At 43.3% G+C, this 72,089-nt stretch overlaps 1 protein-coding gene and 3 long non-coding RNA genes across 8 annotated transcripts; 2 read left to right on the forward strand and 2 right to left on the reverse strand.

The window, feature by feature from the left end:
* Positions 1-6,396: 6,396 nt before the first annotated feature.
* LOC135544045 (uncharacterized) lies at positions 6,397-12,251 on the reverse strand. 4 transcript variants are annotated; one of them, XR_010456290.1, is made up of 6 exons: positions 9,923-12,251; positions 8,322-9,788; positions 7,645-7,762; positions 7,323-7,457; positions 7,054-7,178; positions 6,397-6,903 (listed from the first exon to the last, which is right to left on the reverse strand). It is a non-coding gene; the product is annotated as an uncharacterized LOC135544045 (long non-coding RNA). The 4 variants fall into 4 exon arrangements; XR_010456287.1 differs by having other exon boundaries at positions 7,584-7,762; XR_010456288.1 differs by having other exon boundaries at positions 7,054-7,218; positions 7,584-7,762.
* A 68-nt stretch (positions 12,252-12,319) lies between these two features.
* On the reverse strand, positions 12,320-22,361 carry LOC135543845 (uncharacterized). Of its 2 annotated transcripts, none has more exons than XR_010456254.1 (3): positions 22,098-22,361; positions 13,082-13,906; positions 12,320-12,491 (listed from the first exon to the last, which is right to left on the reverse strand). It is a non-coding gene; the product is annotated as an uncharacterized LOC135543845 (long non-coding RNA). The 2 variants fall into 2 exon arrangements; XR_010456255.1 differs by lacking the exon at positions 22,098-22,361 and adding an exon at positions 16,647-16,806.
* Positions 22,362-22,515: 154 nt separating this feature from the next.
* Positions 22,516-23,356, forward strand: LOC135543844 (uncharacterized). The gene is made up of 2 exons (XR_010456253.1): positions 22,516-22,785; positions 23,048-23,356. It is a non-coding gene; the product is annotated as an uncharacterized LOC135543844 (long non-coding RNA).
* Positions 23,357-65,873: 42,517 nt separating this feature from the next.
* Positions 65,874-69,648, forward strand: LOC135543726 (uncharacterized). Its single transcript, XM_064971088.1, has 3 exons — positions 65,874-65,925; positions 66,116-68,992; positions 69,512-69,648. Exons 1-3 carry the CDS (start codon positions 65,874-65,876, stop codon positions 69,646-69,648), a joined length of 3,066 nt encoding a protein of 1,021 aa, XP_064827160.1.
* The last annotated feature ends 2,441 nt before the right edge of the window (positions 69,649-72,089 follow it).

Raw genomic sequence — 72,089 nt, forward strand, 5'->3', positions numbered from 1 at the left:
TGTGCTACCCTGTCCCGGTCCTGGTGTTTTAACAGATGTGCTACCCTGTCCCGGTCCTGGTGTTTTAACAGATGTTCTACCCTGTCCCGGTGTTTTAACAGATGTGCTACCCTGTCCCGGTCCTGGTGTTTTAACAGATGTGCTACCCTGTCCCGGTCCTGGTGTTTTAACAGATGTGCTACCCTGTCCCGGTCCTGGTGTTTTAACAGATGTGCTACCCTGTCCCGGTCCTGGTGTTTTAACAGATGTGCTACCCTGTCCCGGTCCTGGTGTTTTAACAGATGTGCTACCCTGTCCCGGTCCTGGTGTTTTAACAGATGTGCTACCCTGTCCCGGTGTTTTAACAGATGTGCTACCCTGTCCCGGTCCTGGTGTTTTGACAGATGTGCTACCCTGTCCCGGTCCTGGTGTTTTAACAGATGTGCTACCCTGTCCCGGTTCTGCTGTTTTAACAGATGTGCTACCCTGTCCCGGTTCTGCTGTTTTAACAGATGTGCTACCCTGTCCCGGTTCTGCTGTTTTAACAGATGTGCTACCCTGTCCCGGTCCTGGTGTTTTAACAGATGTGCTACCCTGTCCCGGTCCTGGTGTTTTAACAGATGTGCTACCCTGTCCCGGTCCTGGTGTTTTAACAGATGTGCTACCCTGTCCCGGTCCTGGTGTTTTAACAGATGTTCTACCCTGTCCCGGTCCTGGTGTTTTAACAGATGTGCTACCCTGTCCCGGTCCTGGTGTTTTAACAGATGTGCTACCCTGTCCCGGTTCTGCTGTTTTAACAGATGTGCTACCCTGGACCGGTCCTGGTGTTTTAACAGATGTGCTACCCTGTCCCGGTTCTGCTGTTTTAACAGATGTGCTACCCTGTCCCGGTCCTGTTGTTTTAACAGATGTGCTACCCTGTCCCGTTTCTGCTGTTTTAACAGATGTGCTACCCTGTCCCGATCCTGTTGTTTTAACAGATGTGCTACCCTGTCCCGGTCCTGGTGTTTTAACAGATGTGCTACCCTGTCCCGGTCCTGTTGTTTTAACAGATGTGCTACCCTGTCCCGGTCCTGGTGTTTTAACAGATGTGCTACCCTGTCCCGGTCCTGGTGTTTCGAATCTCTCTCAACCTATTAATGCTCAGCTGTGAAAAGCCAACTGACATTTTCTCCTGAGGTGTTGAACTGTTGCATCCTCTATAACCACTGTGGTTATTATTTTGATGTAAAAAGGGCTTTTGTAAAATACGATTGATTGATTGTTTGCTGTGCTGGATGCTGTGTATTCACTAACTTTCTGAATGATGGAAATGCTTATAGTATCTGTAACATATTTTGGTGTGTATTTAATCTGCATCTTAACTTATTAAAGTGACAATCAGCAGTAGAAACAATAACAAGGTGTCGCCCTGCTCCTCTTTCAGTAAAAAGCTGAGGGATGGGCCTGGATAAATGTAACCACTCTCAAATTCATAGACAGAGATATAGATGCAAGGACTCACCATCCATAATATTTCCACTACCATGTACCCACTTCTCCTTGGATAAAGGCGTCTGCTAAATGGCATATTATTAAAGTCTACTTTGACTCTGCCACCTTAGTCAAATACATTTAAACTCAGTTTTTCACAATTCCTGACATTTAATCCTTGTAAAAATGCCCTGTTTTAAGTCAGTTAGGATCACCACTTTATTTTAAGAATGTGAAATGTCAGAATAATACTAGAGAGAATAATTTATTTCACTTTTATTTCTTTCAGTGAGTCACAATGTATGTCTTTATTTTAGTTGGTCAGGGCGTGAGTTGGGGTTCTACATCATTCTATGTTGTTTTTCTATGTTTTGTTCTGTTATATATCTATGTGTTTGGCCTAGTATGGTTCTCAATCAGGCAGGTGTCAGTCGTTGTCTCTGATTGGGGGCCATATTTAGGTAGCCTGTTTTCTATTGTGTTTTGTGGGTGATTGTATCCTGTGTTAGTGCTTTCACCATACGGGACTGTTTCGGTTGTTTGTTTGTACTTTTGTTGGTTTGTTCAGTTGATTTATTAACTATATCATTATGGACACTTACCACGCTGCACATTGGTCTGATCCTTGCTACTCCTCCTCTGAAGAGGAATTCCATTACACAGAAGTTTATATACACTCAATTAGTATTTGGTAGCATTGCCTTCAAATTGTTGGGTCAAACTTGGGTCAAACGTTTCGGGTAGCCTTCCACGAGCTTCCCACAATAAGTTGGGTGAATTTTGGCCCATTCCTCTTGACAGAGCTGGTGTAACTGAGTCAGGTTGGTAGGCCTCCTTGCTCGCACATGCTTTTCAGTTCTGCCCACAAATGTTCTATAGGATTGAGGTCAGGGCTTTGTGATGGCCACTCCAATACCTTGACTTTCTTTTTCTTGGGCCATTTTGCCACAACTTTGGAAGTACGCTTGGGGTCATTGTCCATTTGGAAGACCCATTTGCAACCAAGCTTTAACTTCCTGGCTGTCTTGATGTTGCTTCAATATATCCACAACTTTCCTTCCTTATAAATTTTCTTGCTTCTGTGAAGTGCACCAGCCCCTCCTGCAGCAAAGCACCCCCACAACATGATGCTGCCAAACCCATGCTTCATGGTTGGGATGGTGTTCTTCGGCTTGCAAGCCTCCCTCTCTTTCCTCCATACATAACGATGGTCATCATGGCAGAACAGTTCTATTTTTGTTTCATCAGACCAGAGGACATTACTCCAAAAAGTATGATCTTTGTCTCCATGTGCAGTTGCAAACCGTAGTCTGTTTTTTGAATGGCGGTTTTGGAGCAATGGCTTCTTCCTTGCTGATCAGCCATTCAGGTTATGTTGATATAGGACTCGTTTTACTGTGGATATAGATACTTTTGTACCTGTTTTCTCCAGCATCTTCACAAGGTCATTTTCTGTTGTTCTGGGATTGATTTGCACTTTTCGCACCAAAGTACGTTCATCTCTAGGAGACAGTACGCATCTCATTCCGGAGCGGTATGATGACCGCGTGGTCCCATGGTGTTTATACTTCCGTACTTTTGTTTGTACAGATGAATGTGGTACCTTTGGAAATTGCTCCCAAGGATGAACCAGACTTGTGTCATGCACAAAATAGATGTCCTAACCGACTTGCCAAAACTATAGTTTGTTAACAAGAAATTTGTGGAGTGGTTGAAAAATGAGTTTTAATGAATCCAACCTAAGTGTATGTAAACTTCCCACTTCAACCTGAGCTGCTCAGTGTAGTTACCATTCCTTTCCAATAGATGGCAGCCAAAAGATGAAGTCACTGCTCTAGCGACACGGACACTGGATTAGTGTGCACTGAAAGTAGTTTTATCTTCAAAGCAAGTTTATTTGGTTACGCGTCAACCTCTTGTTTTAGTGGACAAGCTAACTAACACCATTCTTTACCTAAGGCGCAGGCATTAGGTCTGTCTTAAAGTTACAGCTCGATTAACTGGTTTTATTGTCAAATAAATCAATCCCTCCAGCCAATACTCACACCAATTCAATCATTTTAAAACTTGTTAAGTAGAAATATACTGATACTGTTTTGCTTAATGTTTTCTCATCTAGTGTCAGTTCTTAGAAATGCAGATCCGTTAGAAATGACAGAGGCTAACAGAGATGTCATCCAAGAACTGGACCAGTCTATTTTGAAGAGCCAATTTAATTTTTTTTCAGTACTGGGATGGCAGGATGACCTATAATTTTGAGCCCTGAGTCAATGTAACAATTGTTGGGTGTTTTTATCGTGTTCAATTCTGTCTATTCTACTTTGTCTAAAATGATTATTGATGTGTCTGTTTAAAGCATTTAAGTTTTCTCCTAATTTGTTTGTCTCCTAATTTATTTGGACATACATTTGGACATACATTTCATCCTTTTGGTCTATTATCTATTGCGTTTTTGGGCTCAAATGTTTGCTTTTTTTGTAAATATATTCACTGCTCTTAGCCTATAATAAAACTTTAGTTCCATCTTTATCGAAGCTTATGCAGAAGGTGTGGAGTTGCTATCTTTTTGTTAAATGTGATGTTTCTGTTTCCCTGTTCCTTGTTTTACCTCTGCATTGGTGAGCCTTGTAAACAGGGTCAAATGTCTTCTGCAAGACCCGCAGTGATTGGTGGGATGGTTACCATGGTCAGAAAACAGTGTCCACAACCTGTCCACAACCTCAAACAGTCACACTCCAAACTCCAAGATCTCACCCCGTGGGGTGAAAATGATCACAAGAACGGTGAGCAAAAATCCCAGAACCACACGGGGGGACCTAGTGAATGACATGCAGAGAGCTGGGACCAAAGTAACAAAGCCTACCATCAGTAACACACTACGCCGCCAGGGACTCAAATCCTGCAGTGCCAGACGTGTCCCCCTGCTTAAGCCAGTACATGTTCAGGCCCGTCTGAAGTTTGCAAGAGAGCATTTGGATGATCCAGAAGAAGATTGGGAGAATGTCATATGGTCAGATGAAACCAAAATAGAACTTTTTGGTAAAAACTCAACTCGTCGTGTTTGGAGGACAAAGAATGCTGAGTTGCATCCAAAGAACACCTTACCTACTGTGAAGCATGGGGGTGGAAACATCATGCTTTGGGGCTGTTTTTCTGCAAAGGGACCAGGACGACTGATCCGTGTAAAAGAAAGAATGAATGGGGCCATGTATCGTGAGATTTTGAGTGAAAACCTCCTTCCATCAGCAAGGGCATTGAAGATGAAACGTGGCTGGGTCTTTCAGCATGACAATGATCCCAAATACACCGCCCGGGCAACAAAGGAGTGGCTTCGTAAGTCTCCAGATCTCAACCCCATAGAAAATCTTTGGAGGGAGTTGAAAGTCCGTGTTACCCAGCAACAGCCCCAAAATATCACTGCTCTAGAGATCTGCATGGAGGAATGGGCCAAAATACCAGCAACAGTGTGTGAAAACCTTGTGAAGACTTACAGAAAACGTTTGACTTCTGTCATTGCCAACATAATTTGCAAATAAATTCATTAAAAAATCCTACAATGTGATTTTCTGGATTTTTTTTTCTTATTTTGTCTGTCATAGTTGAAGTGTACCTATGATGCAAATTACAGGTCTCTCTCATCATTTTAAGTGGGAGAACTTGCACAATTGGTGGCTGACTAAATACTTTTTTGCCCCACTGTATATGGTAACGGGCTATAGTGCATAACCCAGAATCTCACAACTCCCAAGAGATGATCTGAATGTACAGTTTATAAATATAATTAGAACATCACACATATGATGCAGCATTTTTTTGTGCATATTTGTTGTGCATTTTGTTGGAAAATTCCAGCTGATGCTAGCTAGCAACTTACTGTCTCTGGTGGGGGGGGGTTGTACATTTTGTACAGTGCATGAGTGCAGAGTTGGATGGTTAAACATGCGATTTTGTGCTGTTTCTATCAGGTACAGTGTTAAAAATGTTATATTGTGTATACTAATTGTTGTATTATTTTGGTAACTACGAGTATTAAACCAGCGTGCATGAGTGCAGAGTTGGAAGGTGAGCTGTTGCATGACGTGCAATTTTGTGCTCTTTCTATGAGAATAAATCTCCATGACTGGTGCTACAAGTTGGAGTCCGTGTCGATGATTGTACACAGCGCAAGAAGAGTACTGTTACACCACAACACAGCACCAGTAGCACCCAACATAGTGGTTTTTTTACCCCCTCTCCCGCCACACACCCCTTGTGCTTCTCTACCTGTGTGTGCACTGTTGTTATGACTTCTGTTGTCCACTCTCAAAACCATAGAAACCCTCAGCGTTGAAACTCCCCAAAGGGAGCCTGAAAGGTAGCTGAATTTCCGGGAATCCCATGTTATTGGCATATTCAACAGCATTTAAGAAATCTATCACCCTCAACAGTGTTATCCTGTGATCAAGCCATCAATGTTTTGTGATTATTGTTAGCGTAACAATGTTAGCTAATGGGTTAGCAATTAGCATGTTTGACATTTCAGTGGTAAATACTACTATTTTCAGCTTTATAATTCATATGTCCCGTATTAATTGGCATACGGTCCCCATTTATTGGCCATCTTACTATTGTTTAATTATATAACCGTTTAAGTCTTTGAAGTGTTTACTTTTTTTTTTACTTGCCCTTCAACTTTTCATTGCGTAGCCCGATGCACCATCTTGTGGTTCTTCATCTTCACCAACATTTTTTATAGTGTTATAACAAAATAACGTCTTATAATATGTTTTGAGAAACTACATGAAAGTTTAATACTAAAATATAAATGAGTATGAATAATTTACATCAAATAAAAGTTTCATTTCAGTGATGTGCATTGACATAAACAATGAAAATACTGTTGGAGTTTGTGTTGCAGAGATGCACTTGGAAAGTAAAGGAAGAAATACACAAGAAGGGTTGAATAAATATATATATATTATATTTTAGACATATAATTGCATATGAAAATAAATAAACAATGAAGATAGGGATTCTACTGGACCAGTGGTTTGGCCTCCCCGTTACATTTTATATCATCATGATTAACAGCAACCTAATACTGTTAGTAACATTGTTGACCACAAAAAGTGCTTGGTTGCTGTCCGGTGGTTCCCCAATGCCTCCAGCAGCCTAAGACAGTTGAGACCATATTTGAACCTGTTATGTTTTCAAAAATAAGTTTAAATGACAATATAGTGATGTGTATTGATTTGGCGGGGTGGACCGATTTAAAAAATACTTATGTTAAAGGAGGTAATGACAAATCCTTCACAGATTTATGACAGCGTTGCCTTACTGCTCCAAGGCCACCAATTCTACCACACCATCCCTGTCCTCCATTGTCTTGACAACGATCCCTTTCATTCCCAGTAGGCTCAGCCTGTACTGATTCCTCCAATTTGTTCTTCACCTCTTGTCTGCTTTTTTTATCTAGAATTTTAAAATGTATGACAGGCAATCAATCATTTTAAACACAGCAAAATAAACATGTAAAAAAGTATTATCTATTATTTCCTGTTGCTGTTAGGGAGAACATAAAACAACATTTTTCACATGTGCTCTCAGTGTCGTATGGCTCACCTCCTCCAGACTGAGTGGAGAAGCAGGCTTCCCACACACTGCTGCGTAGAGTCGCTCAGAGAAGAAGTGTGGCCCACATACACTGATCATTTCCCCAATGGTTCCATACAGGCCTTCATGTGATGCTGACAAGACAATTTGAAATGTGTGCCAGCTTTATTATCCCTATGATGGACACACGAAATACCCTCTTCACTAATTGTTTTGGCTTAAATTCTGTATTTTACATGAAAATCAGACCTTAATACGTGGTAAAAGAGAAGGCTTACAATGGACATCAAGGGACAGCCGTTTCGCTCCTTCCGGATTTACCTGGGGGAATGTTTCCCCCAAAACATTCAAGAAGCTGCTCTCCTCCTGACCATAACGCACTTTGATCTGCCTCACAAGATCCTCTAAAGATACTGAGATATGGAAACATTATTTCACTTTAATAAAAAAGTATCCTAATATACACAGGGAAACAGACCATGATCTTTAAAATCAGTAAAATAACCTTCAATAAGTCTGTTTAATCACAAGATACTTACTTACAAAGCAAGCACTGGGCTGTGAGTCCTCATGTACTGAATGGATATAGGGAAAATGTACCTATCCTGTTCAGCATCTGGATGGTCAGCGATCAGGCAAACCCTCATTTATCAGCCGGCTTCTCCCTGTTTGCCGCCTTTGGACCCCAACATTATTCATTCTCCTGAATGATTGAAATCTGACAGGTGCAAACGTTTTAAAAAGTTACACGAATGACACTCAGCATAATCGCCGCTGCCCATACTCGCACACCACATGGTAGCTGCTGCTATGCTGCATAGTCCTATGGCGCTTTAAGTTCAAGCGATATTTGATAGGAAAAGTCTACAAAATCATAACAGCAATAGAAAGGCCTAGTTTACTCGAACAGACATACTGTTAAATAACAAACAATAGCATAGCTAGCTAGAGGGGGAGCGTTACATTAACGTTAGATAGCTGTGCCGGTCAATGTTGACTCTTGCCAGGTATTACCTAACAGAATTAATCCTACCTTTGAACCACCTGATCCTCCTGGGGTGGTTGTAAAGGTGGTTGTACTTGGCTGGCAAAGTTTAAAAAGCAGTCTCTCATGTTTTCATTTTTAGACTTGACTTAGACATTTGTTGATGATGATTGACGATGAGCTGACTTCACATGCACCTTATTTGTGATTGGCCAACATTTGCATATAGATTGCATATTGTTATTTGACGTGTATCCTTTTTGACACACAAATACCCAACGGCGTTCCATACCTGCAGGTTCCCCGCAGGAAGCGTGATCCACCTGCAAGCCCCCCCCAGGAGTGTGAGTCTGAGGTGCCATGGTTGTGCTGTGACTTCTGTCAGCACTGGTTCCACTGCAGGTGTGTCCAGTGACGGTGGAGCTGGGTTTTTGTGATTTCTGTGACAATATAAGGATGGAGGTCGAGATTGAATTGTTTGTTTACATATGCAATAATTTATTTGTAAAATATAATTCCATGTCTAAAATATGATATATATATATATTTATTCAACCCTTCTTGTGTATTTCTTCCTTTACTTTCCAAGTGCATCTCTGCAACACAAACTCCAACAGTATTTTCATTGTTTATGTCAATGCACATCACTGAAATTAAACTTTTATTTGATGTAAATTATTCATACTCATTTATGTTTGAGTATTAAACTTTCATCTACTTTCTCAAAACATTATAAGACTTAATTTGGTTACAACACTAAAATATGTTGGTGAAGACGAAGAACTGGTCCCCATCCGTGTAGAGTTGAGCCCACTGGGGGGGGCCATACACCTTGACACTCTTTGGTAAGGGTTGAACATGTCTGTCGTACCTTTCTTGAGATCAAATCATACAGGGTAGGTGGAAGGGGTTTCCTAAAGCAGGAATACAGTGATGATAAATCCACAACTCAACAGGGAATTCAACAAAGCGTGATAAGGTCATTCAAATGTGAATGGATAGGTGGATGAATATGGGCTCCCGAGTGGTGCAGCAGTCTAAGGCACTGCATTTCTATGGTAGAGGCATCACTACAGACACCCTGCTTTGAATCCAGGCTGTATCACAACCGGCTGTGATTGGGAGTCCTATAGAGTGGGGCACAATTGCCCCAGTGTCGTCCGGGTTAGGCCGTCATTGTAAAAAACAATTTGTTCTTAACTGACTTGCCTAGATAAATAAAGGTAAAATGGAGAACGTCCTTAGCTTTTGGGAAGGTCCGCTCCAGTTCAGCTGCAACACAAGTTGTCTAGATGCCTCAACAGTTAAAGTCAGGTTGTACCAAAACAAAATGTTGAAACAGTCAAGAGGTGTAAATATTTTCTGAAGGGACTGTATACCCAGGAAAATGACCACAATACTTTCATTACCATATAAAGGAGATAAATCATGTTTTTTACGAAGTTAAGATTGTTTTAAAAAAAGTGCAGTATTCAGGAGGCCTAAGCGTATGCACTTACCGGATCAGTTTATGGTTGCCATCGATGTGCAACAAAGAATTTGGGCCTGCAACTCTGTACTGCCTCTGGTGTAGCCACTTCTGTATGGCTCTCCTCGCAGCTCCCTGGGGGTTGACACGGATCAGACCGTCTAACCCTCTGCCACAGGACTTGAACACCTTCTCCTCTTAAGCGTGCCCTCACAGACTCTGCCTTCATTCTGTCTTATCAGCTCTTTGATCCTCTCATCCAGCTGAGCGTATGACAACAGTGAGTAGGACCTGAAAAGCTGAAAATTACTAATTACAAAAATAACTCAAAAAGATATATCAATCAGGAATGTGATCAAATCTAAAGAGGATGTAGAGATCTCCCTCTTGTGTTACAATTGCTTTATTCAATTACGATAACTTACCTGCGCCGTTTGACCACAGAGTGCGACACATTGAGAACATCTACCATTTGTCGGATGGTTATATGACAATCTATGAGGAACGCAAGCTGCTCCTTGGTGATGTGATACCGCCTTCCCTCCAAAGGCACGTGATAGACTACTGAAATCAAAAATAGATCATTAATTACAACATACACTCCTAAACATGTTGAGGTTAAAATACTATAAGAGTACCATATAGAATTTATGAACAGCATTATAGGCCAACTCAATAAATGTTTTCATAGATTGACTTTGCTAAATAGAGGTGCACACAAAATAATATAATATAATAATAATATAATAATATATCACAAAATCCGAGACTTGACACAGGAGACTTAACACAGGACAAGTAAAATGATACAATCTCAGCCTTTGCCACACATGCCGTACAACAACAAAAAAGGATACAAATGTAACAACTTTCCATTTTGGTAAGGTTCTCGTTGTTGGATGTCCTTTGCCTCTTGTAGGAACTCCTCTACAATATCACTTCCTCCATCAAATGACCGCTTGCCCACTGAAGGCTACACAACATCTCTCGACGGAAAAATAGACCGCAGACCCAATTGGTCAGTGAGATTTGATTTTATGTAGCTAATAACCCCTAAAGTACTCTCTTGTCTAAACTGTGCCAACTTTCAGAGCAATGATGACAATCGTGCATTGACAGGCGATGCAGTTTTAACTAGCTACAAACTAGCTAAAAATATATGTTCTTCATACAGACATCGCTAGCTAGCAACTGTACAGCAGTATAGTAACTAGTTATCGTTTTATAGATTCCATAACATCATACCAAAACAGGCCTTGTGCGTAAATTGATTTTGTCCCCCATACCAAACCGTGATCATGACACGCAGGTTGAAATATCAAAACAAACTCTGAACCAATTATATTAATTTGGGGACCGGTCGAAAAGCATTAAACATTTATGGAAATGTTTCTAGCTATCTAGCAGTTGCTAGCTAATTTGTTCTATTTAGCTAGCTGGCTGTCCTGGGATATAAAGTTGAGTTTATATTGTATATATATAGTTATTATTTTACCTGAAATGCACAAGGTCCTCTAACCTGAGAATTAATCCAAACAGAAAACCGATTATTTTCTAGTCATCTCTCCTCCTTCCAGGCGTTTTTCTTCTTTGGGTTTTATATGACCTTTCAATCACCCACGTGGGTTTAACCAATGAGGAGATGGCACGTGGGTATCTGCTTCTATAAACCAGTGAGGAGATGGGAGAGGCAGGACTTGCACCGCACCGCTTTCAGCGTCACAAATAGAACTGACTTCTATTTTAGCGCTTAATTTTTGGCAGGCACGAGCACTGTGGGTGCAATCATTGAATAACGTGTTTTACTTTATTTTGCAACGCGAGCGGTGTGGTCAGCATGGAACTAGATTATGTGCCGGGCTGCCCGAAGCTCTTTCTTTGCCATCTCCTTCTCACCCTTGTCCTTCCACTGGTGAGTGCATTCCTCCCCGGTGAAGCATGTGGCAAACACAAGGAGTCTTTTGTGTGTATACATACATATATGCAAAAAGATATATGGGGGACTGGAAGCGATGCAGACAATTACATTGATGGAAACTACAATCTATTTGCAATATTATAGCTGATCTACCCTCCCTCCGTCACAAAAAAATGAAATAAGGATATGAATTCCCTCGGTTAGGGGTGCTCTTCTAGGGCTGGGTTTGGAGCAGGGGCTGAGTGGTCGCTGGGGTGGAGGTGCTGGTGGTTCCAGGAGAGGCGATGTTGGGACTCGGTAGAGACCGAGACGGCATTAAATGGCACCATTCAATGGCTGAAAGGTCAAAAGGGAAGAGGCCACACTTCTTAATCCCTTCCACCACATAGCACATGTCCTTACAGCGCTGGTACGGGCTAGTGGAATACTTTGTTTACCATGTAGGAGTGCTTCAAAATGGCTGAGTGGTCTCCAGCTACCTTAGAGAACTCAACCTATGGGTGCCGTGTGGTGGAAGACATCTGGCTCATGTGCCCATCGAAGAGGAGGGCTCTCCTTCACTGAATGATTAATGAAGTGCTGAAACCTCTTCAAATCAAATCATATTGGTCACATACACATGGTTAGCAGATGTTATTGCAAGTGTAGTGAAATGCTTGTGCTTCTAGTTCCGACAGTGCAGCAATATCAACAAGTTATCTAACAATTCCACAACAACTACCTAATACACACACATCTAAGTAAAGGGATGTAATAATAACAGTGGACCGTCCCAAGGTTTGGAGGGGGGCCTCCCAGTGTGTAATGGCCGCCGGGGAAACACTTGGGGTAGATGATAAACGGGGGGGGGGGGGTAGTCCTGTGATGTGCTCCTTGTTTCTCGGAGCCTCCTTGTTTCTCGGAACCTCCTTGTTCCCTGGAGCCTGCTGGTACACATGTTTTGCACCCTGGGGAGCCAGCGGTTTGTCCCTGCTCTGGTCGCTACGAAACCAAGACTCGTTGATTTGTCTGGACACTTACCACGCTGCATATTGGTCCGATCCTTGCTACACCTCTTCAGACGAAGAGGAGGAAATCTGCCATTGAACAAATATTCATATCACAATATTTTCCACTGTCCGGACGATAACGGTATAATATCACAGTATACTGTAAACATTTTTTCAAACATTTTATGAGCCCTTCATAATTAATAAATGACAAAATATTGCTTTTAACCTCATAGAAACAGAAAGAGGGCATTGCAATTATATACACATTCTGTGGTAAAACTGCATACATATACAAAAGCATATGAGTTAAATAAATATGCAGTAATATTAAATACAAAATATTTAAACTACTTGGGATGTAAAGAAAATGTAAACCATTTTGTTTTTACTTTTCTTGACAAATATTAGAAGTGACATTTTTTTCAGCATTACACTGGTCATTATCATTTCAAGTCATAAACCCTTTCAAACTAACTTCTTCTTCACCATGTTACAATTCACTGCCTCCCTCTTCACAAATGCTGTGCTAGGAACACCAGCCTATTGACAGATTCTGGCTTCAAAGTTGTCCTGCCACAAATTCGCCCCAAGAGCATTTAGTCACATGCCAAATGCTCTTGGGGCGACGAATTTGTGGCAGGGATGCATAAGTACTTCTTTGCCAGTCAACTCACTTGTGAGAAGTTGTACGTGTGAACTCGCCACCACTCCAAAGGATCAGCCTCACTCTGCTGCCATCAGAGTGTAGCTGTCCAACTCTTTCTCCATGACCTATCTCTGGGTTCTCAAGGCAGGTGCACTACTGCTTTTCTTAAAGAAGCTCCCAAGGCTCCTCTTAGACTTCTTTGCTGATTTGTGGAGCAGTGGCAGCTTCTTTCTCTCTCTCACTCTGGTCCTCTTCAAGAGAGAAGTCTCCCATGGCTGTGTTCCCTACCAGGAGGGCTTCTGTCTCGGAGGCAGCTCTCACCTTCACCTCCACCAGCTTCTCAGTGGTCATGTAGGTGGTCTTGAACCTTGGGTCCTGAAAGGTAGCCATGATGAGCAGCTCATCTGTTTCAGGGTTGGTGTACTTGTCATTCAGGTAATTGAGGACCCTCATCTTAATGTCTTGTTTCAGTTTGGCTTTGCCCTCGTTTGATTTCAGAACCTCCCTCTTGACAACATGGAGGACGGGCTTCAGATAGGACACACTCATGTATGTCTCTCCTGGAGGGGCTTTGCTGTGATAGATTCAAAGACCTCAATGTCTTGCCAGGAGGTTGCAGGGTTCCATGTTTTTTTGCCTGCTGCCCTTTTGCTCCAGGACTCTTTCCATCATCTGCAGTCGAGATCACCACCTTGTCGGGATTCCGTGAAGAGCTTGTCGAGGGCAGGCTCAGTTTATCCTGTGCACTTTGTCAGGGTCTTCTGCTTCTTCCAACTATAGGAAAATGTGCTGACCACATTCTTGCACACTCCTGTGGCCCGGAAAACCCGAGGTTTGTTTTGGTCACTCCTCTCTGAAAAAATAATAATTACATATGAATCACAATTATTCAATAGAAATAACATCGCATCTGCTGTGATTACAACAATTTACAGCATGGACACTGGACATGATGACAAATTTAATCCATTTATAGATTTACATACAACTGTTGTGAGAGCTATGTTGCTTTAGAAAATGGGATAATTTATTGAGTAGGCTATTTATTATTGAAAGAGACAGGATAGATTCATATATTGAAACCATAGGCTAATGTGTATGAATTATAAATAAAAGTAATGTAATCCATGTAATGTTTGGTAATTGCACACATTTATATAGATTAAATATAAATTAAATATAGATTTGCATTGCTGTATATACACTACCGTTCAAAAGTTTGGGGTCACTTAGAAATGTCCTTGTTTTTGAAAGGAAATAATATAAAATAATCCATTGAAATAACATCAAATTGATCATAAATACAGTGTAGACATTGTTAATGTTGTAAATTAATTTTGTAGCTGGAAACGGCTGATTTTTAAATGGAATATCTACAGATCCCATTATCAGCAACCATCACTCCTGTATTCCAATGGCACGTTGTGTTATCTAATCCAAGCTTATCATTTTAAAAGATTAATTTATCATTAGAAAAACCCTTTTGCAATTATGTTAGCACAGCTGAAAATGGTTGTTCTGATTAAAGAAGCAATTAAACTGGCATTTAGACTAGTTGAGTATCTGGAGCATAAGCATTTGTGGGTTCGATTACGGGCTCAAAATGACTAGAAACAACTTTCTTCTCAAACTCGTCAGTCTATTCTTGTTCTGAGAATTGAAGGCTATTCCATGCGGGAAATTGCCAAGAAACTGAAGATCTCGTACAACGCTGTGTACTACTCCCTTCACAGAACAGCGCAAACTAGCTCTAACCAGAATAGAAAGAGGAGTGGGAGACCCCGGTGCACAACTGAGCAAGAGGACAAGTACATTAGAGTGTCTAGTTGGAAGTTTCATTAAATAGTACCCGCAAAACACCAGTCTCAACGTCAATAGTGAAGAGGCGACTCCAGGATGCTGACCTTCTAAGCAGAGTTCCTCTGTCCAGTGTCTGTTCTTTTGCCCATCATAATCTTTTCTTTTTATTGGCCATACTGAGAGGCCAGCATCACGGAGTCGCCTCTTCACTGTTGACATTGAGACTAGTGTTTTGCGAGTACTATTTAATGAAACTGCCAGTTGAGGACTTGTGTGGCATCGCAGTGCTAGCGGCATCACTACACAGCCGGGTTTAAGAAGTAGTGCTGCTTGGTCAGGGTCGAGTTTTGGAGGACGCATGGCACTCGACCTTCGCCTCTCCTGAGTCCGTACCGGAGTTGCAGCGAAGGGACAAGACTGTAAGGAGTAGGAGATGCGCTGAGCCGGCTTCATGGCACCTGGCTCGATGCCCACTCTAGCCCAGCCGATACGAGGCGCTGCGATGTAAAGCACCGGGCTATGCCTGCTCACCGGGGACACCGTGCTCCTCATGGCATAACACAGTGCCTGCCCGGTCCACCTCTCTCCAGGGTAAGCACGGGGAGTTGGCTCAGGTCTCCTACCTGACTTAGCCACACTCCCCGTGTACCCCCCCGCCAAGACATTTTTGGGGTTGCCTCTCATCCCTGCCGTGTTGCCTCCTCATACCACCGCCGCTCAGCTTTCGCTGCCTCCAACTCTGCTTTGGGGTGGCGATACTCCCCAGCCTGTGCTGGGTCCCTTGCCGTCCAGGATCTCCTCCCATGTCCAGGTGTCAACGCTGCTTGGTCCTTGGTTGGTGGGTGATTCTGTAACGTTTGTCTTCCAAGGATCAGACCAATGTGCAGCGTGGTAAGTGTCCATAATGATATAGTTAATAAATCAACTGAACACTGAACAAAACAACAAAAGTACAAACAAACAACCGAAACAGTCCCGTATGGTGAAAGCACTAACACAGGATACAACCACCCACAAAACACAATAGAAAACAGGCTACCTAAATATGGCCCCCAATCAGAGACAATGACTGACACCTGCCTGATTGAGAACCATACTAGGCCAAACACATAGCGATATAACAGAACAAAACATAGAAAAACAACATAGAATGCCCACCCCAACTCACGCCCTGACCAACTAAAATAAAGACTTACATTCTGACTCACTGAAAGAAATAAACGTGAAATAAATGATTCTCTCTACTATTATTCTGACATTTCACATTCTTAAAATAAAGTGGTGACCCTAACTGACCAAATACAGGTCATTTTTACAAGGATTAAATGTCAGGAATTGTGAAAAACTGAGTTTAAATGTATTTGGCTAAGGTGGCAGAGTCAAAGTATACTTTAATAATATGCCATTTAGGAGACGCCTTTATCCAAAGTGAACTAGGTACATGGTAGTGGAAACAGATCATAGAAACAGGATTACAATGTTGATATCATGCATGGTCAGTCCTTGTATCTATATCTCTGTCTATGTATTTGAGAGTGGTTACATTTACCCAGGCCCATCCCTCAGCTTTTTACTGAAAGAGGAGCAGGGCGACTGCTGATTGTCACTTTAATAAATTAAGATGCAGATTAAATACACACCAAAATATGTTACAGATACTATAAACATTTCCATCATTCAGTGAATACACAGCATCCAGCACAGCAAACAATCAATCAATTGTATTTTACAAAAGCCCTTTTTACATCAAAATAATAACCACAGTGGTTATAGAGGATGCAACAGTTCAATACCTCAGGAGAAAATGTCAGTTGGCTTTTCACAGCTGAGCATTAATAGGTTGAGAGAGATTCGAAACACCAGGACCGGGACAGGGTAGCACATCTGTTAAAACACCAGGACCGGGACAGGGTAGCACATCTGTTAAAACACCAGGACCGGGACAGGGTAGCACATCTGTTAAAACACCAGGACCGGGACAGGGTAGCACATCTGTTAAAACACAAGGACCGGGACAGGGTAGCACATCTGTTAAAACACCAGGACCGGGACAGGGTAGCACATCTGTTAAAACACCAGGACCGGGACAGGGTAGCACATCTGTTAAAACACCAGGACCGGGACAGGGTAGCACATCTGTTAAAACACCAGGACCGGGACAGGGTAGCACATCTGTTAAAACACCAGGACCGGGACAGGGTAGCACATCTGTTAAAACACCAGGACCGGGACAGGGTAGCACATCTGTTAAAACACCAGGACCGGGACAGGGTAGCACATCTGTTAAAACACCAGGACCGGGACAGGGTAGCACATCTGTTAAAACATCAGGACCGGGACAGGGTAGCACATCTGTTAAAACACCAGGACCGGGACAGGGTAGCACATCTGTTAAAACAACAGGACCGGGACAGGGTAGCACATCTGTTAAAACACCAGGACCGGGACAGGGTAGCACATCTGTTAAAACACCAGGACCGGGACAGGGTAGCACATATGTTAAAACAACAGGACAGGGACAGGGTAGCACATCTGTTAAAACAACAGGACCGGGAAAGGGTAGCACATCTGTTAAAACACCAGGACCGGGACAGGGTAGCACATCTGTTAAAACACCAGGACCGGGACAGGGTAGCACATCTGTTAAAACAGCAGAACCGGGACAGGGTAGCACATCTGTTAAAACAACAGGACCGGGACAGGGTAGCACATCTGTTAAAACAGGTAAAAGAATCAGTGAAAAAAACATTTCACTCCGATTCCCTTTATGTTTGAATTATGGTGTATTTTGAATTTGCTGTTGAATGACATGCTCCTTCTCCATTTTCGGGAACACCAGCCCGCTCCCCCAAAGTGATCAATAGTATATCTTGACTCAAACTGTGATTGTGATTCTGAGCTCTCAGGTTCATACATCGAATTCTGCTCTACACTGATCTCACTCTCCGTCAGCTCCATCTGTGGCATATAGGGGCAGGACTCGGTTGTATACTGATGGTCGTGAGCGCAAACTAGCTGGGCCCTGAGCTCTTTAATGATGGTCCAAGTGGACCTCTTCTCCACTGCAGCACAGGAACACTCTGGCTCCTAGGGGTCAGTTTGGCATGCTGTACTAACCGTTCTTTCCTGTTGGTAGAACACGATTAAGGCATCGATTTAGGTTATAGTTATATTCAATAATCACCACATATACTTGAAATAAACAATAGCCTTAGAAATAACATGTATTTGCATGTGCCTCCTGCACAGTGTCCTCCAGGATGAAAAAATTTTCAGGGATGAAGATTACAAATCTATTTTTATTTGTCACATGCGCTGAATACAACAGGTGTAGAGTGACATGCTTACTAACAAGCCCTTGACCAACAATGCAGTTTTAGGAAAATCCCTACGAATAACAAATAATTAAAGAGCAGCAGTAAATAACAATAGCGGGGCTATATACAGGGGGTAACGGTACAGAGTCAATGTGCTGGGGGCACCGATGTCGAGGTAATTGAGGTAATTATGTACATGTAGGTAGAGTTATTAAAGTGGCTATACATAGATAAATCAGAGTAGCAGCAGCAGCAGGGGGGGGGGGCAATAATAATAGTCTGGGTAGCATTTGATTAGATGTTCAGGAGTCTTAATGCTTGGGGGTAGAAGCTGTTTAGAAACCTCTTGGACCTAGACGTGGCACTCTGGTACCACTTGCCATGCGGTAGCAGAGAGAACAGTCTATGACTGGGGTCGCTGGAGTCTTTGACCATTTTTAGGGCCTTCTTCTGACACTGCCTGGTGTAGAGGTCCTGGATGGCAGGAAGCTTGGCACCGGTGATGTACTGGGCCGTACACACTACCCTCTGTAGTGCCTTGCAGTCGGAGGCCGAGCAGTTTCCATACCAGGCAGTGATGAAACCCGTCAGGATGCTTTCGATGGTGCAGCTGTTGAACCTTTGAGGATCTGAGGACCCAAGACAAATGTTTCCAGTCTCCTGAGGAGGAATAGGTTTTGTTGTGCCCTCTTCACGACTGTCTTGGTGTGCTTGGTGTCTTGGTGTGCCATGTTAGTTTGTTGGTGATGTGGACGCCAAGGAACTTGAAGCTCTCAACCTGCTCCACTACAGCCCCGTTGAGGAGAATGGGGGAGTGCTCGGTCCTCCTTTTCCTGTAGTCCACAATCATCTCCTTTGTCTTGATCACGTTGAGGGAGAGGTTGTTGTCCTGGCACCACTCTGACCTCCTCACTATAGGCTCTCATCGTTGTCGGTGATCGTGTCTTAATGCATGGTAGGAATAATTTGACCACAAACTGTGTGTGAACCCTAAAACCCTCCTGAAGAAAGAGAGACAAAGGTGACATTTAACACCTCTATCTGTCCCAGCCATAAATTGGGGCAGGAGTGCTGAGAGCACTTGTGGAGTGAGCATAGAGAGAACGGCTCAGATGAGAGACTTATGGGAGAATCGGATGTATCTACTTGGGTATCGAAATTGGGACACGATCAAGGGCCATTAAATGGGACATGCAAGAGTTACATGTGCCGTTGGGAACTGTAAACGATATCTGAAAAAAACACGCTACAATGATAAGTGCCGGGAGAAGGAAAGGGGGGGGATCTACACACTGCTAATAATTTAGATTAAGTCTGCATTGAGATACTGATATTTCCTTACCAGGTCACTTATGACAGGAAAACAGGAATAAAGGGGCTGTAATGAGAATAGTTATTACTGGTACTGAAAGGATTTGTTTATAAATGTACATTTTAATAGGGATGATGTGTGCTAAGTTGAGACGTGTGAATTTGAGTTATGGAACTAAAGTAAGCACTAAGGACTGTTATTCTGAATGTGAGTTGGATAATTTATAAAAATGTTTTAGTTATGATTTGGATCTAGCAAGAGAGAGTTGCTTTTGACCGGTGAGGGTTGGGGGCACTTTTTACATTTATTATGCCCAGGGAAGCTCTGGAAACCTTATCTCTAATTATCCTTTGACAGGGAGGTTGTTGGAACTTACTGGATGATAGCTTGGGGTAACATGAAGGTTTTTGTTTGTTTTGTTTTATTATGTCATTAGAAGTTTTATGTTCAATTGTCTTGATAAATAGAGATGGCTGGATGATATAATTCATTGCATATAAGGTTTATAGTCTGTGTTTTGCGATAACACCCAATGATGGAAATGAAGGAGAGGGCATAAAGACAAACAATACATTGACATAGAACTTAACAGATGAACGGTTCTAGTTTTAGTCAAGTCAAGGGAGGTGTAAAGTTATTAAATATGTATTTGTTTCTCTCTTTCCTTTTGAAGTCAATATGTTTTTAGGTTTCGTGGAATATGAGTGATCATTGTTCCAGAGCAGGGACTGATGTATATTGACTAATTGATTTGAGAATGTTTTAGTATGTTTATAACTGTAGGAGTGCATTAGGACTAGTGACAAGTGTGTTATGGGTTAGATGGAATGATATATGTAGGTTGAATATTCTTCCAATTCATTAATCTCTTTGCCAATTTCTAACAGCCAGTGAACACTTGACAGACTACAGGCAGTCGTTATTCTCACGGCAGTCGCTGTAGGGACTGTAATTGAAGGAGGCTATAGGCATGGGCCATGTTAATAGTAGCAGCGGTTACTTTACTAGCATTGTTGGGATATCAGTTTACGAGGACTCATGCCACATGGATTGCTAACTGGTAACTGGGAGTCTAATGGGAGTACAGGGGGGGGGTCAGTTATTCAAATGTCACAAATGAGTGACCTTGCCAGAAGAGGAGAGTCTATGTTGTCAGGAAATGACCCATGTGTTGCAGTGAGTATATTCTCAGGTGAAAGCAGAGATAACCAAGTGCACGGGCTGAATTCTGGAGATTGAGTGTACATCCAGATACACCAGGAACGGGGTTTTGGGACAGCGTTGGTCTGGTCCACACACAGTACTCCTTACAGCACCTGCAGCGGTAAAGATCGTCATGTCTCTCCTCGGTGGGTGCATAGGTCTCACGTGAAGTGAGGTCCAGCTGCATAATGGGTGAGCTTGAAGACACCATGACAGAGGAAGCAGAGCCAAAGAGGGAGAGAGACTAGATTTCACTGTAGACATGCAGATGGGTTAGGTCTGGGAGCTACTTTAAACATCATAGTTGGGTTGGGTTAGCTGTTTTATTGGTTAATGCATCATATGAAGAGGATAGATTTTGGGGTAATTGTACTCTAAACAACATATTGAAGGCATCGATGTGAAAGGCATATACAGTGCTGAGTTATCTCAAGAAGATGTAGCATTGATTAAGGATACGCACTTGCCTATCAGGTGATGTGCCTATCAGGTGGCAATAGAGGAGATGGGGAACAAAGTGAAAATGAAATGGCTTGGGAACACCTCTCGGAACCTGGGGCCGGAAAGGGGAAGACTGGGCGAAAGCACGAGGAGGCTTTTAAAAGGGCCTTCATTTTAGTGGAATTCAGCAGAAAAGTATCCTGAAGGCATAGAGTCAGGTGAAGGGAGAGGGGGAATTGTCAGGGTCTCAGACTTAGAGTTTTCATACATATATAATTATACATAACTAATCACATTGTTAAGCTCATTGATGGTACATTCACAGCCAAATAGGGAGTCATTGGAACGCAGCGCTTTCAAAACCTGGGGCACTTCCGGATTGGATTTTTCTCAGGCTTTCGCTTGCAACATCAGTTCTGTTATACTCACAGACAGTATCTTTACAGGTTTGGAAACGTTAGAGTGTTTTCAATCGAAATCTGTCAATTATATGCATATTCTAGCATATTTTCCTGACAAAATATCCCGTTTAAAACGGGAACGTCACCCTAGCACCAAAAGGTTTTAAGAGGGAATCTCGACGTAATTTATAATGTCGTACAAAGCCTAAGGTTTTCCATCAAACTAATTATCATTGCGTGATGTAGTAAAGTAATTTAAATACGTTGCATGAGTAAACATAATCTACTTTTATTAAACCCTCTTAATGTCTAGGACAGGCGTTCCTCTCGGGGAATGTTTCAACAGAAATTGCCCGAAATGTCATTATTATAAATATTTAACTTCAATTAAAACAGAAGTGCAATCCACCAAATGAAAGCTAAACCTCTTGTTAATCTAGCCACCATGTCAGATTTCAAAAAGCTTTCCTGCAAAACCGATTATCGATCAATAGACAACACATTAGGTACAGTTACAGCAAAGTAGATTAGTCACGAAAGTCAGAAATAGCAATAAAATTAATCAATTACCTTTGAAGAGCTTCTTTTTTTGGCAACACTAAAGGTCATGACGAAACAAAGTGTTGTTTTGTTCGTTATAATCCATTTGTATAGCCTAACAGGAAACATTTTGTAAACGGCTTGTGTTGTAAATACAGTGTCCTTCAACTTTGGACCTAACGTTCGATGTAATTACTTAATCTAAACGGACATTTATCGAGTCATGTTTGGTTTCATTGCAATCCTCTGTTTGTTAGTAAAACAACCACATTTCATGGTTCTTTTCTGGGACATATTGACCGAAAGGAACTGATTTGAACACGGCAAACAATGACCTAATTGCGGACCAATGACCATTGATCGTCTTGAAATCTAGCTGGGTAGATAGCCAATGAGCTCAGGTAAACGACAACATGTGATGGTTCTATCCAGGAAGACTATCGTTTGTGGGAAACTCAGGCGTGTAGACACAACCATTCGCCATTGAACATTCTACAAGACGCGCAGCATTTCTGTTTTGAGAGCATTTTCAGAGAAGAATTATGGCAAGTAAATCTTTAAAATCGAAGACAAAGACAAAGTATGCAGATCTACACGATATCATTGACGAGATTGATAGAGATAGTGAATTAATACAAGATGAGTCAGACAGTGAGCATTCTTTTGACTCGAAATCTGAGGTGATGTTCCTGTATGGAGAAGATTCTGTGTTGGATTGGTGAGTAATGTTTGATTGAGATATTTTTATTTTATTTGCCATGTATAAAAAATATGACTAGGACATGAAATATAAAGTACACATATAAGTATAATGAAATGTATAAAGTAAGCATTGCTCTACATTGTGGGTGTATGTCTGTATGTCTGTGTGTCCTGTATATATTACATGTTTTTATCTAAACATGGAATGGACAAACCCTCACCTTAGTGGATGTTTACTTACTCTATATATAATCTGTGTCTGTTTGTCTGTGTCACAGTCCCAGCGATTCTGATTGGGAGCCCATACTGCCAAGGTGCAAATCCCCCCACTGAAGCTGGTCCATCCAGCCGGACCCCTGCTGTCTCCGGCACCACACCTACCCCCGCCCGGCGAGGGACACCTGGGTGACTTCATGCTCAATGGCATGTACCTCACTCATTCCTGAAGATATCTGTCTGAAACGTTGGTCAAATACTGTTGCCCACTTATGTTCTTATTTGAAATTATGCTCAGTATCATAACAGAATGTTTGGCTGTTCTTGTTTATTTTAAAGATGCAACAACAATAAAAGAACAGAAAAAAGTATGTTTATTTCCTTGTATTTTCTTCTCCCAGATCTATTGTGTTATATTCTCCTACATTCAATTCACATTTACACAAACTTCAGAGTGTTTTCTTTCAAATGGTACCAAGAATATGCATATCCTTGCTTCTGGGCCTGAGCTACAGGCTGTTAGATTTGGGTATGGCTTCAGGCGGAAATTGCACAAAGTAGGGGGGTAGCTCGAAGAGGATGGGTAATTATCGAATGGCACAAACACACAGACAGTGGTGGCATGGCAAAGCTACCAGGCAACTAGCAGTCATGGGAACATTGCTCATATTTTAACATCTGCCCATGCTAGTGATATTGCAAAGAGAAGGGAGTATCTGAGGAGATTTAATGCGGTCACCTCAATGTTAGGAAGACAGTGACTCTCTATCCATGCCAATGATGTCTCTAGTGAAAGCACAAATAGAGGGAACTTTCTTGAATGTATGGGGCTTTTGAAGGAGTTTGACCCTTTGCTGCAAAGGTACAATACTCCATCAAATGCAACGTATTTCTCTCCAGAATCTCAGAATGACATGATCGAATGCTGTGCTCAAGAGATTATGGACACCATGGTCTCTGAGATGTCAAAGTCTGGAATGTATACCATTATGGCGGATGAGGCCAGGGATGGGCAGTCTGAACAGTTGGCTCTGTGTGCTAGGTACTGTATGTAACAGAGGGGACAGTTAAGGAGCTTTTACTAGCACTAGCAGAAATCAAGTCATTTGATGCCCAATCGATAGCAAATGAGTTGCAACAGCGGCTCCTAATGAGGGGTAGCAGGCCTAAAGTGCATTGCACTGACCTATGATGGTGCAGCTGTCATGAGTGGGTCCAAAGGAGATGTGCAATTACATTTCAGAGTGCTGCATTCAGAGGCAATTTATGTACATTGCTTTGCTCATCATGAGCTTAATTTGGTGTTGTGTCATATTTGCAGGGCTATTCCGGAGGCTGCTGAGTTTAAGTTTCTTGGATAATGTGTATTCGTTTTTCAGTACATCCCTAGTTAACCACCGCAAGTTCAATGAAGCTCAGTCCCAACTTGGAATAGCATCAGCTGAACTTGAACAGCTCTCAAATGCTGGCTGGGCATGCCAGCTGCGGTCCATAAGTACAGTCCTGGACACTTTAACTGCTATTTTTAATTGTCTATCTGCCACTGGCTCCCCCATGGCTGTTGGTCTGAGAGCAAAGCTTCATCAGTTCTCCACTGTGTATTTACTACTGATGTTTCAGTCTCTTCTTTCTGTAACTGAGGGACGACACAAGTTCCTCCAGAAAGAGACAGTAGACCTGGCAGAAGCTTGTTTCAGCAAACAAGCTGTATGTGACACACTGATAGGCAAAAGCACAGATCTTTATGACAGAGCCAAAGCACTCTGTGAAATTCACAATATTCCAGAGGCAGATGCAGCAAGAGAGCGCAAACAAAGGAAAATGGGAGATTTTGTGGTGGAGACCTTGAGTTTAGGCACAGAATTGTCATGTTCCCAAACAATGAAAACAGAGTTGTTGCTCCCCTGCTTGGACAGGATGGTTTGTGAGCTTGACCAGCGATTCTCGACTGTAGATGCAGGTCTGCTCAACGGCATACAGGCATGCAGCCCCAACTCAAAAAACATCCTAGATATATATTGATGTTAAAACAGAAGAGATGTTGGTGGCCAGAAACTTTCTTGTCCGGAATAGAGAGGCAAGGCTGGATGTCCTCCCAAAGATATGCTTGCTGTGCATAACATCCTGGATGATGATATGTTTCCTTCTCTGAAGGAAATCATTCACGTTGCCCTCACAATTCCAGTGAGCAGCTGCTCCTGTGAAAGGTCCTTTAGTGCACTACGCCGGCTGCACTCCTGGTTGCGTAAAAGACAATGGGTCAGAAAAGGCTTGCAATTCTTGCAGCCATGTCCATTGAGGGTGAAGTGCTTGGGCCACTAAGCCACAGTAGTGTTATGGACCGCTTTGCCACCTTTAAAAATACACTATGATGCGTCCACCCACAAAATAAGCATCAAAAGAGAGAATCAGGAGGAGCGGTTCTGTAATAAAGGTTGTAATATTTGTTTGGGATCTTACTTTATCAGATTTTATTCCTAATTATTTTTCTGTTTTTCATTTAGTTCATTAGTTGAATTTAGTTTTGCCCCATTGTGGATGATACTGTTTAAGATGTTCCATGTGTCTGAATTATTGGGTTAATTTAGAGCAACACTTAACAGAAAGGGTGTGTCACGGCTGTTGTCTGATGAAGCAGGAGACCAAGGTGCAGCGTGGTAAATGTTCATGATAAATGTATTACTCCAAACACTTGAACAAAATGACAAAGAGTGAAAACCAAAACAGTCCTGTCAGGTGCAGACACTAAACAGAAAATAACTACCCACAAAACCCACACGAAAAAGGACAACTTATATATGATCCCCAATCAGAGACAACGACAGGCTGCCTCTGATTGGGAACAACACCAACATAGAAAAAAAAAAATTTGAATGCCCACCCTAGTCAAACCAAAATAGAGAATTAAAAACTTTGCTATGGCCAGGGCGTGACAGGGTGAAACTTAAATAAAGATTTTTTTCTAATGGTATAATATGACCTGCATGTCTTCACATTTCTCTCTCTCTCTCAAATAACATAATACAGCCATTTTTGTGCCTTTTGGATGGATGGGGACAGAATGGACTTAAAATTCTATCCAAATAAAGAATTTAAGTAAGTCATATTAGATCCGTGTCTAACAAACTACGAGACAGGTATACTTTTAGCCAACCTTGACCAAAAATAACCTTATTTTGATCGATTTTTACACCCGTTGTTACTCTAAAAATACATGATAAATACATTTTGGGGGCTTTAAAACCAATCCTGGGGGAGTATACCCATGTCCCCCTAAAAGAGGCTTAGCCCCCCTATCCATGAATCTCTGACGTCCCTGACCCCTGCCTTATAGAGCTTGTTCACCTTGTTTTTACAAAGCCTTTCTAAAGACAGTTTTAGATCTTGTGGAGAAAACAATTCCAAACAATGGATGAATTGGGACAAGACAGCAATGCTCCCATCCACAGTGAATGTGTATCTGTCCAATAGTCATCTTGTTATCCATCATTCACATTCTTTACATTTTTGTACACCACCTGTAGTTTTATGAAGATTCTGTGTTATGCACTATAGCCCGTTACCATATATGTGATTGAATATTATCTGCTGTTGGCTTGTGTGGATGTATGTATGTGTTTTGCAACATAGCTGACTTGAACCATTGTTAACAGTTTCAGTGCCATGGGCCTTTCTCATGATGGAAAAATACAGAATAACATGAAGACAGGACCTGTGCAATGAGTTGGGGGGGGCACATTCAGAATGTAGTGTTGCGAGAACAAACGGTCTCTTGTTAGATAACAGGAGCCAGGTGCGAGATAACGGTATCGAGCATGAGCGCATAGATATTCTTCACAGCAAGTTACATTTATCAACTGGAGCGCCCGGGGACTGGTACCAGCTCGTACGACAACAATCAACGATAGGCTGGGTGAGTCTAAACCACGCCCAGTCTCTACTCTGACAGGCCGGCTCGGAAGCAGGAACTACTACTGTCATCAGGGTATATTATAATATCTTTGTCAGGAACAAGTCAGTTCTCTGTTTGCCCTGCGAGGTGGGACAGAGAGCCCGTATATACAAAAATTGCATTTCCCACTTATTGCTTAGCTAATAAAAAATACATAGTATACAATCTGTGACTCATTGTCATATTTTTCCTGATACCAGATTCGAATTGACGCAAATCTAACAGTGTATGTGATGTAATCCACTTTCAAATGAAGTACATCTTAATGTTCAATTAAAATAAGTATCCTTCATACACAGCGGTGAAATACAACTCTAAACTTGTTGTGTTTACTTTGCAGCTCCAAATAAAGAACCTTTCACACGTTCCACTCTTCTATTCAGACCACTCAGACCGACAGCTGACACCATTATATTCAGACACCACTCAGACCGACAGCTGACACCTTTATATTCAGACCACTCAGACCTACTGCTGACACCTTTATATTCAGACCACTCAGACCTACTGCTGACACCTTTATTTTCAGACACCACTCAGACTTACAGCTGACACCTTTATATTCAGACCAGTCAGACCTACTGCTGACACCATTATATTCAGACCACTCAGACCTACTGCTGACACCATTATATTCAGACACCACTCAGACCGACAGCTGACACCTTTATATTCAGACACCACTCAGACCTACTGCTGACACCTTATATTCAGACCACTCAGACCTACTGCTGACACCTTTATATTCAGACCACTCAGACCTACAGCTGACACCTTTATATTCAGACCACTCAGACCTACAGCTGACACCTTTATATTCAGACCACTCAGACCTACTGCTGACACCTTATATTCAGACCACTCAGACCTACTGCTGACACCATTAGTCTCCCTCTATCTCTCCATCCTCTTGATACAGATCTCTTGTTCCATCCTCTGGCTGCATTTTAAGTAATGACTTTTTTCTCTTTTAATTCAGCTTTCTTCCCATGTATTGTTGTAGTTTAAAAAAATGCAAACCAACTGGAGATTAAAATAAGTAACCAAATCCCACTGGCCCAGGTAGCATTTCATCTGTCAACTAACGACACGCATTGCACTGTGCACCTGAAGCTATGGCAGGTAGCCTATATCTCGGTTACAATAGTAGTCAACAGTTAGTATGACACACTTTTACGTTACCGTGTGGCATATGGAGTAATGTTAAAGCCTCACAGGCTGACCACACCGCTCGCGTCGCAAAATAAATGTTGATATACATGTTATTCAATTATTGCACCCACACTGCTTGCGCACACTAACGAGCGTCTGCGTTGCCAAGGGCTAAAATAAAAGTTATATTTCTGATGCAGATTGCAGTTTTAGTACCAGGCGAGATCCATTATCAGATCTGACCCATATGATTGAGTCATTGAAACCCATGTCACCTTCAAACACACACACAGCACTTCTTTAATGGGTTTGAGAAGGGTCAGGGCTTGACGTTTAATGTGAACTCAACATCAGCTCCTTAGTTGGCCAAACTCTCTTTATGAATTGCTATTGTTAGTATAGTTTTTATCTCATAATCTCTAGCTCTCCTTGTCAATTCAAGCCCCATGGCAGAGTGGACCTCCCTGGTACATTCCATCAGTCAAAGTTATGTGTATAGGGCCATTTATTTCTGACACTTTCGTATAGACTTTTCATGCAGAATGGCTCCTGGCTCCAGCCATAAGCTGTCTTAGTTGTAAGACATCAATAGGAGTAGCATCAAAGAAGTGAAGATCTGTGGTGCAAAATTACAGCTAAAGGTAAAGTTAGAGGCCCAAAAAATGAAGGCAACAGATGAATGGGCAAATAACACCATGAAACATGGAAGATATGCAAGCTTGGTTAATGCAGCAAACAAGCTGCTAAACTTGAATATGTTTTCCTCTAAAAAGATGTCTGCATTTCTAGCTTAGGGATATGTTAGGTCCTATGCACTTATTTGTTGTTGTCTCATTGTGTCATTTAAGACTGTAAATCTAAATGTCATTATTTGACTGATATTTGTTGTGTTTCTGGAAGTTATTTTGTGATTAATGATTCCAGGTACATAGGCTCCACAAGGTAGGAGTGTACACCCTGCTACTCCTCAGCAAGAGGAAAAAGGATAACATTTTGTTGTCAACTGCACTGTGTCCTCACAGTGGTATGATGAATCAGACCTCAATGGCAGCAATCCAAAGGTTGTATTAGGCAATTGTGAAAGGTATTTGGACAGAGATATGAATGTTTGTCTACCTTAAGACCCTATCCCTCAACCACCACATCCTTCAGACTGTAAAAAACTAATTATTCCACTTACGCAAATTCGCCAAATTCATCCCTCCCTCTCATGTCCTGCCGTCCGAAACTCTCATCCATGCTTTCATCTTCTCCCGAATAGACTTTTGCAACTCACTACTCCCTGGCACTAACACAAATTCCCTCTATAAGCTCTAAATGGTTCAAAATTTAGCAGCCCCTCTTCTAACACACACTAAATAATCCAGGCAGCATATCACCCCCATCTTCTGAACTCCACTGGCTTCCTGTCTCCCACCGCATTAATTACAAGATCCTCCTGACCTAAAAAGCTCTCCCTCACCTTGCTGACTCTTGAGTCCATCATCATCTTTCAGTCCCGCCTAAAAACCCACCTCTTCACCACGGCCTACCCTTACCTCCAACTCCACCATTCTCACACTCACCTCTTCTGTTTCACACACACATAGGCGCAACACCTGCTGTCTCACTCATATCCTTTCCTTGAGCCCTTCTTACCTCTATTTAGCCCCGATTATACCTGGTTCTAACATGCATTATATGTCCTGATCTTGTCCAGTCTGATTGTGCCCACATTTTCAGACAGGTGTAGAGGATTAAAAGCAACATTGTGATCAGATCTTCCTGACCACATCTGGAGGTGACAGTAAAACCGTTAAATTAAAAGGATCTCTCAGGTCAGGGCGTGACATTAATTTACAGTTGGAGAGAAATGTAGAGGAGCTGCAAGTAAACTAATGTCATGATCGTCGTAGAGAGGAGACCAAGGCGCAGCGTGATATGAATACATTGTCTATATTTAATGAAGAAAGAACACTAAATCAAACTTACAAAACGTGACGCTATGTGTGTATGTATATATATGTATATGTATATATATATATATATATATATATATATATATATATATATATATATATATATATATATATATATATATATATATATATATATAAACAATTCAGACACAGGCAACTGCACAGACAATAACCCACGAAATAACCAAAGACATGGCTGCCTAAATATGGTTCCCAATTAGAGACAACGATAAACAGCTGCCTCTAATTAAGAACCAATCTAGGCAACCATTAACATACATAAACACCTAGATAGTAAACGACCCTATAAACCTACAAAATCCCTAGACAGTACAAAAACACATACATCACCCATGTCACACCCTGACCTAACCAAAACAATAAAGAAAACAAAGAATAATAACAACCTTAACAACCTATAACAACAATAACAACCTTCAGTGTGGAAGAGAACAATTTAAATACACTTCAGTATAAGAGAAAGGAAAAATAATTGCCAGATAAAACAGATGATTTAAACAATGAGATAGTTTATTGGCAATCCCAACAAAGCACCTTCGGAAGAAACAAGTAGGGGCCTCTCCACCAGTGTTGCCAACTTAGCAACGTTGTCGCTATATTTTGTGAGTATTCAGACTCCTCTAGCGACATTTTCAAAAAAGAGACTTGCGACAAATCTAGCAACTTTTTCTGGTGTTATTGGAGACTTTTGGAGACTATGACGTGAAAGCAAGTATTGTTCTTACTCTTCTTAATAAGCAGCAGGTGCTGCCGTGGGCCCCACCCCCCATCCCAAAGCACTTACAGGCGTCCTTGCTCAGCTGTCCCTTCCAGCTGCAGTCAGAGCAGATGTTCACCCCTCCGCATCCAGACTGCAAATGAATTGCACATGCGGGAAGCCGCCGCTGGCTGATCCCGTCCTGGTTTACATTTGTTTTTAAATATATATTAGGGCCATAATTTTCTCACATTGCCATTGACAGTTTTTTCTATTGTCTCTTTTTGGTCCATTTAGATTGTTAATGTAGATTGTATACAAAAAGCACCTCAAGTAATAGAAAGCACCTCAAGTAATAGACTGCGTTATAAAAAATACGTCAGAGGTGCAGATTGATAGGTCACCTAACATATCAACATGTCCAAATATTACACTGGAGGCAGGACAGGTGTCATTGCAGCAAATTCAAGAGAGGATGATGCATGAAAACGAGGTTCTGCTCACCACTGACGGGACCAGTAAGCTGAGTCAGAAAAAAAACAAAAACAGCAGGTTTTTGTTTTAAAGAATGCTCTAGGCTTAATTTAGGACAAGAGGTATATGGTTCTGCACATTAATTATTTATTTAACTAGGCAAGTCAGTTAAGAACAAATTCTTATTTACACAATGGCCTACCCCAGCCAAACCCAGACAACACTGGGCCAATTGTGCACTATCCTTTGGGACTCCCAATCACAGCTAGATATGATAAAGCCTGGACTTGAATCAGGGACTGTATTAATGTCTCTTGCACTGACATGCAGTGCCTGAGACCGTGCGCCACTAGTGCCCCAGAGATAATAAGAAATGAATTGTAGACATCTCAGAACAAATTAGTCAGGGTCATTCTTAAACTTCCAGCATGTACGCATGTTGACCATTCCCACTTTGAAAACCTTAAATGGCTCAAAGTGGAGGAGTCTCTCAGATTAAATTGTCTCTTGTACGTAAAATTGTCCACAGTATGGTCCCCAGGTACCTATGTAACTACTCTAACTTGGTACGGGATAACCATAACTATTCCACTAGATTGAGTGAAACTGATGTCGTTCCTTTAAATTTAAAAGTGGTATTTGGGAAATACTCCGCTGCCATTCTTTGGAATAATCTTCCATATGTAGTTTCAAGTTCCTACTGAAAAAATGGCTGAATAGTAGCATGTCTCAAAAGCGAGTCGTAAGGTTATATAATACGTGGCTGAGAAGGAAATTGCCCGGCATAACATGTGGTCTGGGTTTTGGTGCCTGTTGTTAATCATATTGTGATCGTCTTGTATATATTAGGTATTGATTGTTTTACATATTAAGGGCATGTGAGACAAGGGAGATAGATGTACCTGTTCACAGTTGTTTATTAGGAAAGGGAATTGTAATAATTATTTCATGTTATGAATCAAACATTGTTGCTGACATTACAATTGCCGCTTAACCTTGTTGCATACCTCTTTCCCTCTTCAAAAGGGCAATAATGGAAATAATATTTTAAGCTTAGTCGTGTTATCCTTGATGATTTTCTTAAATTGTATGTGGAGGCGTCACTGGCTGGAGCGCCCTTATGTATTTATTTTGTATTGTCTACTAAATTCAATCAATCAATCAACACAGGCATAATAAGATATATATGGCTACCTGTAAAGTAATGCGTGGCCATGATCAAAACGCATGGGGTTCGTCTTGTAGCCTTCCATCTCGAAAGCTTGAAATAAATATTTTTTCTTGAATGTGATTTATACCTTTTAGTATGCAAATGATTTTCACTCCGTTGGGAGATCACCGCTCCACGTCCTTCATAGTCATCCCTGTCAGCTGCTACGTCCAAACAGCGCTCAGCTCATCAAAACACTTCTCAAACAAAACTTGCCCATGGAGTTAAATTGACGGTCGACTTACATCCCGAGTAGTCTAGATATAGGGCTTTACAACCATCCCAAAAATATATGCAATATTACATAGTCAGGGCACCACGTTCATTCTAAGCCGGCCTGCTGTCTAACCTGACATATACATTCATATTTATTAATTTTCATGGTTGGGTGGATTTTCTGAAAATATCCAACACTCAGCCAATCGTTTTTACATAACAACAGAATGCAGCGCAGCACCTGACTGAAGAAAGAAGAGACAACCAACTCACTAGTTACAGCATCAGCGAGCGCTCTGCAAAGGCAGCTTCCTAGTTACAGCATCAGCCAGCGCTCTGCAAAGGCAGCTTCCTAGTTACAGCATCAGCCAGCGCTCTGCAAAGGCAGCTTCCTAGTTACAGCATCAGCCAGCGCTCTGCAAAGGCAGCTTCCTAGTTACAGCATCAGCAGGCGCTCTGCAAAGGCAGCTTCCTAGTTACAGCATCAGCCAGCGGTCTGCAAAGGCAGCTTCCTAGTTACAGCATCAGCAGGCGCTCTGCAAAGGCAGCTTCCTAGTTACAGCATCAGCCAGCGCTCTGCAAAGGCAGCTTCCTAGTTACAGCATCAGCCAGCGCTCTGCAAAGGCAGCTTCCTAGTTACAGCATCAGCGAGCGCTCTGCAAAGGCAGCTTCCTAGTTACAGCATCAGCCAGCGCTCTGCAAAGGCAGCTTCCTAGTTACAGCATCAGCGAGTGCTCTGCAAAGGCAGCTTCCTAGTTACAGCATCAGCGAGCGCTCTGCAAAGGCAGCTTCCTAGTTACAGCATCAGCCAGCGCTCTGCAAAGGCAGCTTCCTAGTTACAGCATCAGCCAGCGCTCTGCAAAGGCAGCTTCCTAGTTACAGCATCAGCGAGCGCTCTGCAAAGGCAGCTTCCTAGTTACAGCATCAGCGAGCGCTCTGCAAAGGCAGCTTCCTAGTTACAGCATCAGCCAGCGCTCTGCAAAGGCAGCTTCCTAGTTACAGCATATGGTAATATTACGAAACTAGGCTCCATTGTGGATACAATAAACTAGTTTTTATCATCCAAAAAAAACCGTTACAAATATAATGTGTCCAGCCTACCAAAGGTGACAGCAGAACTCTCCCCCCATGACAAGTAGGCGAAATGTGGACATTTGTTATTTCTTCAATATGCCCATCTGAATCTGATAAGAAAGACACCCGCAGTTGTAACTCAGATGTGTCCGTCTTCATTCACTTGTTGCCTACTTCTTAGCTGAAAAGCCAAAGAGAAGGACCCAATCACATGACGGGCAATGGCCATATCTGAGAGAGCCGTTTGAGTGGGAGGTGCTTCGGCGCACCGCAGCCTGGAGATGAAAATTATAATTAGCCTATTATATTCAGCCCAAGGGCACAATGGCCACTTTGGCCGCAAAAGGCTTGGGATTTTTTAGGTGGCATTGCGGCCACACAAAGGGGGGATGCTGCCAGGAAATTCGAAGGCCTGGTGAGAATATTATCAAGTGCTTGTCAAATTGTGAATGAGAGACTGATGAAGTGTGTGCAGCTTGTGACTTTTTCAAATCATTAGAGTCACATCATGCAGCCTTAGAATGTTTTAAACGTCAAAACATATTATCCCAATGTTTGCATTAAGCATATAGGAGGACCAGTTTCTTTGTTAACCTCTCAACACAGAATAGCCGCATGCCCTTCCTTTTAAATTGTTTGGAGAAAATGTCATTTCTACTTCATTAAGCTATGTTCAATTGTATTCTTCATACTACAAAAAAAAGTATCCCACAGAATTCTTAGCCAATTCTGTCTGCTAAATGAACTATTGTGGCCCACGGCCATATGGCATAGCCATATCAGGGCCTAACACAAGGACAACTCAGAGTATGCTATTCTGTTCTTCTGAAATAGATTACATTTTCTTCATGTCATGTTTCTTTAGACACATCTAAAATATAATTTTTCTTCATGTCATGTTTCTTTAGACACATCTAAAATAAATCATGGATTTATTGTGATGTTGTATGGTATAATAAATGGATTTATTTGGCTTTTTTTAAATGTAGATGTTCCAAATGTCTACATCAGTGGCTTGTAGGCTATTTGTGGATTTGCTAATTAACGGTCAATTACCTGGCAGTTATTTGTTTGACATTCACTTACTGACTAATTTTGATGACCGCCACAGTGCTAGTCAATGCTTTCTAATGTTTTGATAGCATTTAGCGACTTTCCCCACTCAATTCTGCAGCAAACGAGAGGGAAAAGCTGTGCAAAAGAAGTCACAGCAAAAGCGCACACACAGGAGGCGGCAGTAGAGAGCCATTGTACCACTGTGACATTGTCGAGGCTATAGCAAAACGTTATCTAGTGACAAATTTTAGGAGCCAATAGCATTTCTCACTGTAAAATCGTTGGCAACACTGAGACCACAGGCACAGTGAGAGGTGCTGTGCCCTGCTTATCTGGGAATCAGTGTTGTCCAAAAAGTAATTCAGCGAAAACTGCTATTGGCTGCTGTTTGTCGCTAGATGGTGTTATGATGTATGGCATCCACGGTGATGAAATGAACACTGCTGCAGGGTTGTGACTAGAGAGGAAGTACAGCGACAATGGAAGTTACTTTTTGTAGCGGGTCAGAAGGACATTGTACCTAAAACTTTTCCTAACCTTACTTTATGTCTCTAAATCTTCCACGTGAATTATCCAAACCCGCTGCGTGAATTCTCCTAACCTCCTACGAAAATGTAACTTCTAGCCATAGTTGTACTCCCTTCCGAACTGCAGGAAGATAGCTATCTAGCCATCGACAGGACAGGTCAAGTTCATGACCACTATAAGATCATACCCACCAATAACAGTTCAAATAAATATATAATCAGTATTGTGTGAAACCAGACTTGGGGTGAAGGAGGTCACCTGAGAATAGTTAGGCTTGGGGTGAAATAACCAGAGATATTACAGCAAGGCCTGTGTACTTGGACAACTGTAACAGGCTGACTACGCAACGCAAGCGTTGCAAAATAAATGTAGAAATCTGTATTATTCAATTATTCCACCCACACTGCTCGTGCGCGCCAACAAGCGACTGCATACCAAGGGCTAAAATCAAAGTCAGTTATATTGGTGATGCAGACAGATCGCGCTGCAAGTCCTGCCTCTACCATCTCCTCATTGGTTTATAGAAGCAGATACCCACATGCCATCTTCTCATTGGTTATATCCACGTGGGTAACTGAAAGACGAACAAGGACTGTGGCGGTTATGCACCTAATTTATGAAAATTGCAAATCACAATATAAAGTCAAGAGAAGAAAGGGCCTAGAAGAAGGAGAGATGACTAGAAACAATTCGGATGACCGTTTTATGCGTGGATTAATTGGCGGAGTAGAGGACCTTGTGCATTTCAGGTAAAATAACAACTCAAATGTTTATATCTAAGGACAAATTAGCTAGCAACAGCAAGCTAGCTAAATAGGACAAATTAGCTAGCAAGGGCAAGCTAACTAGCTAAATTGCCATAAATATTTACTGCTTTTCGACCTGTCCCCAAATAAATATAATTGGTTCAGTTTGTTTTGATATTTTAACCTCGTGTATGGTGTGGGGGGACAAAATAAATAGAACGCACGCGCGCAACCGGTTTGGGTTCCGTGTGACGGACATGGATTTAAAAAATAAAAAAAATGTGATAATTGCTTTTTGTAATTATCCAAAATGTACTATTTCACTCAGTCACTTGTCTCAGGACACATGTCTCCTCTTCTTCAAACATTGTGTTTGAATCATATTCCGTAGGTAGTCATTGTTCAATGTAGTCATTTTCTGTTGACTTTGGTGAGGCTATATGGTTGTTTATGTCTGTCTACTTGGCGCTGTTTAGCAGTCTTACTTTGTCCGTATAATTATTCAATTGCTGACTGATGTGATCCAAGCCCATGCTTGCTTGCTATTATTTATTCTCGCCCAGGCATGTTTACAGAGTGACAGATCATCATTATACACTGAACAAAAATATAGACGCAACATGTCACAATTTCAAAGATTTTACTGAGTTACTTTTCAGATAAGGAAATCAGTCAATTTAAATAGATTCCTTAGGCTATGGATTTCACATGAAAATAAATATACATGGAAATATAGATATGCATCGGTTGGTAACGGGTACCTTAAAGAAAAGGTAGGGGGGTGGATCAGAAAACCAGTCAGTGTGACCACCATTTGTCTCATGCAGCGCGACACATCTCCTTCAGACTGAGTTGATCAGGCTGTTGATTGTGGCCTGTGGAATGTTGTTCCACTCCTCTTCAATGGGGTGTGCGAAGTTTCTGGATATTGCCAGGAACGATAGTTACCAGATTTGTAAAGTGGATCGAAGCCCCATAGGGGAGCTCTGCTCCTAGTGGTGTACCCTGATGCCTAGGCAGCGAACAGCCTGAGATAAAATGATGCACACACCTGTAGATGGGAGTACAAGTGTCCCTGCTGCAGGGGTTGCTTCCCCTCAATCAGCCACCCGAAAAATGATATTCAGCGAGACTGGGGGTCGGTTGGGCCTTAAGCCCTATGAGGTTCCGCTACATCGTGGAGAGAAAAGCTCCCAAAATGTACTCCCTGCCGAGCCTTACACTTCCCACCTTAGCAAAGGTCAGCTCAGCAATGGCGGCGACCAAATCTCACAGTACTGTAACATACTGTAAAAACAGACTGTTACAATGTACTGCGTTATCGGTCTCATCCGCCCACTCAGTCTAAAGGCAAAGCCAATTACTAGTGGGCAGATAACAGAATATGAGTGATACTAACCGTACCACAGATATATGAACTCAACTCTATTGATATTAAGATTGGTCTAATAATACTGTAATACCAATTACAGAACTATATCCCTCCGCCCAAAAACACAGTCATAGACTTGTGGGCAGGATATAACGCGACTCTACTGTGCCACTTAGCCAGGAGTCATGTCATGCAGTCCTTCTAATGAAGGAAAAAAGCTGACCTGATGGAAACCCTTTCCATTAAATCATGTGTTTTCCCACCTTAATTATAGCCTACACATCAGCCAAAACTGAGTACAGTCTGAACCAATTTAGGAGACATGCTCACTGCTTTCACAGTGTAACCCACCACACTCAATGATTTGTGGGCAGATAACAGAATATAGGCCAACTATTCTGCCTCAGCAGATAGACGGTACCTCAATATTCCATCAACTTTAGTGGCCGGTCTAATAGTCAAGTAACACTTGGTTACACTACTATTTCCCAGCACAATGACACACTGGTGGCAGTCTAGACATGCCCTGTTGACAGTGTCATACGAAGGTCGTGTTACATGTGTCTCTTTCTCTCGCTGTCAAAAAGAGCGGACCTGATGGGAACATAGCCCATTAGTCCTGCAACTCTTCTTAATTAACTCATGTTCTGAACGAGCTGGAGAGTTAGATGACATGTCTAACAGGTAGAGTCGTTGACGACCACGACACCTCTGCACAAATATCCTCTGAAAATGGCCCTAAGACGCCGCTAATACACGAGTGGAGTGGGCTCTTACGCCTTGAGACATTGGCTGCCTCATAAGTCGTCTCAATACCTCCGCAAAGCCAATGAGACAGCCGCTCGCTTATTGGGGGTGGGGGGGGGGGGGGTTCGATGAAACTGAGTGGCACAATCCTTCTCCAGCGTCTGACTTAACCAGGGGAGGGTGCAGCTTCGCTGCCACTCCCAATAGTGCTGCGCAAAGCTGTGGTACATATAGTAGGAAGGACCTGTATTCCTCTATGGCCCAAGCCGCCGCTGTCTCCCAGCATTGAAATGGTGGGACAGCTTAGGGTGTTTCCCCTTCAAACGGGGGAGGGAATTACTAGCACGTTCTGTGAGAATAGGGGGCTCTGACACTTTGGTTAAACATGTAACCTGGTGGTTCCAGCCCTCTGAACACAGCACAGGTCTGAGCGGCAGGTATCCTAGTGTAACAGCTGTTTGAAGAAGTGGACCAAAGCGCAGCGTGGTAAGTGTTCATGAGTTAATAATAGAAATTAACACTGAATAACAAAACCAACAAAGAGAGCGAGCAAAACCAAAACAGTTCTGTCTGGTGCAGACACAAAAACAGAAAACAACTACCCACAAAACACAGGTGGGAAAAGGCTACCAAAGTATGGTTCTCAATCAGAGACAACGATAGACAGCTGCCTCTGATTGAGAACCCCACCCGGCCAAACACAGAAATAGAAAACATAGAACACAAAACATAAAGACCCACCCCAACTCACACCCTGACAAAACCAAAATAGAGATATAAAAAGGATCTCTAAGGTCAGGACATGACACCTAGTGAGTGGCAGGTAGCCTAGTGGTTAGAGTTTTAGACTAGTAACTGGAAGGTTGCAAGATCTAATCCCTGAGCTGACAAGGTAAAAAATCAGATGTTCTACCCCTGAACAAGGCAGTTAACCTACTGTTCCTAGGCTATAATTGAAAATAAGAATTTAATCTGAACTTACTTGCCAAGTAAAACAACACTAATTGAATTGTCTGCCTGAGTTAGTGTGCTCTTCCCCAACAGCAATTTTGTCATTGGCCCACTGAGGCTGCTCTTAAAACCAATATCTACTTCACTCCAAGAGTGTGTAGTGTAGGGTTTTAATGAGGGATAGTATGACGGCTCATCACAAGCGTCCGTCTTACTTTCCTCATGTCATTCCTACTCACAACGCCCTTCTGTGTGTGCAGTGCGGCACACAGGGTAGTGAGAAGGAATCTGAGTGGTCTCAGTTTTGTTATGGAAAAGAGGTTCTCTTGTGACAAAGTCAGATGGAACACGTTCTTTATTAACCACAGACCCAATGACTCCTCCATCCCTTTACAGGGGTGGGGGATGTACAGTGGGCGCCCTCACACTAAGTGCTGCGCTCTCTCCCTTCCTCTCCCCCTCCTCCCGTCATGGCCGGCGTCTCTTCTGAATGCATCTCGACTGCCAGGGCGACGAAATGAAAGTCTCTCTCGTCGGTTTCACCGCCGCCTTCTCTGGTGCTGCCGGAGGGGCGAGTCCCGCTCTCGGTACGCCAGGTGCAGCTGCTCGACAGCCTCTCTGTCTGGCCGTAGACCCGAGTCTATTGGCGACGGTGGAGTGAGGAGATTCCTTTGCAGCTGTTCTTGACCCTCCTGCCATCGGCAGGTATCGAGACAGCTTATTTCTCTCCTCAGGCTTTCCAAAATGCACCGTCACATCTTGACATCCAGAGGTGTGTCGTTCCAGTACCACCAAAGTGGCCATGAACCTCCCCGCACATTTAGAAAGAAGAAAAAAATTGGGGGGGTGAATCATTTTCATTTCACATTCAAATACAATTACAATTACAAATTCAGTGCATTACATTGTACATAACATGGATTTATAAAAACAGTATCTAAAGTACCGTAACCATATAAAAATAACAAAACTCCTCAAAAAAGTGCTGTTCTGCGGAACCTGACCAGTATTATAGGCCAACATTAGCATGCCTCTAACACACTCCAAAAAGAATACAAACAATTCTATAAATAAAAACACACACATATTCCAAAGTGAACTCTGTATAAACCTCAGTGTATATCAAATATGTACAAAGGTTTAATCTACATTTCAATTTTCCTTACGAAATACAATTATATGTAGGCTATAGAAACCGTTTACAGTGAAGGGTATATCCCTTTCCATCTCTGTTTGACTGATACCCCACTTATCTATTTCGAAATTTATTATTTTCCAAATGTCTTGTTTTAAAAATTGAAGCAATCCCGTCGGTGACCACTTGAGGGTGTCATTGACCGCACCACATCTGGCCTCCCAAAGTTTGGTCTTGATAAGGGACACCAGAGTCACTAATTCTAATAATTGCACCTTTTCACATTTTTTTGTTCAAATTTGGCTACCCCTTCATAATCAAAATCTCAAAAAATTGTTTTATTTTTTTCCAAACTAATTGGGCTGAGAAACATTCTCATAAAACATGGGGAATTGTTTCAATTGCGAAACAATTGTCCCTGGGACAAAATTTATTCAGGGTCAAATTATGATCATGTAGTGTTGAATGGACCGGAAGACTTATATGTAAAACAAGCCAATTCAAATCTTTCAGTCTGTTGTCTAAACCTTTTAATTGTGTCCGTAGCCAGGTGGAAGGTGATATTGGTAATCGGTCTCTGGGACGACAATTTTCTATCAATTTCGCGTATAGCATTCTGTGGTTGATTATATTTTCTTTTACTTTGCATATAGGGGTTTTCCTTGCCCATTCAACTATTTTCTTAAAATGTAATGAGATAATTTCAGCTTTTGGCTTACTATTATCCCACTTCACCATTAACCTTAACAGTACAGACAGACAGAATTTGATTAAAAATTGACATTTGTGTACAGACGTTGACATTACATACAGTCAACTGTGTGTGCGCTTGCAGGACAGAAAATAATGAGCAGAAAGCCATGCATAATGACATTAATCTACATTGCATTACATTTTATCTGCCGTTTTGACGAGAACACACTCTGTTTGGGTTTCCAGATGTGTAAACCTGGCCTCATCCCTTTCCACAAAGGTGTATATTCTGTCCGCTCCACACATGCGCTTGGCGGTTGAGGTGCTGTCTGCGTCATCCGATGCATCATCTTGCTGCACTGGGGTAGATGGGGTGACGTGGGGAGGGTTTGCTTGGATCTCCCTGGAGTCAGGGGGCCTCAGGGGGGGTGCTCTACCTCTTTTGCTGTTGAGGTGGAGGGGCCTACAATGCAAGAGGCAATCAGGACAGGTCAAGGAAATAAAGGCCCTTGCCTCAATTTCCTCATGCATTACTGTCACGGCTCATTTCCTCCTCTTCCTCTGAAGAGGTGAAACAAGGATCGGACCAATAAGCAGCGTGGTAAGTGTCCATGGTTTTAATAGGAAAACTTAACATCAACACAACTACAAAACAAGTGGAAACCCGAAACAGTCCCGTGTGGCACTGACACGGGAAACAATCACCCACAAAATACCCAAAGAACATGGCTGCCTAAATATGGTTCCCAATCAGAGACAACGATAAACACCTGCCTCTGATTGAGAACCATTCTAGGCAACCATAGACTTACATAAACACCTAGAATGAACACAACCCTATAAATCTACAAAAAACCCTAGACAGTACACACACCCTAGATGAGACAAAAACCATATCAACCATATAACCACATCAACCATGTCCACACCCTGGCCTAACCAAAATAATAAAGAAAACAAAGATAACTAAGGCCAGGGCGTGACAATTACTTTGAACCAGCTCTCAGCAGTGGCCTCTCCCTGATCTGTCCCTGTTCTGGTAGGAAACATGTTCAAGTCTTATCATGAGGGTAAATAACAAGAAAATGTCAATATATTGTTTGAGCATTTTTCCAGTTGGCATGCATAACATTTTAAATTTACCGTAACCTACTATGGAAATCTTAGTTGGGTTCAGTAATGTATTCATTGAACCAACAATATTGGAGGGCAAAAGCAATGAGTTTAGGAGATTATGAAACAACAGTGACATTACAATTACACTAAGATTTCTATGACCCATCCAATGTTTCCTACCATGTACTTCTTTAAATTCTCCCACTTCTTTGAGTCCTGACCACCTGTGAGCTTTCCCTCCAGTCCCATCCTCTGAACAATTGTCCTGTAAATAATTACACAGCATTTTCACATTAAGTTATCGTACATATTAACAAAAAACTGACATCACAAGTATTATATTTTAGAGAACTTTGGGACAGGGAAGCAAACCCCTGGTTAATTGGCATGAAAGATGAAACACCCTACGCATTGCATCAATAGGGTTAAGCCACTTGGTGAAAACTGTAACGTGGCTCACGGCTACCATCCCACTTCAGACACAAATGTCGTAAAAAGCGAATCGGGTTGCAGGTGTGCAAAGCAAACACCCTTTTACTTAACACGCCAGATTGTTGACCAATGTCATACATTTACTATAGTGCTACTGCTATTACATTACTTATTAGAAATTATATTAAAGTTTAATTTGTTGTGTCATATATATTGTACGCAGATGTTCATAGTAAGGATACTAACACACATACTATAACATTGAACAATGCTGTGGTCAAATAAAGCAACCTAACAATTTACCGATCATGGCACATGGTGAAACAACTTTGATGGGCTTCAACTCTTGAGCCACAGTCTTAACCCTCTCAAACTGCTGGCAGGCTAGATAGGTACTGACCTTTAAGCACAAAATGTAAAGCACAAATGAAAAGTTTAAACGTGTGCTCTCTGACATGACCTTCATTGAAATGATAATAATTTCAGTAATAATTGAATGTGATTGATGAACAAAAGGTATTTCACTTGTCCACCTCCTTGACAATCCCACGCCAGAAGAAGTGTTGGTTGATTTTTGGCAATCATGCACTTCACTCCAAAATGGCCAGCATGCATCTCGGTCAGCACGACCTCCTTCTCTTCAATGAAAATCACCCTCCTGTGTGGCTGGCCATTCTTCCCCCATAGGTACATGTGATTTCCTAAAAGGTTGGAAGACAAGAGTTGTTGAAATATTAAAGTCTAAAGTCTGTTTCTCTCTCCCCATCTCTGTCTTTCATTCTCCTCTCACTTTCATCCTTCCTCACTTTCTTCCTCTCTGTACATGTTTCTGGCCGTCTGTCTCTACCATAATTGCTTATACCTTTCCATTTGATTGATCAGATTTAATTTATCGCTAGATACCTCAATATGACAGCCATATAAATAAATGTATAACTAGCAACATGTAGATGATCAACTAGCTAGATGGAAAATGGTTGTACATAAATCCTTCCAGTGATCTAGTAGAAGCTAACTGCTTAACGTTAACCCAAAATGTTAATTTCTCTGCCCCTCCTACAAATCTTGTGCCTCTTGTCGAGATCAGTGGTTCCTTCATAGGTACTTTGCCTGGGTTTCAAAGATAATTTTATGTTTCCTCAATGGAAGCCATTAAAGTGCAAGCTATATACAACAGAAAGCTACAGTAACAGTTAGCTAGCTAACGTTAGCTAAATAAAACTGTCTGGCTAACTAGCTGAGTAGGTAGCCCAAGGTAAATAAGTAGCTAGCAATGTCAATCTAAAATGTATCTAAAAACATCTTAAATGATTTACTGTTATTTAGAAAATATGTTCTTCTATAAAGACAAATATATGGTAAAGAAAGAGTGTTCTCTTTTCAGTCTTCTGAAGCAGTAGGTATTTATTGTCAAAAACAGTCCTTGGAGAGCGGTTCTGAGGTAATACAATTGTCCGGTCCATGCCAAAGTTTTTTAGCCTCCTGAGGGTTAAGAGGCGTTGTCGTGCCCTCTTCACGACTATTGGTGTACTTAGACCATGAGAGATCCTTAGGGATGTTGACACCGAGGAACTTGAAACTCTAATCCCGCTCCAGTACCCGTCGATGTGAATGGGGGCGTGCTCGGCCCTCCGTTTCCTGTAGTCCATGATCAGCTCTTTTGTCTTGCTGACGTTAAGAGAGAGGTTTTACTGTCACCACATTTCCTGTTCTCTGGCCTCCTGTCTATAATCCTACCAATGTCATGTTGTCTGCAAACTTAATGATGGCGTTGAAATAGAACCCACATTTTGAAATAAGCTTAGCCCTCAATAAGCATATCCAAGAGGGCTTTGTAGACTGAGAGAGTAATGATCCTGGCCAGCAGCCGGAGGTAGTTATTCAGCTCCCTGTTGTGACTGATCGAACAGACAAGTTCCTGGGGAATTTTTCCCAAATAGACGATGGATCAGCATCTTCCAAAAGATGAGCGCTCAGACCTCGTGTTATTTAGGGACTGATCAAACAGCCCCAAAGACAAATGTATGTCATTCAGCAGACACACTTACTATGCATATATTTTTACACTGGTCCCCCATGGGAATCAAACCCACAACCCTGGCATCAAAAGCACCCTGTTCTATCAACTGAGCCACCAGCCATGTGCCTTGGGAACATTTCTCCATAGATTACCAAGACTAGCAAGCAGACAACAATTATTTCAGTAAATGTCATTTTCTAGCTACTAAGACTTTTAATCTCCACACCAAACAGGGCTGGAATGTGTAAATTGACATTCGATAGTAGGATCGGATGATACTTGTGATCAGAAAAAGCATTAGGCAATAACTAGCAGAGCAAATGGCGCTGAGATATGAATAATAACATCAAACACATAGTGTTAGCTAACAGTACACTTTACTTTTAAAATGAAAACGTGTAATATCTGAAAATGTAGCTAGCTAGACTATGTACCCATATACATCATGGATGGATGCTTCTCCCTGTCACGGATGCCATGGCCGCCATTAATTTGAAGAAGCCTTACTTCATACCGATACTCCCTAACTCTGACGATCAGTTCCCGCATCCTTCTGATAATGTTGTAAGGAGAATCCCCTTGAGCTACGTTGTTTGTTCCAATGTGTAAAATCAGTAGCAGTGGATCATTGACAGGTACGCAAATGGTACAACTGCTGATGTGTTGCTCGTTCCAGAGTTGTGCCAGGGTGCACCCAGTAGTGTGCATCAGGCAATGCATGTTTCGTGCCTCGAAGCATAGAATCTGCGAAGACGCAAACACTGACTCCTGTTGGGGAAAATATTAAGGTCATTCACAAGGAACAGATTTTGCCTAGGTTGAGATTACATAAAACAAATAGTAGGCTACATACCTTCACCTCTGAAGGCAACGTGCCAGCACCAAGCCTCTCTAAAGCCCATAGGGACATGTGGGGCACATCTTCAGTTTAGCATTCTATAAATTGTCGGGCTGAAGTGTAATATGGTGACTGGTACTCCTACCCTATATACACCCTACAATATACAAAACAAATGCCCCGGGCCAATCAGCTATTGACTACACACTATAGCTGACAGCTCCCCCACCCTTTCCCCTCACCCTCACAGAAAATCTTTTCTGTCCCTTTCCACACTGCTAATGCAAAAGGAAGGACTGAAACAGAATTTTAAGAGATTACTGTGAATTACAATGATGATTCATGTTCATTATCTATTTTCATGCTTATGTTTTGAAATTATACTTGATTACTATTTCAATAAATATTATCAATAATTCTGAACATTAATTCAGTCACCTCTTGTCGAGAAACGTATGTTCCTATTACATTCATTGCCAAATTCATCAACCAACATGATCTAGCCCCTCTGCCTTCTCACACAAGAAGCCAACTCAACAAGCCCCGCCAAAACTCGTGCTGTCAGAGGCAGTGAATCACTCTTCCTCTTCTCGCGCAAGCAAAGGGCATGTTGAGGTAAAATTGTTAACTGCGAGGGTTGCATGATGTAATTTATTCGCGGGCTCTTGAAGAGTCTTTTGTGTTTTCGAGGCATATCAAATTACTTCTGGCTGTTTAACTTGGCCACATCTTGAAAAAGAGGACAGGGACATGCATTTTGTTCAGGTTTACACCTTGTTCTGAAAATAAATATAAATATGGTTAACCATTTAACGTTTGATGGCTATGCGCCAGCCATCATTAGCAGTGTGGGTTATAATAACATGTACCTAGGCGAACAGTGAGCTTCCTCACCAAGTAGCCGTAACCTTGTTAATAATAAGTTACCTGAGATAAGCCTCCGAGTTCAATGCGGGCACGTCTCAGTACCGACTATAGCGAAGCCGGCATTGTGACGTAGAACAATGGGCTAGGAATAGAACGTTTGGAAGGCGAGTTGGTGCCACGGTGCTCAATAGAACTAATGAGAGCTGGCAGGGTGAAAAATGCCCTAAACTAAGGCTTGTGTTTCTGGGATTATTTCAAAATTACGGAAAGCAGCTGGGACATATGGTAATATTATGAAACTGAGCTACACGGCGGATGCAATGAACCAGTTTTTATCAGAAAAAATCATTGTTAAAAATGTAATGTGTCCAGCCGACTAGTAATGTTAGTTAACCATGTTCCTATCGTCAACATACTTGTGGATTGTCACGTGTGCTCCCTCTCCGGCCTCTAGAGCACCAGGCTGCTCATTATGGTGCACACCTGTCAACATCGTTACGTGCACCTGCGTGTCATCAGACTCACCTGGACTCCATCACCTCCCTGATTACCTTCCCTAATATATGTCACTCCCTTTGGTTCCTTCCCCAGGCATTATTGTTTCTGTTCCAGTGTCATGCCTTAGCATTATTTATGTTTGGTATTACGTTACGTTTATTTATTAAAACACTCACTCACTCCCTGAACTTGCTTCCCGACTCTCAGCGCACACGTTACATGGATATTGGATAGTTTATTGCCTTTACAATTGTGGCAGTAATATAGATCTAAATGATGCTCGTAGAGTTTTTAGGTTATAGCTAGCTTATGTAGTTAATGAGATGTCTAGCTAACGTTAGTCAAACAAACAATCTAACGTACCTTTTTTGCAGTTTCTCATGCAAGTGCACTCTGAGGTGATTCAAATGAATTGTGTTTTGCGCCACAGAGCTTCTGTATTGCGCACTGGTCCCTGGCGTGCAGTTTCTCGCGCGGCTGCATTTTGAAGTGATTCAAGTGAATTGTTGTCACGACTTCTGCCGAAGTCGTTGCCTCTCCTTGTTCGGGCGGTGCTCAGCGTTCGACGTCATCGGTCTTCTAGCCATCATTGATCCTTTTTTCATTTTCCATTGGTCTTGTCTTGTCTTCCCACACACCTGTTTTCAATCCCATTCATTACCTGTTGTGTATTTAACCCTCTGTTTCCCCTCATTTCTTTGTCAGAGATTGTTTTATTGTCAGTGTAGTGTGATTGTTGTATAGGTGCGCGTTGGGTCCTCGTACCCATGTTTGTTTGTTTGTTTGTTGTTTATGTACATTTAGTGTTATGGAGCATACTCCGTGGACTTTATTAAAAGACTCCATTTTACACTCCATTTGACTCTCCTGCGCCTGACTTCCCTGCCACCTATTACACCTATGCATGACAGAATCTCTGAACAATATATGAAGTCAGCAGGAGAGGACCCTATGCCCATGGAGCTGGAGGAACGCGTTCAGGAACAAGCGAGGGAGCTTGACGTTATCAGCTCCGTCATGGATCACATTGTCATGAAAATGGATCGCTGGGAGAGACAGGGAGTTTCTCCAGCGCCACCACAACCGGAATCTCCCATGAACGTTTTTTCCTCTCCGGAATCGAAGATCCATTTATCCCTACCTACGGGATACAACGGAGATACTGCCGGGTGCCAGGGTTTCCTCCTTAAACTGAACTTGTATCTAGCCACGGCCTCCCCAGTACCATCTGACCGTGAGAAGATTTACGCCCTCGTCTCATGCCTCACCGGGAAAGCCCTGGAATTTTCCAGCTCTGTGTGTAGTAGGGAGGATGCGGCGCTGGACCATTCCGGATAGTATTCGATCACCCACCTGAAGGCAAAGCAGCGGGTGAGCTTCTCTATCATCTGAGGCAGGAGACGGGGAGTGCACAGGATTTTGCTTTGGAGTTTAGGACCTTGGCTGCCGGCACTGGATCGAGCGACAGGGCCCTGATCGACCATTACCATTGTAGTCTATGCGAGGACGTCCGTCGGGATCTGGCCTGTAGAGACACCACCCTCACCTTCAACCAGCTGGTGGACATGTCCATCAAGCTGGACAACATGCTGGCTACTCGTGGACGTCTAGATCGGGGTCTGGTTGTTCCATCCTCCCGCACCCTCTCTCCCGAACCTATGGAATTGGGAGGTATGGTGCGCAGGGAGGCCGGAGGGGGTTCCCGCTGGAGCACCATTCAAGGTCGCAGAGAGCACACTGCTGGTCGGTGCCAGGTTGGTTCCTCTGGGAATAGAGAGGGCAGGCAGGGCATTCTGCCATCACCCCAGGTGAGTAGGCACCATTCTCATCCAGAGCCCTCTGCTGCACTAATGTTTGTCTCTGTCTCTTTTCCTAATTTTTCACTGCATTCCCAGTATAAGGCGCTAGTAGATTCAGGTGCGGCTGGGAATTTCATTAATAAAAGTCTAGCTCATAGTTTAGGGATCCCTATTGTTCCTGTGGATATGCCTTTCCCTATTCATGCCTTAGATAGTTGACCATTAGGGTCAGGGTTTAAAAAGTCCAGTGGAAAGTCCAGACCAGGTCTCCACCGTGCTCATTCCCCCCGAATATGCCGATTTGGCTCTCGACTTCTGTAAAAAGAAGGCGACTCAATTACCACCCCATCGACGGGGGGATTGTGCGATAGATCTCCTGGTAGACGCTGCATATCCCAAGAGTCACGTGTATCCCCTGTCGCAAGCGGAGATGGAGGCTATGGAGACATATGTCTCTGATTCCCTGCATCAGGGGTTCATTCAGCCATCCATTTCACCCGTCTCTCTTCGAGTTTCTTTTTTGCGAAAAAAAAAGGATGGCGGTTTACGCCCGTGCGTTGATTATCGAGGTCTTAATAAAATCACAGTGAAATATAGTTACCCGCTACCTCTGATCAATACGATTATTGAGTTAATGCACGGGGCACGTTTTTTCACAAAATTAGATCTCAGGAGTGCGTACAATCTGGTGCGTATTAAGAAGGGTGATGAGTGGAAGACGGCATTTAGCACCACCTCAGGTCATTATGAGTACCTGGTCATGCCATATGGGTTGATGAATGCTCCATCAGTTTTCCAATCATTTGTAGATGAGATCTTCAGGGACCTGCACGGGCAGGGTGTAGTGGTGTATATCGATGATATTCTGATATACTCTGCTACACGCGCCGAGCATGTGTCCCTGGTGCGCAGGGTGCTTGGTCGCCTGTTGGAGCATGATCTATATGTCAAGGCTGAGAAATGCTTGTTTTTCCAACAATCCATCTCCTTCCTAGGGCATCGGATTTCCACTTCAGGAGTGGAGATGGAGAGCGACCGCATTACAGCCGTGCGTAATTGGCCGACTCCAACCACGGTAAAGGAGTTGCAGCGTTTTTTGGGGTTTTCCAATTACTACCGAAGGTTTATCCAGGGTTTTAGTCAGGTGGCAGCTCCCATTACCTCACTGCTAAAGGGGGGCCCGGTGCGCTTGCAGTGGTCGGCTGAGGCGAACAGGGCTTTTGAGCACCTGAAGACTCTGTTTACCTCGGTGCCTGTGCTGGCTCATCCGGATCCCTCTTTGCCATTCATAGTGGAGGTGGACGCATCCGAAGCTGGGATAGGAGCAGTGCTCTCTCAGCGTTCGGGTACGCCACTGAAGCTTCGCCCCTGTGCTTTCTTTTCGAAGAAGCTCAGCCCGGCACAAACTATGATGTGGGGAACTGAGAGCTGTTAGCTGTCGTAGAAGCTTTGAAGGTGTGGAGGCATTGGCTTGAGGGGGCTAAACACCCTTTTCTCATCTGGACTGACCACCGCAATCTGGAGTATGTTTTTCACACGTTTTGTGTTTACTCTTTCTTACAGACCAGGCTCCCAGAACGTTAAGGCAGACGCATTGTCTCGGCTGTATGACACAGAGGAGCGGTCCATGGATCCCACTCCCATACTCCCAGCTTCGTGTCTGGTGGCGCCTGTAGTGTGGGAGCTGGACGCGGACATTGAGCGGGCGTCACGTGCAGAGCCTTCTCCCCCTGAGTGTCCAGCTGGTCGTCTGTACGTTCCGTCTGCTCTCCGCGACCGATTGATATATTGGGCTCACACGTCACCCTCCTCTGGTCATCCTGGGATAGGTCGGACGATGCGCTGTCTTGAAGGGAGGTACTGGTGGCCCACTTTAGCTAAGGATGTGAGGATTTATGTTTCTTCCTGCTCGGTGTGCACCCAGTGCAAGGCTCCTAGACACCTGCCCAGAGGTAAGCTACAACCTCTACCCGTTCCTCAACGGCCAATATTGTTTTATTGTCAGTGTAGTGTGATTGTTGTATAGGTGCGCGTCGGGTCCTCGTACCCATGTTTGTTTGTTTATGTACATTTAGTGTTATGGAGCATACTCCGTGGACTTTATTAAAAGACTCCATTTTACACTCCATTTGACTCTCCTGCACCTGACTTCCCTGCCACCTATTACACCTATGCATGTCAATTGTGTTTCGCCCACAGAGCGGCTGTATCTGTATCGAGCACTGTGTTTATTGAGTTGCAGCCAGTCTGCCACAGCTCACAGAGCTAAATAACCTTCAAAACTGTGTTGAACCCAGACTGATTATCTATTTACCAAGAAAAGCGAATGTGCTTTACTGAACTTTATTGAAACTATGTTTGGTATAAATAGGATGTTTCTTTTGGTGTGGCAGCAATGATTCTGCCGTGGCGCAGCGCCACACTTAAATGAACACAGATGAGTACTGGTCAGGTTTATTGGGATGTGGCATCCTGTTTTGTAGATGTTGTGCAAGATACATGCTGAGGTTAAGATCTTGCATGTTTTTTTTCTGGGCTGTATAAAATAACTCCCCCTGAGCGGGCAATGCTTCTGTATCTGGATTTTAGGACTCATTACGATAGATCTCATTACGATAGATCTCATTACGAAACTCCTCGTTTTCATCTGAGCATGGTTGTAGTACTCTTCTGCATCGTTGTTAGTGTGTAGGATTGGTGTCATGAGGCATGTTTTTGTCCATAGCCACTATAACCTAAAACCGCAAACATACAAAGTAATACATTTCTATTACAAGAAGCAGCACTATTTTAAGTGTGCTGTGGACCACAAAACAATTCCACTGGCAACAGGTATTATTTCCTACATTGTTAGCCCAGAAAATCTCAAGTGTTGTTACATACACCCGATAAGAACTATTGGATATCAGAGCGACGCCAACTTACCAATATTACGACCAGGAATACAACTTTCCCAAAGCGGATCCTTTTGTCCACACCACCCAGAGCATTTGAACTGATCCCAGAGGCCGACCCAAATCAACGCCTCCGGAGAAGAGGAAGGCGGAGCCGTCTTCTGGTCAGATGTGACCAGAATTGTATGTGACCAATAAAATGTGATTTGATTTTGATTTGAGGTAAAGGAAAGAAAGTGTTTGTGATTTATGATCTATTCACATAATAGCCATCCATCAATGTGACCTTCCTCAAACTTGACCCCCAGGGTTGAATTTGATACCATGAAGGAGTCATGTGTGCTCCCGGACCATTTGGCAAAAACATTTGTGAAGGCTAGTGTGGCATTGCAGACTTCTTGCACATTCATAGATTGGCTTTTTTTATGAACATGTGTCCTCATCATGTGGACCCTATCAGGAGAAATGGTAAGACTACATCAAATACTCATAAAGCCTACTGAAATAATACATAATTGGTGGGGTGCAAACTCTACTTATGTAGCCATGGTTTGACAGAAGCTGGTCATTGTCACTGACCTTTACAGCCACACGGGTCCAATCCACTGCACCATAGACATTGGGGAAGATAGCCACCTCAAAAAAATAACATTTATTTTGGTGCTTATTTGTTCAGGTGCAGTTGATGGGAACTTGATACATCTCTGCACATGACGACACAGTGCATTTCTTCTACCAGATCTATTGTGTTATATTCTCCTACATTCAATTAACATTTCCACAAACTTCAGATTTTTTCCATTCAAATGATACCAAGAATATGCATATCCTTGCTTCTGGGCCTGAGCTACAGGCAGGCAGTTAGATTAGGGTATGTCTTCAGGCGGAAATTGAGAAGAAGGGATGCAGCCATAGTCATTAAATAAAAGCTTTTCAAATTAACATTTACGTGGATGTTTTTAGTTATAATGTATTTTTTAAATACTCTCCTCCTGACACCAGTCTGCACAAGACAAAGGTTTAGCTGTCCTAAAGCTTAGTGCATTTCCAAGAAGAAATCCTAAAACATTATTTTTAAGAATTTAATTAATTCTTAACTTCTTTCTTATGAAGAAACAGTAAAAAAAAAGGAAGCATAAGGACATTTCCAATAACTTTATTGAGGAAAAGCAACGTTTAGTAAGTTTCTTCTTAAGTATAAACTTCAGGGAAAAAATGTCCCTTAGAAAGAAAATTCATTTTAAGGAGGTTTTGTGAATCTGGGCCCCAGTTCAGCATATCAACCAGCTAATTATTAGAATAATGTGTTTTAGATTAGGGTTGGAGTGAAAACCTACATGAAACGGGTTGGAGTTAAAACCTACAGGAGGGTAGTTCTACAGGAACAGGATTGGAGTGAAAACCTACAGGAGTGTAGCTCTCCAGGAACAGGGTTGGAAGGTAGTTCTACAGGAACAGGGTTGGAGTTAAAACCTACAGGAGGGTAGTTCTACAGGAACAGGGTTGGAAGGTAGTTCTACAGGAACAGGGTTGGAGTGAAAACCTACAGGAGAGTAACTCTACAGGAACAGGGTTGGAGTTAAAACCTACAGGATGGTAGCTCTCCAGGAACAGGGTTGGAGTTAAAACCTACAGGACGGTAGCTCTCCAGGAACAGGGTTGGAGTTAAAACCTACAGGACGATAGCTCTTCAGGAACAGGGTTGGAGTTAAAACCTACAGGACGGTAGCTCTCCAGGAACAGGGTTGGAGTTAAAACCTACAGGACGGTAGCTCTCCAGGAACAGGGTTGGAGTTAAAACCTACAGGACGGTAGCTCTCCAGGAACAGGGTTGGAGTTAAAACCTACAGGACGGTAGCTCTCCAGGAACAGGGTTGGAGTTAAAACCTACAGGACGGTAGCTCTCCAGGAACAGGGTTGGAGTTAAAACCTACAGGACGGTAGCTCTCCAGGAACAGGGTTGGAGTTAAAACCTACAGGACGGTAGCTCTCCAGGAACAGGGTTGGAGTTAAAACCTACAGGAGGGTAGCTCTCCAGGAACAGGGTTGGAAGGTAGTTCTACAGGAACAGGGTTGGAGTTAAAACCTACAGGACGGTAGCTCTCCAGGAACAGGGTTGGAGTTAAAACCTACAGGACGATAGCTCTTCAGGAACAGGGTTGGAGTTAAAACCTACAGGACGGTAGCTCTCCAGGAACAGGGTTGGAGTTAAAACCTACAGGACGGTAGCTCTCCAGGAACAGGGTTGGAGTTAAAACCTACAGGACGGTAGCTCTCCAGGAACAGGGTTGGAGTTAAAACCTACAGGACGGTAGCTCTCCAGGAACAGGGTTGGAGTTAAAACCTACACGACAGTAGCTCTCCAGGAACAGGGTTGGAGTGCGCTGGTGGAGAGAGTGTGCTTCGCTAGACTGCCATAGTTATTCTAACTGAGGCACTGCTAAAGACATCAGAATCAAATCACAACAACATTATCAATAAAGTGTTTGTGTGTCAGTGACAGAGAGAGAGAGATGGTAGAGATAGAGAGAGGGAGAAGTAGGCCAAAGTGTCATGACGCGCAATCACACGCGCACTTCAATCGAAACCACTAGACCAGCATAGATCTTCTGAAATGAGTCTTCCCAGTTTGAGGTTGACACATGTACACTATATTTTACACACACACACCTCATCTCACATACCTCATCTCACATACCTCATCTCACACCTCATCTCACACACTTCACACCCCATCACACACAACTCATCTCACACCTCATACCTCATCTCACACACCTCATACCTCATCTCACACACCTCATACCTCATCTCACACACCTCATACCTCATCTCACACACCTCATCTCACACACTTCACACCCCATCACACACAACTCATCTCACACCTCATCACACACATCTCATACCTCATCTCACACACCTCCTACCTCATCTCACACAACTCATACCTCATCTCACACACCTCCTACCTCATCTCACACAACTCATACCTCATCTCACACACCTCAGACCACATCTTACACACCTTATACCTCATCTAACACACCTCAACCTCATCTCACACACCTCATACCTCACCTCACACCTTATGTCATCCCTCATCTCACACCTCCTCTCTCACACCTTATGTCACCCCCCATCACACACAACTCATCTCACACCTCATACCTCATCTAACACATCTTATACCTTATCTCACACACCTAATCGAACACCCTATCTCTCACATCTCATCACACACCTCATATCACATCTCCTCTCACACCTTATAGAAATTCTCAGGAAGGGAATTCACAATGATCAAATAGAAACAGCCAGAGTGAACGGTTCATGGACAAAACCCCACCCACACACCTCTCCCTTCTCTCTCTCTTCACCCACACCTCTCCCTTCTCTCTCTCTTCACCTACACCTCTCTCTCTCTCCCTTCTCTCTCTTCACCCACACCTCTCTCTCTCTCCCTTCTCTCTCTTCACCCACACCTCTCCCTTCTCTCTCTCTTCACCCACACCTCTCTCTCTCTCCCTTCTCTCTCTTCACCCACACCTCTCTCTCTCTCCCTTCTCTCTCTTCACCCACACCTCTCTCTCTCTCCCTTCTCTCTCTTCACCCACACCTCTCTCTCTCTCCTTTCTCTCTCTTCACCCACACCTCTCTCTCTCTCCCTTCTCTCTCTTCACCCACACCTCTCTCTCCCTTCTCTCTCTTCACCCACACCTCTCTCTCTCCCTTCTCTCTCTTCACCCACACCTCTCTCTCTCCCTTCTCTCTCTTCACCCACACCTCTCGCTCTCTCTTCTCTCTCTTCACCCACACCTCTCCCTTCTCTCTCTCTTCACCTACACCTCTCTCTCTCCCTTCTCTCTCTTCACCCACGCCTCTCTCATCCACTCTCTTCACCTACACCTCTCTCGCTCTCTCTTCACCTACACCTCTCTCGCTCTCTCTTCACCCACACCTCTCTCGCTCTCTCTTCACCCACACCTCTTTTCTCTCTCTCTTCACCCACATCTCTCTCTCTTTCTCTCTCTCTTCACCCACATCTCTCTCTTTCTCTCTTCACCCACACCTCTATCTCTCTTTCTCTCTTCACCCACACCTCTATCTCTCTTTCTCTCTCTCTTCACCCACATCTCTCTCTCTTCACCCACACCTCTATCTCTCTTTCTCTCTCTCTTCACCCACATCTCTCTCTTTCTCTCTCTCTTCACCCACACCTCTATCTCTCTTTCTCTCTCTCTCTTCACCCACACACTGCTCAATTTAACGCAGTAGTCTTTATTGACATGGCAAATTAAGTAACTTACATTGTCAAAGTATACAGTACATATAGCAAAAATGGTGGGACCAACGGCAATAATAATAGTAGTAGTGGAAATGTGATTACCATTAACAACAACTACAACAACAATATCAATGAGAATAATAATAGATTAAAGCAATAGCAGTAGACCAGTCTCAACATGACTGAGAAGCCACATGACGTGGTATGAAAGCCAAAACTAAATGGGAAATATTGACATTACATTGCACTCTTCACTGGCTGTCCCTCAGGTTGGCAGGAGGACAAATATTTGGCTGCCAAAACTGCACATTTTGGCTTTTCACCCAATAAACGTTTGATTCAATCTTTAGCTATAGTTTCAAATTCTTTGTACTGAATTAGAATTTTGGGAAATAAATACTCTCTCAAGTCTGAATATTTGTCACAGTGTAATGGGAAATGCAGCTCTATCTCTACCTCTCCCCTGGAGCAGAGGGAGCACAGCCTGTCCTCTCTGGGCAGCCAGGTTTGCCTGTGATGACTGGTCTCTATTTTATTTTTATTTCACCTTTATTTAACCAGGTAGCCTAGTTGAGAACAAGTTCTCATTTACAACTGTGACCTGGCCAAGATACATGGAATAAACAAACATACAGTCAATAACACAACAGGGGGGGGGAAAGTCTATATACAAGGTGTGCAAATAAGGTAAGATAAGGGAGGAAAGGCAATAAATAGGCCATAGTGGTGAAATAATTACAATTTAGCAATTACAGATTTTCTCAGTCGCTTCGGTGCATTTTTCACATCATCCCTAACTGCAAAATAATAAGTGCATTTTTCACATCATCCCTAACTGCAAAATAATAAGTGCATTTTTCACATCATCCCTAACTGCAAAATAATAAGTGCATTTTTCACATCATCCCTAACTGCAAAATAATAAGTGCATTTTTCACATCATCCCTAACTGCAAAATAATAAGTGCATTTTTCACATCATCCCTAACTGCAAAATAATAAGTGCATTTTTCAAATCATCCCTAACTGCAAAATAATAAGTGCATTTTTCACATCATCCCTAACTGCAAAATAATAAGTGCATTTCTCACATCATCCCTAACTGCAAAATAATAAGTGCATTTCTCAGAACAATTTGTACAAACTGCAATTTACAATAGACATGTTTCTAAAGCTAGTCAGTCACTAAAAATCCTTAGTACATCTCTCAAAAGTAAATATTCATGCCAATGATCATGTCAGTGTCATCAGAATGATAAGTCATTGAGTCCTTGTTCACGAACAAGGTCGTCAAAATGTTTAATTTTGTTTAATGTTTAATTTAATTTTGGATTGGAGATGCTTAATGTGAGTCTGGAAGGAGAGTTTACAGTCTAACCAGACACCTAGGTATTTGTAGTTGTCCACATATTCTAAGAACCGTCCAGAGTAGTGATGCTGGACGGCGCTGGCAGGGGCCAGACTGCTTACTGAGTCTGTACCTAGTCAATGTTTTCCTCAGTTTTCTATCAGTCACAGTCGTCAGATAATCTGCCACCATGTACTATCTGTTTAGAACCAAATGGCATAGGTGATATATTTTTATTTTTGCTTTGTGATGATTTGGTTGGGCCAGATGTGCTGTGTGATGTCTTGTGGCTGTGTGATGGGGTTGGTTTGGGTTAGTAAACTGAGCCTCAGAACCCGCTGACTGAGGGACATTTCTCTTGTTTCATTTCTTGACATTGCAGAGCTGTGTGATGGAATGTTTTGAGGTCACTTGTTTTTAGATGGTTGTAAAATGTAATGTGGTGGTTATTTTTTCTGGTAATGGGTGCGTGTTGGAGGCAGGGAAGTTAGGCGCAGGAGAACGAACTTGGTATAAACGGAGTTGTTTAACAAAAGTTAACAAAACTCCAACTCTATAAAATAATCCAAGTGGGTACAAAACCCTTTGCACACCAACACATAACTTGTACAAACATACAATCACCAACAAGGACATGAGGGGAAATAGAGGGTTAAATACAAATGTAATTGATGGGATTGGAACCAGGTGTGACGGAAGACAAGACAAAACCAATGGAAAATGGATCAGTGATGGCTAGAAGATCGGTGACGTCGACTGCCGAACATCGCTCGGCGGAAGTCGTGACAGTACCCCCCTGAGCTGCGCGTGGACACCAACCTCAGGGACGACCCAGAGGGCGAGGTGCAGGGCGACCCGGAAGGAGACGGTGGAACTCTCGCAGCATAGGAGAATCCAACACGTCCTCCACCGGAACCCAGATGCTGGGCTCCTCCGGACCATACCCCTCCCAGTCCACGAGGTACTGAAGGCCCCTCGCCCAACGTCTCGAATCCATTATGGAACGAACAAAGTACGCCGTGGCCCCATCAATGTCCAGAGGGGGTGGAGGAACCTCCCACACCTCAGACACCTGGAGCAGGCCAGCCACCACCAGCCTGAGGAGAGACACATGGAACGAGGAGTTAATGCGGTAACCATGGGGAAGCTGTAACCTATAACATACCTCGTTCACTCTCCTCAGGACTTTAAATGGCCCCAGAAACTGCGGACCCAGCTTCCGACAGGGAAGGCGGAGGGGCAGGTTTCGGGTTGAGAGCCAGACCCAGTCCCCTGGGGGACGAACACCGGGGCCTCACTGTGGTGACGGTCTGAGTCAGCTTTCTGGCGCAGCACGGCGCGCTGAAGGTGGACATGGGCAGCGTCCCATGTCTCCTCCACGCGCCGGAACCAGTCATCCACCGTGCGCCGGAACCAGTCATCCACCGCAGGATCCTCGGTCTGACTCTGATGCCAAGGAGCCAGAACCAGCTGATACCCCAATACACACTGGAAGGGAGAAAGGTTAGTTGAGGAGTGGCGGAGCGCGTTCTGGGCTATCTCTGCCCAGTGCACGGATGCTGCCAACTCTCCCGGCCGGTCCTGGCAATAAGGCCTCAGAAACCTACCCACATCCTGGTTAACTCTCTCCACCTGCCCGTTACTCTCGGGGTGAAAACCTGAGGTAGGCTGGCTGAGACACCCAGACCTTCCATGAATGGCCTCCAGAACCTCGACGTGAACTGGGGACCCCGCTCAGACACTATATCCTCAGGCACCCCGTAGTGCCGGAAGACGTGAGTAAATAGGGCCTCCGCAGTCTTTAGGGCCGTAGGGAGACCGGGAAAGGGAGGAGACGACAGGAATTAGAAAAACGATCCACAACGACCAGGAGAGGATCATGGTGTTACGCTGTGAAGGTGGAAGATCGGTTATGAAATCCACCGACAGGTGCGACCATGGCCGTTGTGGAACATGTAAGGTTTGTAGCTTACCTCTGGGCAAGTGCCTAGGAGCCTTACACTGGGCGCACACAGAGCAGGAGGAAACATAAACCCTCACATCATTAGCCAAAGTTGGCCACCAGTACTTTCCACTAAGACAGCGCACCGTCCGGCTGATCTCATGATGATGACCAGAGGAGGGTGACGTGTGGGCCCAATATATCAGCCGGTCGCAGACAGCAGATGTAACGTAGAGACACCCAGCTGGAGGGGGAGCGGGCTCTGCACGTGACGGCCGCTCAATGTCTGCATCCAGCTCCCACACTACCAGCGCCACCAGGCAAGAGGCGGGGAGTATGGGAGTGGGATCCATGGGCCGCTCCTCTGTGTCATACAGCCAGGACAATGCGTCTGCTTTAACGTTCTGGGAGCCTGGTCTGTAAGAAAGGGTAAAGACAAAACGGGTGAAAAACATGGCCCACCTTGCCTGGCGAGGGTTCAGTCTGCTCGCCGCCCAGATGTACTCCAGATTGCGGTGGTCAGTCCAGATGAGAAAAGGGTGTCTAGCCCCCTCAAGCCAATGTCTCCATGCCTTCAAAGCCTTGATGACAGCCAACTACTCCCGGTCCCCCACGTCATAGTTTCGCTCCGCCGGGCTGAGCTTCTTTCAAGAACAAGGTACAAGGGTGGAGCTTTGGTGGCGTACCAGAGCGCTGTTAGAACACAGCTCATATCCCAGCCTTGGACGTGTCCACCTCCACTATGAACGCCAAAGAGGGATCGGATGGGCCAGCACGGGAGCCGAGGTAAACAAAGCCCTCAAGTGGCTAAGAGCCCTGTCCCCCTCACCTGTCCAATGCAAGCGCACCGGCCCCCCTTCAGCAGTGAAGTAATGGGAGCCCCTGACTGACCAAAAACCATGATAAACCTCGGTAGTAGTTGGAAAACCCTAAGAATCGCTGCACCTCCTTTACAGTGGTGGGAGTCGGCCAATTACGCACGGTTGCAATGCGGTCACTCTCCATCTCCACCCCTGACTTGGAGATGTGATACCCTAGGAACGAGACGGACTGTTGGAAGAATAGGCATTTCTCAGCCTTGACGTACAGGTCATGCTCCAACAGGCGACCAAGCACTCTGCACACCAGGAACACGTGCTCGGCACGTGCAGAGGAGTATATCAAAATGTCATCAATATACACCACTACACCCTGCCCTGAAAATCTCATCTACAAAAGCTTGGAAGACTGATGACACATTCATCAACTGGTACGGCATGACGAGGTACTCACAGTGTCCAGAGGTGGTACTGAAAGCCGTCTTCTACTCGTCTCCCTCAGATACGCACCAGGTAGTAAGCGCTCCTGAGATCTAGTTTGGTGAAGAAGCGCGCCCTGTGCATTGACTTTATTGCTGTGGCAATGAGCGGTAGTGGGTAACTATACCTCACCGTGATCTTATTTAGACCCCGGTAGTCAATACACGGACGCAGACCGCAGACGGGTGAAGTGGAGGACCGGATGTACCCCTGGCGCAGGGATTCGGAGACATGTGTTTCCATAGCCTCCGTCTCCGCCTGTGAGAGGGGATACACGTGACTCCTGTGAAGTGCAGCGTCTACCAGGAGATCTATCGCACAATCGCCCCGTTGATGAGGTGGTAATTGAGTCGCCTTCTTTTTAGAGAAGGCGAGAGCCAAATCGGCATATTCAGGGGGAATGCGCACGGTGGAGACCTGGTCTGGACTCTCCATCGTAGTAGCACCAACGGAAACCCCTAAACACATACCTGAGCACTCTCGCGACCACCCTGTGAGAGCCCTCTGTGGCCAAGAAACAGTGGGGATATGACAAGCTAAAAAGGGTAGGCCCAGCACCACGGGAAACGCAGGAGAGTCAATAAGGAAGAGACTAATTCTCCATATGACGGAGAAAGGGGAGGCGGGAAAGGGGCGCTCAGGGGAGACCCTGGTTGTGCTTGTGGGGGTGCTGGAAGAACTCCCTGTCTCTCCCAGTGGTCCATTGTCTGGACAACGCTGTTCATGGCGGCACCAAGATGGTAAAGTATTACTGCATGCTCCTGGACGCGCTCCTCCACCTCTATGTCCGGGGTAACTTTTCCTGCTGACTCCATAGAAGGGTTGGGGATTCTGTTATGGGTGCGTGTTGGTGGCAGGGAAGTCAGGCGCAGGAGAACGAACTTGACATAAACGGAGTCGTTGGATAAAAATGAACAAAAACCACACACAAAAAAATATATATATAAAATAATCAAAGAGGGTACAAAACCCGTTGCGCACCAACACATAACTTGCACAAACATACAATCACCGAAAAGGACATGAGGGGAAACAGAGGGTTAAATACACAACATGTAATTGGAACCAGGTGTTTATTTATTTTTATTTTACTAGGCAAGTCAGTTAAGAACAAATTCTTATTTTCAATGATGGTCTAGGAACAGTGGGCTAACTTCCTGTTCAGGGGTAGAATGACAGATTTGTACCTTGTCAGCTTGGGGATTTGAACTTGCAACCTTTCAGTTACTAGTCCAACACTCTAACCACTAGGCTACACTGCCGCCCCACACTGTGTGATGGAAGACAAGACAAAGCCAATGAAAAATGGATCAGTGGTGGCTAGAAGATCGGTGACGTTGACCGCCGAACACAGCTCGAACATTTTATTAGAATAAGGAGGGGGTTTGGCCAAATTCTGCTCTACATACGTTATTTGGCGGTTTTCTTTGTACGATACAGTCTGGCAAAACTCTGCATGCAGTATTTCGATTGGATGTTTGTCCCATTTGGTAAATTCATTTTTAGAGAGTGGATCCCATACTTTAATGTTAAATGGAGCAATTGGCTCTATAACTGATTGGAACATTTTGAACCAGATTCTAATTGGAATTTCGATTTCAATGTTCCTTTTAATAGCATAGAATGCTCTTCTTGCTTTGTCTTTCAGCTCGTTCACAGCAATGTTGCTGTGTTGCTGATATTTAGTCCGAGATACATGTCGTTTTTGGAACCTGTGATTAATGGTCAGAGCCCAAGTCTGACAGAACCTGTGATTACCTGTCAGAGAATAGGTCTGATAGAACCTGTGCAGATGATCTAGGTGCTGCTGTAGCTCCTCCTTAGTGGGAGACAGTAGCACCAGGTCATCTCCGTACAGCAGACCCTTCTTAGTGGGAGACAGTAGCATCAGATCATCTGCATACAGCAGACCCTTCTTAGTGGGAGACAGTAACGCCAGGTCATCTGCGTACAGCACACCCTTCTTAGTGAGAGACAGTAGCACCAGGTCATCTGTGTACAGCAGACCCTTAGTGAGAGACAGTAGCACCAGGTCATCTGTGTACAGTAGACACTTGATTTCAGTGTTGTGTAAGGTGAGACCAGGTGCTGCCGATTGTTCTAATGTTTTTGCCAATTCTTTAACTTCTTGTGGCTGCAATCCCGTTAACGGGAGTGATATGACAACAGCCAGTGAACACGCCATTTTCAAAATATCAACAATCTCATAATTAGAATTCCTCAAACATACATGTATCTCATACCATTTTAAAGCTATTCTTGTTGTTAATCCCACCACAGTGTCCGATTTCAAATATGCTTTACTGCAAAAGCACCACAAACGATTATGTTAGGTCACCACATATAGCCACAGAAAAACACAGACATTTTTTTGTTCCAGTCAAAGAGAGGAGTTTCAAAAAGCAGAAATGGAGATAACATTAATCACTAACCTTTGATGATCTTCATCAAATGACACTAATAGGACTTCATGTTCCACAATACATGTATGTTTTGTTTGATACGGTTCATATTTATCAAAATATGAGTTTACATTGGTGCGTTACATTCACTAGTTCCAAAAACATCCAGTGATTTTGCATAGCCACATCATTCAATAGAAATACTCATCATAAATGTAGATGATAATACAAGTTATACACATGGAATTATAGATATACCTCTCCTTAATGCAACCTCTGTGTCTGATTTCAAAAAAACTTTACAGAATAAGCCAGCCATGCAATAATCTGAGACGACGCTCAGAAAAATTAGTCACAATTAGCCGCCATGTTGACGTCAACATAAACAAGAAATTACATGATAAATATTCCCTTACCTTTGATGATCTACATCAGAAAGCACTCCAGGAATCCCAGGTTCACAATAAATGCTTGTTTTGTTCGATAATGTCCGTTATTTATGTCCAAATACCTTCTTTTGTTAGCGCGTTTGGTATACATATCCAAACGCTCATTCTGGTCAGCGTTACATCGGACAAAAAGTTATATTACAGGTTGAAGAAACATTTCAAACAAAGTACAGAATCAATCATTATGATGTTTTTAACATACAGCTTCAATAAAGTTCCAACCGGATTATTCCTTCTTGTCTTCATGAGCAATGGAACGCAAGTGGTTACCATGAGGAATAAGCGTAATCAGAAAATGGCTGACCGCCAGACACCTGAAAGATTCTGCTATCATTCACTCCCACAACACCGTAGAAGTCTCATTATAATTTATATTGATGGTTGACATCTAGTGGAACCCCTAGGCAGTGCAACATCATTCATATCTCAAGGGGATTTCCTTGGGGACTCTGGTGAATACATACAAAGCTCAGATTTCTCACTTCCTGTTTTGATTTCGCATCAGGATTTTGCATGCCATATGAGTTCTGTTATACTCAGAGACATCATTCAAACGGTTTTAGAAACTTTAGAGTGTTTTCTATCCAATACTACTAATAATATGCATATACCGTATTAGCAACTGAGACTGAGGAGCAGGCCGTTTACTTTGGGCAACTTATTCATCCAAGCTACTCAATACTACCCCCCAGCCATAAGAAGTTAGTGTAGATGTGAAATAGTGTTGGACTTATTGGGCAGGCCTGTTTCACTCCACGTCCCTGGGAGAAGAAGTCTGTTTGCTTGTTGCCAATTTTAACCACATATTTGTTTTTAGTGTACATTGATTTAATAACATCATGTGTTTTCCCTCCAATGCCACTTTGTATTAGTTTATAAAAAAGACCTTTGTGCCAAATTGAATTAAATGCTTTCTTGATTTTGTTTTGCTTTACTTGTTTATCAGTTAGAATGTGGAGGGTATTGGTGGTTTGATGTGCGATAATTTGTTAAAAATCCAATCTGGCTTCTGCTCAGGACGTTGTGTTCGTCACTGAAATGACGTTGTCAGCTATTTATGATACTACAGAGAATTTTCCCCAAGTTGCTGTTAATGCAAATTCCTCTAATTATTTGGGTCAAATTTGTCTCCCTTTTTATAGATTGGTGTGATCAATCCCTGGTTCCAAATATCGGGGGAAATACCTGCAGTGAGGATAATGTTGAGTTTGAGTATAGCCAATTTGAATTTGTGGTCTGTATATTTGATCTTTTCATTTAAAATACCATCAGCACCGCGGGTCTTTTTGGGTTGGAGAGTGCATAGTTTTTCCAATAATTATTCTTCTGTAATTGGGGAATACACAGGATTCTGATAGTCTTTGACTGCTGATTTAAGGTAATGTGTAATTGTTCTTGTATATCTTGTTGTTCTGGGCTCTTTGTTATATTTCTGTAGAGGTTTACTAAGTGATTTCACCACATCACCATTTTGGATAGCCAATTCCTCATGATGAGGTTTGTTTAATATATTCCAATTCCCCAGAAATGGTTTCATTCTATTCGCCTTATGTAGCCCCACCCACTTGACCCAGTTCCATTCGAACGCGATTGTGTTTGTGTTTCCGTTTTACAACTTCCGTCAACGCTAGCTAATTACCTCAGAGCGGTGGCTAGCTAATAATTAAAAAATGTGCATCATTAACACATCTTAACAAATAAACAAAAACAAAACAAGGCTCAAATTTGGGAACAGACACAAAGGGCTTCACCAGGAGGGAAAGGGATTGGTAATTTGAAGGTCGATGTTCAGCCCAGCCAATCAAGCAGCTCTTACCACTCTGCTTGGGACACTTGTATTCAACAACGGTTCAGTAGAAACGGCTGGATGCTCTTGCATCGCTGGCCTTGGAAAGTCATGCGGCCTCCATGTTGTGGAAGGTCTGCTAATAAGCAAATTCACTTGCATTTCTATGTCTAACATTACTTAACATAAGCAATTACAGCATACAAGTAGCCTACATGTGTTGTGGTGATAGTTACTATAATCCATAGACCGACGTTATGACAGAGTTCTCAGATGATATCTATGATCAATCTCCGCATTACTTGGTCTTGTAATTGATGTTTATAGCCTATTTTCTTCGTTCCTTTCATAGAAGAAAGTTTCGTAATACTGCCTTATCTAGACACAGAATGATAAAATAGTCAGGCTTAACATCGCAGTTAGACCAAACGTTTTGTTGGATGAAAGCTGAATTGATAATGACATTATTTATTGTTTATGTTAATATCATGTATTTGTGGATAAACAGAACTGCTGTATTAATGATTAATGATTCTGTAAGTATCCTGGAAAATCTCATGTTGGTGAAGCAAGGCAGGTTTATGGAATCCAGGTGAGTAGGGTATAAAGTAGGGTATAAAAAACATGTCAGCATCACATGTATTTCTTTAGTGCCTTTAGTGTTATTGTTTTTTCTGGGTGAATAAGATTTGTAAAATATCCTTGTGGTTGGGGGGTAATGCCTAAAGTATGGTAGGTATAAGTGGTCCCATCTCATTGGGAACAATAGCAAGGTAAGTTTATAATGAAACGTGTTTTGATGAAGTTGATCACATAGTCCTCAGTCACACAATAGTTAATAATGGGATTTTATTGATTTTTTTGTAACAAACATTATATCACCGGTGCAGAATGCAGTGTCCAGAGGGCTAACTGGCACAGCGTACACAGATGAGCAGCGACAATGGAATGCAGGGACTCGGAGGAACCTTGAGCCAAAGCGGTTAAACAGCATAACTGTCCATAAGGACAGTGACCAATATGCAGAACAGAGTCCAGAATGTCCACCCCTGCCTCCCACTCCTTCATTCCACTCACAGGAGGAATTGAATAGGAGCCTGAGACACCTGAATCTGCCTGTGGGGAGTCTGCTCTATAAGTGTGTTAGCGCTGATCCGAGCGTAACATCACAGCCAGTAGCATCCCAGGTAACATCACAGCCAGTAGCATCCCAGGTAACATCACAGCCAGTAGCATCCCAGGTAACATCACAGCCAGTAGCATCCCAGGTAACATCACAGCCAGTAGCATCCCAGGTAACATCACAGCCAGTAGCATCCCAGGTAAAATTACAGCCAGTAGCATCCCAGGTAACATCACAGCCAGTAACATCCCAGGTAATATCACAGCCAGTAGCATCCCAGGTAACATCACAGCCAGTAGCATCCCAGGTAACATCACAGCCAGTAGCATCCCAGGTAACATCACAGCCAGTAGCATCCCAGGTAACATCACAGCCAGTAACATCCCAGGTAACATCACAGCCAGTAACATCCCAGGTAACATCACAGCCAGTAGCATCCCAGGTAACATCACAGCCAGTAGCATCCCAGGTAACATCACAGCCAGTAGCATCCCAGGTAACATCACAGCCAGTAGCATCCCAGGTAACATCACAGCCAGTAGCATCCCAGGTAACATCACAGCCAGTAGCATCCCAGGTAACATCACAGCCAGTAACGTCCCAGGTAACATCACAGCCAGTAGCATCCCAGGTAACATCACAGCCAGTAGCATCCCAGGTAACATCACAGCCAGTAGCATCCCAGGTAACATCACAGCCAGTAGCATCCCAGGTAACATCACAGCCAGTAGCATCCCAGGTAACATCACAGCCAGTAGCATCCCAGGTAAAATTACAGCCAGTAGCATCCCAGGTAACATCACAGCCAGTAGCATCCCAGGTAACATCACAGCCAGTAGCATCCCAGGTAACATCACAGCCAGTAGCATCCCAGGTAACATCACAGCCAGTAGCATCCCAGGTAACATCACAGCCAGTAGCATCCCAGGTAAAATTACAGCCAGTAGCATCCCAGGTAAAATTACAGCCAGTAGCATCCCAGGTAACATCACAGCCAGTAGCATCCCAGGTAACATCACAGCCAGTAGCATCCCAGGTAACATCACAGCCAGTAGCATCCCAGGTAACATCACAGCCAGTAGCATCCCAGGTAAAATCACAGCCAGTAGCATCCCAGGTAACATCACAGCCAGTAGCATCCCAGGTAACATCACAGCCAGTAGCATCCCAGGTAAAATCACAGCCAGTAGCATCCCAGGTAACATCACAGCCAGTAGCATCCCAGGTAACATCACAGCCAGTAGCATCCCAGGTAACATCACAGCCAGTAGCATCCCAGGTAACATCACAGCCAGTAGCATCCCAGGTAACATCACAGCCAGTAGCATCCCAGGTAACATCACAGCCAGTAGCATCCCAGGTAACATCACAGCCAGTAGCATCCCAGGTAAAATTACAGCCAGTAGCATCCCAGGTAACATCACAGCCAGTAGCATCCCAGGTAAAATCACAGCCAGTAGCATCCCAGGTAACATCATAGCCAGTAACATCCCAGGTAACATCACAGCCAGTAGCATCCTAGGTAACATCATAGCCAGTAACATCCCAGGTAACATCACAGCCAGTAGCATCCCAGGTAACATCACAGCCAGTAACATCCCAGGTAACATCACAGCCAGTAGCATCCCAGGTAACATCACAGCCAGTAGCATCCCAGGTAACATCACAGCCAGTAGCATCCCAGGTAACATCACAGCCAGTAGCATCCCAGGTAACATCACAGCCAGTAGCATCCCAGGTAATATCACAGCCAGTAGCATCCCAGGTAACATCACAGCCAGTAGCATCCCAGGTAACATCACAGCCAGTAGCATCCCAGGTAACATCACAGCCAGTAACGTCCCAGGTAACATCACAGCCAGTAGCATCCCAGGTAACATCACAGCCAGTAGCATCCCAGGTAACATCACAGCCAGTAGCATCCCAGGTAACATCACAGCCAGTAGCATCCCAGGTAACATCACAGCCAGTAGCATCCCAGGTAACATCACAGCCAGTAGCATCCCAGGTAACATCACAGCCAGTAGCATCCCAGGTAACATCACAGCCAGTAGCATCCCAGGTAAAATCACAGCCAGTAGCATCCCAGGTAACATCACAGCCAGTAGCATCCCAGGTAACATCACAGCCAGTAGCATCCCAGGTAAAATCACAGCCAGTAGCATCCCAGGTAACATCACAGCCAGTAGCATCCCAGGTAACATCACAGCCAGTAGCATCCCAGGTAACATCACAGCCAGTAGCATCCCAGGTAACATCACAGCCAGTAGCATCCCAGGTAACATCACAGCCAGTAGCATCCCAGGTAACATCACAGCCAGTAGCATCCCAGGTAACATCACAGCCAGTAGCATCCCAGGTAAAATTACAGCCAGTAGCATCCCAGGTAACATCACAGCCAGTAGCATCCCAGGTAAAATCACAGCCAGTAGCATCCCAGGTAACATCATAGCCAGTAACATCCCAGGTAACATCACAGCCAGTAGCATCCCAGGTAACATCATAGCCAGTAACATCCCAGGTAACATCACAGCCAGTAGCATCCCAGGTAACATCACAGCCAGTAACATCCCAGGTAACATCACAGCCAGTAGCATCCCAGGTAACATCACAGCCAGTAGCATCCCAGGTAACATCACAGCCAGTAGCATCCCAGGTAACATCACAGCCAGTAGCATCCCAGGTAACATCACAGCCAGTAGCATCCCAGGTAACATCACAGCCAGTAGCATCCCAGGTAACATCACAGCCAGTAGCATCCCAGGTAACATCACAGCCAGTAGCATCCCAGGTAACATCACAGCCAGTAGCATCCCAGGTAACATCACAGCCAGTAGCATCCCAGGTAATATCACAGCCAGTAGCATCCCAGGTAACATCACAGCCAGTAGCATCCCAGGTAACATCACAGCCAGTAGCATCCCAGGTAAAATTGGACTGAAAGGACTATTTATTTGTGGCTGTACCATTTCAATGTATTTGAAGATAATGAGCTGATGGCCTCCCAGTGGCTGGAAGACTTGTCATGTTCTGACCTTTATTTCCTTTGTTTTGTCTTTATTTAGTATGGTCAGGGCGTGAGTTGGGGTGGGCAGTCTATGTTTGTTTTTCTATGATTTGGGTATTTCTATGTTTCGACCTGGTATGGTTCTCAATCAGAGGCAGGTGTCATTAGTTGTCTCTGATTGAGAATCATACTTAGGTAGCCTGGGTTTCACTGTGTGTTTGTGGGTGATTGTTCCTGTCTCTGCACCAGATAGGACGGTTTGGGGTTTTTCACATTTATTGTTTTTGTAGTCAGTTGTTCATGTGTACATTTACGTATTAAAAAGAACCATGGACACTTGCCACGCCGCATATTGGTCCTCTGATCCTTTTTGCCTCTCCTCTTCGGAAGAAGAGGAGGAAATCCCTTACAAGACTGTGGATACTCTGTGAACCACAGAGGCACTGTTGTCAGTGTCGAAGAGCCATGGCGATCAGCAAGCCCTGGCGGGAGTGCTGAACTCCAAGGAGCTGTTGGATATCAAGTGTCCTGTCATAGGGAAGGACTGTGATTCACTAGATGTCATCAATGGGTAAGCCTGTGATGTGAAGGTGGTGGAGGGCACACCCCAAATGCAACCACATGGGCCACGTGGCTACCACATGCAGGTGCAAACTTGTATGTTTTGCATAGGACTGAGAGAAAGTAAGGTGCTCATCTGGACTCTGTCCCACACAAGTTGTCATCCCTGTTCCCTATGATGCACAGTCCTGTGCAGAGGCTGTTCTGAGGTTGAAGGCATTCTACTCAACACACATGCTGCCATTTATTGTTGAGGAGAATCAGGCAGGCAGATTGTCACTGAGTGACAAATATATGCAGCTCTGTATAGAGTATGTAGTCAGATGTCTCTCCTGTTTGCAGTTACTATTGACATATTGTTTTGACGTCCGGATGAAAAGCCCAAAGTAAACTGCCTGTTACTCAGGCCAGGATATGCAGAAGCTAGGATATACATTTAATTGGTCGATTTGGATAGAAAACACTCTTAAGTTTCTAAAACTGTTAAAATAATGTCTGCGAGTATAACAGAATTGATATGGCACTGTTTTCAATGGCCGTCACTTTTATTATAAGTTTGAAAACCTCCCAGATTGCAGTTCCTAGGGCTTCCACTAGATGTCAACAGTCTTTAGAAAGAGTTTCAGGTTGGTTTTTGGAAAAATTAGCTAAACGTTGTAGTTTTTCTAAGTGGCTCCCATTTTGGCTGTAGTGTTTCTATGCGCGTGGAGGAAAGCGGTTTCTTTGTTATTTATCTCCGGTAATGAACATACTATTCCCCCCGTCTTAAATTGTATTGTTTATTTACGTATTAGGGTACCTAAGGTTTGATTATAAACCTTGTTTGACTTGTTTGGATAAGTTTATTGGTAACGTTTGGGTGCATTTTGAAGGAGGGAAACCAGTGGATTATTGACTGAAGCGCGCTAGCTAAACTGAGTTTTTATGGATATAAAGGACTTTATCAAACAAAAGGACTATTTGTGATGTAACTGGGACCTTTTGGAGTGCCAACAGAAGATGTTCAAAGGTAAGGCATTTATTATATCGCTATTTCTGACTTTTGTGTCGCATCTGCCTGGTTGAAAAATGTTTTTCATGGTTTTGAATGCTGGGCGCTGTCCTCAGATAATCGCATGGTGTAAAGCCTTTTTGAAATCTTACACAGCGGCTGGATTAACAAAGTTAAGCTTTATTTTGATGTATTACACTTGTATTTTCATGAATGTTAAATATTTATATTTCTGTTTGAATTTCGCGCTCTGTAATTTCACCGGATGTTGTCGAGGTGGGTCGCTTGCGGAACGCCTGCGCTAGAAAGGTTAATGCATCAACTGTCACAGTATTATAGAAATAGTTTTTATGGCTTTGTTTTTTATTCATATTCATGAGTAATGGAAAACAAATAATTAAGTCAAGTTGTTATAAAAATAATTGACATTTACTTAACGTAAATTTTTACAACTTTAATTCATATTTGGAAATCGACCTTGTAAATGGCATGTGACTAGTCAGTTCATTCATCATTTTCTTGAATGATATCACCATGCAGGTTACACAGGGCAGCACAGATTCAAAGTATTTTGTCCATTTTAGATGAGGTTGATTGGCACTGATGATTCTAAACCGTTTGAGCCTTTGAATTACGCGTTCCACATGAACCCTCACGTTAGCTATCCGTCTTGTAGATGTGGCATCCTCCTCTGACAGCGGCGCGCCTCTTTTTGTAAAGGCTGGAATTGTTCATTTGACCTTCCACTCCTGTGGCATATCACGGAATGTGAAGCCCCCGTCAGCCATGACCTCATCACCTGGACAGAGGTACTCCAGGAACCCAGAATCTGATGTTATATATTTGTCGCTAAATCTACTTCCATATGCTGAGGGGATAAACATCAGTAGACCACCAGGTGCAATTGCCACCAGGTACTTGGTCGTGTTCTGGGCGTAGTAATGGCTGAATGACCCCACTTGAATCCAGATTCTTGCACTTCTGTAAAGCAGTTTCTAAGCAGTCAATCATGCCAGTTGTTCCTGGGTAATGGTTCTTAAAACATTGTGGCATTCTAACACGGATGGTCTCCCCTGGCAACCATGGAATGTACTCCCTGAGATTCCCTTCCATCGTGTCAATCCCAATAACTAATCACTCGACAGACAATCCTCTGGGAAACACCAAACCTTTCTGCTAGGTACTGCTGCAGCAAGTTGCGCTTCAGCTTCATCAGTGTCATCGGAAGTTGGTCTGTCAGGTCTAACTGAAAGCTGCCTTTGTAGAGGGGTAGAAGATGTTCCGCCAGGGTAGGAAAGGTAGCAAGAGACAAGCCTGTATGCAGTGGACAGAGTGCTTTTTCCTCAGCGGGGTTTTGGAGAGAGGTGCTGCTGGGCACTGTGTCCCTGCCTCACAGGTAGTGGGGCTTTACGTGATCACCTGAGCTGTAGTTGTGATCACTTAGAGATGTGTCTTCCCATTGGG

This window comes from Oncorhynchus masou, chromosome 8 (genome assembly GCF_036934945.1).
Source record: "Oncorhynchus masou masou isolate Uvic2021 chromosome 8, UVic_Omas_1.1, whole genome shotgun sequence".
Taxonomy (NCBI): domain Eukaryota; kingdom Metazoa; phylum Chordata; class Actinopteri; order Salmoniformes; family Salmonidae; genus Oncorhynchus; species Oncorhynchus masou.

Excerpts from the sequence above, each read along its gene's own strand:
- LOC135543726 (XM_064971088.1), top strand. The coding sequence starts at position 65,874 with ATGAGCAGCGACAATGGAATGCAGGGACTCGGAGGAACCTTGAGCCAA. Across the intron at positions 65,926-66,115 it reads AGGAACCTTGAGCCAAAGCG|CCAGTAGCATCCCAGGTAAC; the intron begins GTTAAACAGCAT and ends GTAACATCACAG. Across the intron at positions 68,993-69,511 it reads CACAGCCAGTAGCATCCCAG|AGGCACTGTTGTCAGTGTCG; the intron begins GTAAAATTGGAC and ends TGTGAACCACAG.